This window comes from Cherax quadricarinatus, chromosome 32 (genome assembly GCF_038502225.1).
Source record: "Cherax quadricarinatus isolate ZL_2023a chromosome 32, ASM3850222v1, whole genome shotgun sequence".
Taxonomy (NCBI): domain Eukaryota; kingdom Metazoa; phylum Arthropoda; class Malacostraca; order Decapoda; family Parastacidae; genus Cherax; species Cherax quadricarinatus.
The window spans coordinates 34,675,567-34,747,655 of NC_091323.1; the positions used below are offsets into that span (position 1 = coordinate 34,675,567).

Consider the following 72,089-nt stretch of genomic DNA (forward strand, 5'->3'; position numbering starts at 1 on the left):
CTCACTGTTATGTATCTCAGCCGTGTCTAGTATGTCCAGTCCACCTCACTGTGATGTATCTCAGCCGTGTCTAGTATGTCCAGTCCACCTCACTGTGATGTATGACAACCGTGTCTAGTATGTCCAGTCCACCTCACTGTGATGTATGACAACCGTGTCTAAAGATTCATTTTCTTTACATTTGTAAACTGTTAACCCTTCAGCACAAGGACTTGTGTAAGTTCGATCTTCCGTTTAAGCGCGAGACAGACATGCAACCTAATTGTACTCACCGCCTGGGCTGCCTGTTGAGTGGTCAGGAACACTCCTCTTGGTATCATCCTTATAACGGTACTGTTGTCGTTGTTGTTGCTGATGTGCCGCTTGATTCAAAGTTTTCTAGGACATCCAACACTCGAAGCACATAATGTATTGTTTACTAAATACTGTTTACTTTATAGCTTGTCAAACAGACCAAACATGAAGCCAGGATGAAAACAGTGTTGGAAGTTATCGCAGCAGTCATCGGTGGTTGACAAACTGGTCCCAGGAGCTGGGGCTTGCTCCAGGCAAACATATAGTTGAACAGTCAGTAGCAGAGGATGTAGGGGAATGTTACAGGCAAGGATTTGAATTAAAGCATATGTTTCCCATTTGTAAATATGACCTTCGTTCAGATTCTGGTCTGGGAGCTGGAGGTTAACAACTGCAAGCACACACGCACACGCACTGACAGACTACATGCTACACAAGTTACAATGAGAGGGGCGGCGGTGGAGGGTGAGTAGGAGTAGGCGGAGTAGGAGTAGGCGGAGAAGTAGGAGGAGGAGGAGGAGGAGGAGGACGAAAAAGAGAAGGGTAAGTCGTGAGTGGTCGCCCCAACCAGTGTCCCGGACCTAGTGATAATGTGATCACATTTGACACGTGGATCCTTACTGAAACATCACCACCACCTTCACCACCACCACTACGGCAGCTACTGTGGTAGCTGCCGTAGCAGCAATAACAATAAAGAGAAGCAGTAACAGTAAGAAGGAGCAACAGCATAAGCAAAGACGACAAGAGAAGCAGTAATGATAACGGTCAACGCAAAATCTACAATAAAATGAAGCAGCAGCAACAGTAAGCGAAACATCAACGGCAAGAAAACAGAAACAGCTACGGCAAGGGAAACGTCAAAGGTAAGGAATTCAACGCAGCGTGACCAATAGCAACAGGAACATGACCAACAGCACCAGCAACAGGAACCTGACCAACAGCACCAGCAACAGGAACCTGACCAACAGCACCAGCAACAGGAACATGACCAACAGAAACGTCAAAAAAATAGCACCATCTTTTCCAGCTAGAGCGAGAGCAATGGGTGGACAGGGATCCATACCAGAGCCAAGGTGTGCCAGGGGACACACACACACACACACACACACACACACACACACACACACACACACACACACACACACACACACACACACACACAAAGGTCGTTGATAGCAGAGTGACTTAACAGGGCGGCGGCAGATGCAAACGCAATACATGGTTTCAAGAGTAGATATTATAAGGTCCACGAGTCCATAAATCAATGACGTCGATCACAATAGTCGAGGAGCCGTGGACAGGAGCTGTGTATCGACCCCCGCAAACACAAATCGGTTAGTGCAAGTCGGCGAGTGCACTTCCCGCTGTGGTAAGCGAACCTTGTCTATCACATTAAAGGAACGTAAGAACTCCCGTCTTCTAATAACATGTTTATTTTCTCCCCTATAATCTACCGTGTCCGCAATTACTTTCGCATTTGCTTTATCTGTTTCGTAAGGTGAAGTCTAGATTATTTCCTTAATTCATGGTATAACTTAACAAATCTTTGAGGACAATTGTGTTTTAGAGGTCTGAGCTGTGCTCAGACCTCTAAAACACTAAACACTAAAACACTGAAGTGAACAGTGAAGGTGAAATGAACAGTAAAGGTGGACTGAAGTGAACAGTGAATTAGTGGAAGTTGACTGCAGTGAATAATGACAGTGAAGGTGGACAAAAATGAAGTAACAGTGAAGGGTGTCAGAAGTGATGTGACACAGTAGAGATGGAGTGAGTACACGGGGCTTAATCTACTAAACAGGTACAACTATCTCATAACAGTCAAATATAAATAGGCTGGCAGAGAGAGAAAGAGAGGATTTTATATTGTTGACATCATAATGCTGTACGAATGTGTTCCATACTCGAGTCATCCTGGGGATAAATGATCTCAGATGAAGTGATGCTCTGGAGAAGGGTACAGCAAGAGTGAAGTTCTGTTTTCTGCCCGTCTTGTGGTATAGAAGCTTGCTTTTCGCTGTCCTCGAAGTGGAGTCAAGTGTGGTACTTTGACAATGTTGGCCTTGTACATAACAGTAAGGCTACCCAAATTCCTCCTGTGTTGAAAGCTCTGCTGAAATGACAAATCTATCCAGGATGTGTCCAGGCGAGAGATGAGACATCTTGCTCTGTTCTCTACTCTGTTAAGCAGTCGCAGATGAGGGAGGGGGGGGGGGAGGCAAACCAAGAAAGTGGAACATATTCAAGATGTGAGTACTTGTGCCTCATACAGAATCTTGCAACCCCTACTGTCAAGCAGATGTGAGATACGTCGAAGTGCTAGTGCTGTAAGCTTCCTGCTCCCTTGTTTGCAAGATTTACAATGTGCTGCTTCATGGTCAGTTTGGAGTCAAATTTCACCCCAAGGATACCAACTTCTTCCCCAGGTACCAACACTCTCCCATTCATACTTACTACTGCTCCAGCATTACCATCATCTAGGCACCATGATGGTAATGCCGGAGCAGTAGTATGTATGAATGGGAGGATGTTGGTACCTGGGAAAGTTGATATCCTCGGGGTGAAATTTGGCTCCAAACTGACCATAAAGAACCACGTTGTAAATCTTGTAAACAAGACAGCCAGGAAGCTTACAGCACTTCGTTCGACGTATCTCGCATCTGCTTGACAGTAGGGGGTTGCAAGATTCTGTATGAGGCACAAGTACGCTCACATCTTGAGTATGCTCCACTTTCCTGGTTTGCCTGTCCCCTCCCCCTTCATGTGCAACTGCATGACAGAGTAGAGAACAGAGCAAGACGTGTCTCATCTCTCGTCTGGACCCATCTTGGATAGATCTGTCATTTCAGCAGAGCCTTCAACACAGGAGTGATGTGGGTGGCCTTACTGTTATGTACAAGACCAACATTGTTAAAGTACCACACTTGGCTCCACTTCGAGGACAGCGAGAAGCAAGCTTCTATACCACAAGACGGGCAGAAAGCAGCAACTTCATTCTGGCTGTACCCTTCTCCAGAACATCACTTCATCCGAGATCATTTATCCCCAGGATGACTCGAGTTTGATACACATTCGTACAGCATTATGATGTCAACGAGATAAAGTCAGTTGATCAAATGAAAATGCTGGCCCACAGATGGCTCCAACTTCATCCTGTTCCCTACTTGTATGTCTCAACAATAAAAATGCTTTCAAATTGGCTGATGTAGGTAACAGCTCTTAGCTTGTCAATAAAGTTAGGAATCCTTAACTTGTAAGAGAGAGAGAGAGAGAGAGAGAGAGAGAGCGCATCCCGCATGTTGGCTCTACCTTAAGTGGAGCCAGTTTTACCCTCACCCCGCAATAGCCACACCCACACCACCACACCCAAATCACTACCATCATACCCACACCACAACACCCAAAGCACTACCACCACCACACCCACACCACAACCACGCCCACACCCAAACCGCTACCACAACATTCAGACCACAACCATCGCGCCCACACCATTACGCCTGTATCACCACGCCTGCACAACCGCCACCACGCCCACACAACAACCACCACCACGCCCACACCACGCCGTCACTAGCCTACGAGCCAACACAGTTAACCATTCTGCCACATTACAATGAAAATTGACGTCGCAATGGGCCATTATTTGCTGGTCACTGTTGCACAACTGTCACCGTTCACTGGTAACTGCACAACTCCGTCGTTTTTCACTGGTAACTAATATACAACTGTCACTGTTCACTGGTAGCTACTGCAAATGTCAGTGTCTACTACAGTACGTGTCACTGTTCACTGATTGCAAATGTCAGTGTTCAATACAGTGCAACTGTCACTGCACTCTGGACACTTATGTTTAGGTCATATCAGTGACTTTATAAAGTTCTACATAATGAAACAGACAGTCAAAGCTGGCTTTGTAGATCTTTTCTTTATTACTGTGGTCAGTAAGCTGCTGTGTCCTGGTCAGTAAGCTGCTGTGTCCTGGTCAGTAAGCTGCTGTGTCCTGGTCAGTAAGCTGCTGGGACCTGGTCAGTAAGCTGCTGTGTCCTGGTCAGTAAGCTGCTGGGACCTGGTCAGTAAGCTGCTGTGTCCTGGTCAGTAAGCTGCTGTGTCCTGGTCAGTAAGCTGCTGTGCCCTGGTCAGTAAGCTGCTGTGTCCTGGTCAGTAAGCTGCTGGGCCCTGGTCAGTAAGCTGCTGTGTCCTGGTCAGTAAGCTGCTGGGACCTGGTCAGTAAGCTGCTGTGTCCTGGTTAGTAAGCTGCTGTGTCCTGGTCAGTAAGCTGCTGTGTCCTGGTCAGTAAGCTGCTGTGTCCTGGTCAGTAAGCTGCTGTGTCCTGGTCAGTAAGCTGCTGTGTCCTGGTCAGTAAGCTGCTGTGCCCTGGTCAGTAAGCTGCTGTGTCCTGGTCAGTAAGCTGCTGGGCCCTGGTCAGTACGCTGCTGTGTCCTGGTCAGTAAGCTGCTGGGACCTGGTCAGTAAGCTGCTGGGACCTGGTCAGTAAGCTGCTGGGACCTGGTCAGTAAGCTGCTGTGTCCTGGTCAGTAAGCTGCTGTGTCCTGGTCAGTAAGCTGCTGTGTCCTGGTCAGTAAGCTGCTGGGACCTGGTCAGTACGCTGCTGTGTCCTGGTCAGTACGCTGCTGGGACCTGGTCAGTAAGCTGCTGGAACCTGGTCAGTAAGCTGCTGGGACCTGGTCAGTACGCTGATGTGTCCTGGTCAGTAAGCTGCTGTGTCCTGGTCAGTACGCTGTGTCCTGGTCAGTACGCTGCTGTGTCCTGGTCAGTACGCTGCTGTCCTGGTCAGTAAGCTGCTGTGTCCTGGTCAGTAAGCTGCTGTGTCCTGGTCAGTACGCTGCTGTGTCCTGGTCAGTACGCTGCTGTCCTGGTCAGTACGCTGCTGTGTCCTGGTCAGTAAGCTGCTGTGTCCTGGTCAGTACGCTGCTGTGTCCTGGTCAGTAAGCTGCTGGGACCTAGTCAGTACGCTGCTGTGTCCTGGTCAGTAAGCTGCTGGGACCTAGTCAGTACGCTGCTGTGTCCTGGTCAGTAAGCTGCTGGGACCTAGTCAGTACGCTGCTGTGTCCTGGTCAGTAAGCTGCTGGGACCTAGTCAGTACGCTGCTGTGTCCTGGTCAGTAAGCGGCTGGGACCTAGTCAGTACGCTGCTGTGTCCTGGTCAGTAAGCTGATGTGTCCTGGTCAGCACGCTGCTGTGTCCTGGTCAGTACGCTGCTGTGTCCTGGTCAGTACGCTGCTATGTCCTGGTCAGTACGCTGCTGTGTCCTGGTCAGTACGCTGCTGTGTCCTGGTCAGTACGCTGCTGTGTCCTGGTCAGTACGCTGCTGTGTCCTGGTCAGTACGCTGCTGTGTCCTGGTCAGTACGCTGCTGTCCTGGTCAGTACTTGTTCCTTTCTTATATACTGAAGACGGAAGTACGCGTTTCAGTACAGAAACAGCTATATGACTCATGTGCTAGTTATCAGTTCATGGGGTGATACTCGAGTGATGTGCTAGTTACATCGCAGATAAAATTCCAGGAATGGTAGGCTTACGCAACTGCCACTGCTAACTTCATGTCTTCAACATTATTTAATTATTTGCACTTGTGTTCTTTTTACCTAACATTATTTTATCCCTTAGGAAACAGGACAAGTGCCTATTGAAGCGGATCTTAATCATTTAGATAACCTTTGCACAACAGGAAATATGTTCATTCTAACATTGCTTACTGAGAATCATGTCAACAACATGCAGAGTTCCAAAAGGATATATCTTGGGTCTTGTTATGCCCATTTGTGATAAAATCTGTATATATTGACATGAGTGACTCTTAGTGTCAGGTAGGGATGCAAAGAATGAAACTTAAGAGTTAGTAGACAACTGTTTCTGTATCGGGGGGAAACAATTATTTAAATTGAAAAGACAACGAAAGAGTAAATAGTTTTAACAGATAATGCAGTGAAATTTCGGGCAATTTGTCCCTTAAAAAGTTCAGTAAATTTACAGAAGTGACAACTAATTTGTTTCTGTGAAATATAACGTAAATTTTGTTATTTATATGAATACTATAAATAACAAAAAGGCACAATACCGTGACTGGAACGATACACAAATAACCCGCACATAAAAGACAGAAGCTTACGACGACGTTTCGGTCCGACTTGGACCATTGACAAAGTCACACTTGACTGTCAATGGTCCAAGTCGGACCGAAACGTCGTCGTAAGCTTCTGTCTTTTATGTGCGGGTTATTTGTGTATGAATACTATACTTAAATTTCCACGTCGTACGTTAGGTTTTTATACAAATTCGTAGACTACGCTTGCTTACTAATATAAAACAATCATAAAATTATGTTATACAAAATAAAATGGTGAGGCTCATCCTGTACAATAAAAGTAGCCAAAACAAAAAAATATTAAACATTATATCTACAAAACTGCTAACAGCCTGTGTCCAAACTACCTTGCAACATGTTTTGGACAGGGTTAGGAATGAGATTCAAATTAATACTGTAAGTGAACACACCTTTGCAGTATGCAACAGACAAGTTATCATATAATTAAGACCCTTCTAGGAACAATATGTAGCTCTGTTATAGCTACCTAGGAGTCAATAATCTAAACATGTCCAAGTCAGTATTGGCATCGACCACTTTGCAGGTTAAGCTGCAGAGAATATGGAGAGTGACTTCCTGTGTTATTAATATAACGCTGAAACACTAACAAGTATCGTGTAATAGTGATCTTGTTCAACGGAAAAATTGTGTCCCAGACTTTGACTGTAATAAATAATTGTATAGTACATTATATTAGCTACATTTTCCTCGTACTAACTTTTCTTGTGATTTGTACGCGACCCAGGTTACTGACCACACAAGTACATTGTAAACTTGATTATATAGGTAGGCATATATCAGATAAGGAATTAGACACATGTGCAACATCTGGGTATCTTTATTTGCCTAATTCCTTATCTTGTCGGTATTGTATACCATTTATTACAACATATCAGATATTTTTGTACCGTATTTTCCGGCATATAAGACGCACGAGTGTCTGTTGCTTACTGGCACGTTTCAAAGCAGTTGTAACGTAACGTTAGTAAACAACTACTAAAGCGTAACCCAAAGCCTACCCTTGACCCTGACCTTGAGCATACAAGGCGCCTGGAGATTTTCCAAGACTTTTTTTTTTTTGGGGGGGGGGGGGAAGCGCGCTTTACATGTCATGTAAAGACCTACTGAATGTTTAAATGAGCTCACAGAAGGTTTGATCTAAGGGAAGGGTACATCCAGTTCATTGGATCAAGTACCTTTCACCAAGGTGAGAGCAGCAACTGGTACTCCCGCCTCACCGATAACAGCTACAGGTCTATCAGTTCCACCGCCGACGCCCCCCTCATAAAACCCTCATCTTCTGTTGCCCCTCCCTAGTATATGTGGCGCAGCTTCTAAGCAGGCCTATAGGCCTGTCGTCCAAGGTAGTAGGTAGGCTCCATTAAAATATTTATGCTGCTGATCTGCAACAGAAGCACTTTGCGTCAAACTTTACCCATTTTCTTTTATTACACCTTGCTGGGTTTAAATTATAATATTCTACTAAGCGAGTAGGCACTGAATATATGTACTTTGCAAAAGAAAAAAAAAAACTTGGACCCTTTCATTAAAAATGAATACTTTTTCAGCTTCAGAGAACTCGTTCCTGGGACGCTTTTGAGGATCCTGTCGAGTTTAAAAACTACGCATCGCTCTGGTTATTTGCAAAACACTATTTATCTGCCTTCCACATTTATGACAACTGATTTTGATGATGCCGAGAGCTATTACAGTTCACTACCAACACAGACGCCGACGACAAAGACAATTAGCAAGCGTTTAAGTGTATAAAGCGTGGGTAAATGATGCAGCGGACGGGGAGGAAGGGTAGGCTAGGTAAGCAGGTTTACTTCTGTGCTTGTTGCAGTTGCTCCCACCTTCGATCCACGATCACTCCCGTTTTCTTTAATTCTGCAGCCTGCATTTTCATCAGGGTAAACTAACAAAATGCGAGTATATATTGTTCAATGTACAATATCAAGATAAGACTATAGAACAAAGCTTTAGCATAATCTAATAAGAGTCAGTAGGGATAATTTCCGCTGGGGTCCTTGCTCATCTTTCCCAGGATGTGATTTACAACAGTCGGCAAACACCTAAGGACCTACTTCCTGTTAGGTGAACAGGGGCAACAGGTTTATTAAGAAAATATTCCCAACGTCTCTACCCACCCCAGGATTGATGCCAGGTCCTTCGATTAAAAGCTGAAGGTGTTTATACTAAAATACTAAGAAATCTACAAATAATAATGCAGACAGTAGTATACATTACGACAGTGGTTCTAAATGCGCAGGGATATTGCAGATATATGTAGTTTGGAAGTTAGGAGGTGCGGGATTACCAAAACTGGTGTCCAGAGGGCTGAGGAAGGGTTGTTGAGGTGGTTCGGACATGTAGAGAGAATGGAGCGAAACAGAATGACTTCAAGAGTGTATCAGTCTGTAGTGGAAGGAAGGCGGGGTAGGGGTCGGCCTAGGAAAGGTTGGAGGGAGGGGGTAAAGGACGTTTTGTGCGAGGGGCTTGGACTTCCAGCAGGCATGCTTGAGCGTGTTTGATAGGAGTGAATGGAGACGAATGGTTTTTAATACTTGATGTGCTGTTGGAGTGTGAGCAAAGTAACATTTATGAAAGGATTCAGGGAAACCGGCAGGCCGGACTTGAGTCCTGGAGATGGGAAGTACAGTGCCTGCACTCTGGAGGAGGGGTGTTAATGTTGCAGTTTAAAAACTGTAGTGTAAAGCACCCTTCTGGCAAGACAGTGATGGAGTGAATGATGGTGAAAGTTTTTCTTTTTCGGGCCACCCTGCCTTGGTGGGAATCGGCCAGTGTGTTATTAATAATAAAAAAAATTTATTTATAAATTATATAGATTTAACTTATGATAATCTTATTATGAACTTATGTATATTATAGTGGTGGTAATCAAAAGATTTCAAGATGCACACAGTGGAATTGGGGCTTCAAGTCCTGTTGGCTAAGTTACAGGGATTAAAATACAAAACTCAATGTATATATATTGAGATATACACACCTACTGGTAAAGTTATACACCGTGAGGTTTATGTCTCTGTATATATACTGAGTTTAACCTCCACTTTTGGTGTTACAGTAGTGGCCTTGACCGGTGAAGAACAGGTTACATGAAGCTTTCAATAACTCATGTAATCGACAGGCGTTGAACACAAACCAACCAACCTCTTGACCTATATACAATGCCGATACTAACACATGATGCCTCACAGACACTGACCAGATAACACTGACGACTGACTCCTACACTCAGTACTCGTATCAGCTGAAGCTTTTACAGGCAGGTGTTACCAGAGATAGAGGTATGGGTACCAATGTACAGTATTATAATCAATTCCTTCTTTTAACATTATGCTCTGTTGGCTAACTTATTAATTTCAGTGTGCATTCCAAAACCTAAGTGAGAAGGAATGCACACATATAATTATTTTTTAATACCTGTGCAGGATTTTGGACACCACATATCAGTGGTGTTTAAAGGAGTCAAGAGGACTTAGGTACGAGAGTCGCTTACAACTAAGGTGTCAGGTTAAAACGGATATACAAGCATGAATGCAAGTAGTACAGCAAACAAATCACCTTGGGGCGTGGTAGCTCAATTATTTATGGGGGGCCACACTTCCGCCTACACTGGTAGGCTAGTGGAGGGCGCCATCAATGTACATAGCTGGAGAAACAATACTTTGCAATTAGAACATGTAATGGATGTGAGGCGTCATACTCCAGCTTCAAAACGAAGGATAGTTTAGGTATAATTGAATTATCTGAGGGAAATGGAGAATGACATTTCTTTTAAACCGAAATACTCCATGATACAAGGAAAGTTGCTGTTGTCTTATAAAAAAAAAATGCGAATTGTTAATTTTGATCTCAACTGCAGAGTTAATAATTCACCAGGAAGGATGCTAACTAGTTGTGAAGTTATGTAGCATCTGTGTGCAAGTAACTGCTCGACCGAGGTCTATGATATTCCAAATCTTCAAAACATTTTTTTAATAGATTGACTTCAGAGAATGATCCGCGATTTTTCATGCCCACATTTTCATAAGCAATAAAGCAAGATCACGGTATAATAAACTAAATATCTGATGTTTACAAACCCAGTTTTTTCCTGTTGACATCTAATTCACAAATTGGGTAAAACTCGACCATACCCCTTAGAATTCTGAGAGATAAATCTAACATTTGTTTGCTAAATATGAAAAAAAATGATCCTCTTTTCCTCACGAGTTTTAGGACATGTTTACACCGGTGAAACTTTTTATCTACACAAGAACTTTATTTTGGAAATACTTTATTCAATATTTATTTACAACCTGATTTATAATTTGGTGTTAACCACGTTGAAGTGTGAGCCCAGTTAATTATGTATTAAAAAGGAAGCGCTAAATAATAAGTGCCCGGGGCCCAAGACTGTTCAACAGCCTCCTACCAGGTATAAAGGGAATTACCAATAGACCCCCCCTGGCTGCCTTCAAGAGGGAGCTGGACAGGTACCTAAAGTGAACACCCGACCAGCCGGGCGGTGGTTAGTACGTTGGACTACGTGCGGCCAGCGGTAACAGCCTGGTTGATCAGGCCCTGCTCCACAAAGAGGCCTGGTCAAGGACGGGGGCATTGACTTAGGGGTTATATATACAACGCATGGAGAATGGGAGGTAATCAGGTATGATCCGAGGGGGAAGGATAGCTCTAAGTCCTTGGATGAAGAGCCTTTACCCTCGAAACAACGTCTAGAAATAACACCAGTTTGTTTACATTAGCTTAGTGCTGTGGTGACCCGCTGCTGCAACCCTCCCTCAACCCGAGTATTATTTTCTTTTCCTCGCATTCTTTTCACATTTCAACAACCATGCAGTCATTTCACGAAAACCAACGATATTCTGTTCTCAGAATCAATATTAAATTAGTAACTATGTTATCTAGACTTAAGTGTCGGAATTATGAGCAGGATGCAGTGAAGCTAAAGTTACCAACACCTTTTGTTATCAAGTGTTTATACAGGTGTGTGGGGGGTGTATAAAGCGAGAATGGAAGTAAAGCGTAGGTAAGGCAAGAAAGGTAGAATATAGGGTGTGGGTACGACGAGAAGAATGTACAGAGTGGGTGTTGCTGAGGCAGAAGGCTGCAGTGTAGGGTGTTGGTAAGGCAGACGGATGCACAGTGTGGGGTGTTGGTAAGGCAGACGGATGCACAGTGTGGGGTGTTGGTAAGGCAGACGAATGCACAGTGTGGGGTGTTGGTAAGGCAGACGGATGCACAGTGTGGGGTGTTGGTAAGGCAGACGGATGCACAGTGTGGGGTGTTGGTAAGGCAGACGGATGCACAGTGTGGGGTGTTGGTAAGGCAGACGGATGCACAGTGTGGGGTGTTGGTAAGGCAGACGGATGCACAGTGTGGGGTGTGCACATGCTATTAAAGTGAGTACTGTATATGAGTAACCAATGTGCTGTATACGAGTAACCAATGTACTGTATATGAGTAACCAATGTATAGGAGTAACCAATATGTTGTATACGAGTTATCAATGCACTGTATAGGAGTAACCAATGTACTATATAGGAATAATCAATGTACTGTATAGGAGTAACCAATGTACTATATAGGAATAATCAATGTACTGTATAGGAGTAACCAATGTACTATATAGGAATAATCAATGTACTTATATAGGAGTAACCAATGTTGAGTGAGTGGCTGGGAGTGAGGGTGCGCCTCAAGAGGAGTATATGCAAGGGAAAAAAATGTGCTACAGTGAAGGGGTGTTGATATAATACCTTACCTGTGGGTGAGGGTGGGAAGGGTGTGGGCGGCGTCACGACACACTACATGGTTACACCTCCATGGTGTCACACCCACAACCTCACAAGTCAACACGAATACCTCCACACTAATGGTTTCTGCAACACATTAAATGACAGTTAGCATCAATTTGACTAATAATAATAATAATAATAATAATAATAATAATAATAATAATAAAAATCTCTTAACCCGAAAGTTTATCATGCAGCACACAATTATAAGGTTAGGTATATAAAGCTACATGAGTGGTCATTAAAACTGCATGTAACCTCTTGAAGTTAGTCAAGAATACCTTAATCTCTAAAATAGAGACCCCTCAATGGAGGTTCCTTGACGCTGGTGAGGGGCTCTAGATCTAGGGAATTGGATCTGTGCTCCAGTTCCCTGAATTGACCCTGAATACCTTCCATCCCCCCACGTGCGCTATATAATCCTACGATTTTAGCGCTCCCCATAATTATAATCTAAAATAGGGACTAAACTCGGTGTGTATACAATGAAGCACATTCCTCTGTGTACATATCCTCTAAATTATTACGATTCCAGCATTCAGGCCCTTTGGCAGAGCCGAACAATCCGTACTCACATTTACCTAAAGACCTATAACAAAGCGTTTGTTGTTGCTATTATGCATATATTTAAAAAATAAAAAAAAATTACCAAGTACTTAAGTACAAATTAACTAACATAACACAACCAGTCAAAAAAATTATTATAAACAAGCACACATCTTCTGCAGGTCATCATATGACTAAGACCTGCTTCAGGAAACACTTGTCCTGTTTCCTGACGAGCCTAATATTTACCAAACATATATCTACATACAATTATATATATACCCACATACACTCAATTATATATTTACATATACCCATACATGTTCATCAATACATGAATGAATTATTCATGTTACATCATGTAAGAATCTACTACCCCCTTCATTGTACATGATATAAACTAATCAGTTCTTGTATTGTTAATTCCTTTGTGTAAATTTTCCTACATACACTTGTTGATTTCCAACTTTTGCTTTACACATTTTGCCATCTAATTATGTGCTCCTCAATTATGTCATCACGAATACTCCACATCAAATATACATAATCGGTTACCAGATAAGTTAATGCCCGTTCCATGTCTTTATTGGACAAAAAGAATTCAAAATTTAATGCAGGTAATCCAGTTAAATATTTATTTATTGTAGATGTAAGGCCACTCAATACTCCAACGAGCTTAGGGTCATACTGCTCCTGAAGAATGGAAGGTAATCATGTTGTAAGGCAAGAGAAGATGGCTCCAGTTCCTTGAATCAAGAACCCCTTAATGGGATCAAGGCATCTCCCACAAAAAAAATGTAATATGACAGAGAATCAGTTTGCCCAGTACCACCACCACAGAAAACGGATATCATAACAGAGAACCCAGCATAACCTGTGTCTTACATCGTCTACCCTCACCCATAAACAAATTTTTAGGTGCTGGAGTTTATTGGGATTATTAACCCGGAGTGTTAGTAATTCGGGAAAATCGAAGGAAATCCTATATGTCTGTCTCATTTCCATTGTAGTACTGTAACTCTTCCCCAGGGTGCGACTATAAAAGTCGGCTAACACCCAGGTACACACAGCTAGGTGAACAGGCGAAGCAGGTGTAACGAGGCTAATTATAAGGTACCTACTTACTGCTAGGTGAACAAAAACAACAAATGTAAGAAAACATGACCAACACTTCTACTTGCGCTAAGATGTGAGCCGACGACACTACCACTTGAGTTTCGAGAAAAAAATATTCCGTTGTTAGTATCATCAAAACTAAGTGCTAAACCCACCAGGGTAATATAGTACTGTATTCTGATTGTAACTCCGGAGGATTAATAAACCAGGATAACCCAAGAAAGCCAAGTAGTGTGAACCAAGACTGTTCAACTGCCTCCCAGCATACACAGACCTCTGGCTGTCTTCAAGGCGCTTGACAGGCACCTAAAGTCAGTACCTGACCAGCCAGGCTGTGGTTGGTACGTCAATCTACGTGCGGCCAGCAGTAACAGCCTTGATCCACCGCGAGACCTGGTCACAGACCCCCGAAACCCTCTCCAGGTATACTAGAGTATCTAGGTCCTTCCACATGGTGTGACCATCAACGGTCAACAAATATCCAGGTGTCTACTGCTAAGTGAACAAGGGCAGCAGGTGTTCCAAGACTTGCCCTTACGTCCCGCTTCACCCAAGACTGAACTTGGATCTTTCGGTTGTGAGCCACAAGGAATAATACCGAGGACAGGTGGGGAATTATTTCGACTGGCGGACATGTTTATAAAATTGCTCAGTGTCCAGAATATCTTGCTGCCAATTTTGTCAAGGATGGGAACCAAAGGATGGGAACACAACTTTGTAGTGCCCACAGTTAGTGACCAGGCTTCAAACACCTTTTATTGTACAGCAATAAAGGAATGGAACAGACTGCCTGCTCATGTCAAAGCCAGTCATAGCATGAACCAGTTCAAGAAGACTGCCAAAAGGTGTCTGATGAATGTAGCTACAGAAAGGCAGGGGAATGATTTTTTATTTTTTTTAGCTAACACACGTGTAATTTTACCTTATTCATAGTAATGACCCTCGTGTAGTAGTCTTAATAGTATGATAATAAGCCGTTATCTCCTTTATAGAATAATAAGATATTATCACCTTTATATTATAATAATAAGGTAAAAGGACCGCAATGGAAATAAGTCACTCTGACTTTTTTGGGTTATTCTAGGTACTTTACACATATGCTGCTATGTATGATAATCTACGGGCTGTGGTTCGTACATTGGACTGTGTGCGGCCAGCAGTAACAGCCTGGCTGACCAGGCTCTGATCCACCGGGAGGCCTGGTCGTGGACCGGGCCGCGGGGGCGTTGATCCCCGGAATAACCTCCAGGTATGTAACTATTTGTGTATACCTGAATATACTTACTCCATTACCAGCTTAGCCTGGAGTTTAAGGACTCGCTTGCCCCCTCAAGAGAGGTTCCTTGACGCTGGTGAGGGGCTCTTGATCTAGGAAATTGGACCTGTGTTCCAGTTCCCTGAATTAATTAAGCCTGACTGCCTCCCCCCCCCACAGGAGCTGTATAATCCCTACGGGTTTAGCGCTCCCCATAATAATGACTCTCTTGCCATGGGTTCAATTCTTGCCCGTTCCGTGGTTTGTCCGCAGTCGTGTTATAACGATTTCGTGAGTCATGATTAGCGGGTCACAAGCTGTAAAACTGTAAATGTTTAATAGGCTTGAGCAAATTGTGATTAGAAATGAAGTAAAAAAGCACCCAGAGATTACCCAATTTGCATAACTAAATGCGCGTTATATAACGCCACATGGAAAAGGTGAAGCAAAATAATGAATCTTTATGGCCAAAGCGAAGTCAGGTGTTGGTGCACGATATGAGAAAATACTGTAAATTCATTGTTTAACAAAATAAGCTCACGCAAAACAAGGTACAGTTGCCAGGTGGGATTAATTCATGTGGGGGGGGGGGTAAATCAGGCAGTCATGTTCGAGCCAAGGAATGGGGTGGAGGTCATGTCCAATTCCATGGATCAAGAGCCACTTACCAGCGTCAACGAACCTCCCTTGCCAGGTGGGAGATGATAGGTTAAGTGACCCATATCTAGATCCTTCTGTGGGCCAAAAGTAAACAAAGATAGTAAGAGAGGAAACAAAGTCATGAGTTACCAGGCTGGGAAGTGGAAGTATGAACGCTGGAACATAGGTAGCGCTGACATGCTGCCTCAACTCGGCAGTAATGAATGGAGAACCAAAGAAATGTATATTCTGAAATCGGGTTTTGGTGTTATACTGAATCAGGCGTTATCTAGGACCCCCAGTGGAAATAAGTTACATTATTTGACTATTGGGTTATCCTAGGCTAAATACTCGTATACATAATATACATTTTGTGCCCATAATATTTGTATGCCTTGAACATTGTAAAAAAAAAAATATATATAACCGGGTGTGTACCCACAGATCATGTAAAGACTTACTGTTATGATAGCCTAACACCCGCTCCTGATTAGTACATAATCAAATCTGAATGAATTCTTCCTTGAACTGTAGACACTATAAAGTTGCTTAAATTCCTAGACACGGTGACCGGCTTGATAGAATTCCTTGGCGGCTCGGATATGGCCCAAGGGCTGGATTTCACCCGCCACCGCTCTATTACCTAGGTGATGCAAGGGACAGTGTGGGGGATCAATAGAGGCTATCACCCTGCATTCCACCGGAGGCCTCAAAATTGTGTTTTTATGCTCTAAGTTTCGTTGTTCACAATTATTTAACGTCTGAGAGTTCTAAAAAAAAAACGATCAATAAATAATATAATAAATTTTACTAGTCTAAATATATAATTTAAATATTTTTTGAGGAATTGGTTAGTTGGTTTATTAGATTTACAGCATATCTACTACACGAGGTTCACTGTATCTCCATGTAACCTGGAAACAATCAGTCAAGGATAGTTTAATACTCAATGTAAAGATTGATATAAATTCTTAAGTGTATATACGAGTATACTGATACATATACTGCTCTCCGTATACACATTGCTACCATCAACGCAATCTCTTCGAGAGATATACTCTTCAAAATTTATACACAGTGAGGCATTATTGATTTTTATTATATCCATGCGATTCACTAAACCCGTGTGGATTATTCAGTTGAAGGCATAACGGAGGATCAATCTTCCAGAACTCGTGACAAAAACGCTGTTCTCACAATCAGGTTAGGAAAGGTTTGTCAGGAAACAGGAGAGGGGTTTCCTGACGCGGGTCTTTATCATGTGATGACCCGCAGATGGAGCTTTTGGTCATCTGACCGAGGCCTTCCACTGGCTTACCCGTTCACCCCTTTAAAAATCATGGTTATGATTATAACCATTAGATTGCTCAGCTGTTTCTCACAATCACAATCTGTCACTTGAATATAAATAATGACTGCGCAATTTGTAATTCTTAAAGTCAAATATATATAACCGATTTGTACTGCCATTGCCTCTGTTTATGTCAAACTAGACTAGGTGAGATATGAACGTGCTCTAGTATCATCCACCGGCATCAAGGCACCTACCTCCTCGAAACAACATGGTGAGGTGCAAAACACGCTACGCAACAAAATGTTATTGAGACAACATTTCTATCTACATTGATCTTTATCGATCTATGACTTAATAAAGATCACCACAGATTGAAAGGTTCGAAAAAAAAATCTTGATCTGGAAAGTGTGTTTTCTCTTCATTATTTTCGACAGCACGCCATTCAGATCCAAGGAATGTATTGTAGCCAAGGTGACGAGTACTATTTATGCAACTGACGTCAATATATTATATAGTTAAGAACAACAAATGTAATAGTGGAATGAGCCCATGATTTTTTGACCGTCTATTGTACAGTTCGCTCAAGAAATTTACTTAAAATATCGTATATAAATCGATACGTGCCCACCAGACGACGGGAGAGGTAAATCGTTACACCACTGCGGCCTCGTAGCCAAGCGATATGCAAGTCACATGCGCATGTATAGTTTTTTAATCAACGTGAATTTACAGGCTAAGAGCTGTTATCCTGCCTCAGCAGATTGTAAATCCCAGCCATATCTAAAGAATAATAATTCTCCATCCTGTGTGATGGAGTATGAAAGGAAAACCATCCTGCGTGATGAAGTATGACAGGAAAATCATCCTGCGTGATGAAGTATGACAGGAAAATCATCCTGCGTGATGAAGTATGACAGGAAAATCATCCTGCGTGATGAAGTATGATAGAAAAATCATCTTATGTGATGGAGCATGACAGGAAGCCCATCCTGCATGGAGCATGACCCATCCTGCGTGATGGAATATGAGAGGAAACCCATCCTGTGTGATGAAGCATGACATGAAAAGTATTGTGCATGATGGAGAGTGACAGGAAAACCATCCTCCATGAGTGAACACCTCACCTATGTGACAAGCAGCAGTGTTGAGTGAACACCTCACCTATGTGACAAGCAGCAGTGTTGAGTGAACACCTCACCTATGTGACAAGCAGAAGTGTTGAGTGAACACCTCACCTATGTGACAAGCAGCAGTGTTGAGTGAACACCTCACCTATGTGACAAGCAGAAGTGTTGAGTGAACACCTCACCTATGTGACAAGCAGAAGTGTTGAGTGAACACCTCACCTATGTGACAAGCAGAAGTGTTGAGTGAACACCTCACCTATGTGACAAGCAGAAGTGTTGAGTGAACACCTCACCTATGTGACAAGCAGAAGTGTTGAGTGAACACCTCACCTATGTGACAAGCAGAAGTGTTGAGTGAACACCTCACCTATGTGACAAGCAGCAGTGTTCAGTGAACACCTCACCTATGTGACAAGCAGCAGTGTTGAGTGAACACCTCACCTATGTGACAAGCAGAAGTGTTGAGTGAACACCTCACCTATGTGACAAGCAGCAGTGTTCAGTGAACACCTCACCTATGTGACAAGCAGCAGTGTTGAGTGAACACCTCACCTATGTGACAAGCAGAAGTGTTGAGTGAACACCTCACCTATGTGACAAGCAGCAGTGTTGAGTGAACACCTCACCTATGTGACAAGCAGAAGTGTTGAGTGAACACCTCACCTATGTGACAAGCAGAAGTGTTGAGTGAACACCTCACCTATGTGACAAGCAGAAGTGTTGAGTGAACACCTCACCTATGTGACAAGCAGAAGTGTTGAGTGAACACCTCACCTATGTGACAAGCAGCAGTGTTCAGTGAACACCTCACCTATGTGACAAGCAGCAGTGTTGAGTGAACACCTCACCTATGTGACAAGCAGAAGTGTTGAGTGAACACCTCACCTATGTGACAAGCAGCAGTGTTCAGTGAACACCTCACCTATGTGACAAGCAGCAGTGTTGAGTGAACACCTCACCTATGTGACAAGCAGAAGTGTTGAGTGAACACCTCACCTATGTGACAAGCAGCAGTGTTCAGTGAACACCTCACCTATGTGACAAGCAGCAGTGTTGAGTGAACACCTCACCTATGTGACAAGCAGCATTGTTGAGTGAACACCTCACCTATGTGACAAGCAGCAGTGTTGAGTGAACACCTCACTTATGTGACAAGAAGCAGCGTTGAGTGAACACCTCACCTGTGTGACAAGCAGCAGTGTTGAGTGAACACCTCACTTATGTGACAAGCAGCAGTGTTGAGTGAACACCTCACCTATGTGACAAGCAGGTGTTGAGTGAACACCTCACCTATGTGACAAGCAGGTGTTGAGTGAACACCTCACCTATGTGACAAGCAGCAGTGCTGAGTGAACACCTCACCTATGTGACAAGCAGCAGTGCTGAGTGAACACCTCACCTATGTGACAAGCAGCAGTGCTGAGTGAACACCTCACCTATGTGACAAGCAGCATTGTTGAGTGAACACCTCACCTATGTGACAAGCAGCAGTGCTGAGTGAACACCTCACCTATGTGACAAGCAGCATTGTTGAGTGAACACCTCACTTATGTGACAAGAAGCAGCATTGAGTGAACATCTCACCTATGTGACAAGCAGCATTGTTGAGTGAACACCTCACTTATGTGACAAGAAGCAGCATTGAGTGAACATCTCACCTATGTGACAAGCAGGTGTTGAGTGAACACCTCACCTATGTGACAAGTAGGTGTTGAGTGAACACCTCACCTATGTGACAAGCAGCAGTGCTGAGTGAACACCTCACCTATGTGACAAGTAGCAGTGCTGAGTGAACACCTCACCTATGTGACAAGCAGCATTGAGTGAACACCTCACCTATGTGACAAGCAGGAGTGCTGAGTGAACACCTCACCTATGTGACAAGCAGCAGTGTTCAGTGAACACCTCACCTATGTGACAAGCAGCAGTGCTGAGTGAACACCTCACCTATGTGACAAGCAGCAGTGCTGAGTGAACACCTCACCTATGTGACAAGCAGCATTGTTGAGTGAACACCTCACCTATGTGGCAAGCAGCAGTGCTGAGTGAACACTTCACCTATGTGACAAGCAGCAGTGTTGAGTGAACACCTCACCTATGTGACAAGCAGCAGTGTTGAGTGAACACCTCACCTATGTGACAAGCAGCATTGTTGAGTGAACACCTCACCTATGTGACAAGCAGCAGTGCTGAGTGAACACTTCACCTATGTGACAAGCAGCAGTGTTGAGTGAACACCTCACCTATGTGACAAGCAGCAGTGTTGAGTGAACACCTCACCTATGTGACAAGCAGCAGTGTTGAGTGAACACCTCACCTATGTGACAAGCAGCAGTGCTGAGTGAACACCTCACCTATGTGACAAGCAGCAGTGCTGAGTGAGCACCTCACCTGTGACAAGCAGCAGTGCTGAGTGAGCACCTCACCTATGTGACAAGCAGCAGTGCTGAGTGAGCACCTCACCTATGTGACAAGCAGCAGTGCTGAGTGAACACCTCACCTATGTGACAAGCAGCAGTGCTGAGTGAACACCTCACCTATGTGACAAGCAGCAGTGCTGAGTGAACACCTCACCTATGTGACAAGCAGCAGTGTTGAGTGAACACTTCACCTCACTTATGAAACCAACATGTCTGCATGAGAAACAATTCTTTGCTGGTTGAGAAAACAATCTTGGGTATTAATGACTATATTTTTGAGTGAATACAGGGCGGTGTAGAACACACGCCACCCCCACCACACGCCACCCTCACCACACGCCACCCTCACCACACGCCACCCTAATCATACGCCACCCTCACTACACGCCACCCTCACCACACGCCACCCTCACCACACGCCACTCTCACTACACGCCACCCTCACCACACGCCACCCTCACCACACGCCACTCTCACTACACGCCACCCTCATCATACACCACCCTCACCACACACCACCCTCACCACATGCCATCTTCACCACACTACCAGATCTTAACACACACCACCACATCAACGTACCGCTACCACTATACCAGTACCATCACACCCACTCTGCAATTACGACTGAACAGCATGAATGGAATTTATCAGATAACAAGATAATAAGCTTTCCCCGTAGATTATTTAAGTAGCAGATTAATCTACGAAAAGTAGCGAATTGTTAAGGAGAAAACTATCATGGGTATAGCGTCAGAACATCAAGACGTCCGGAAACAGTGTACAGGCTCTAGAGACAAAGGCTGCGAACCTCCCTAAAAGAGAAGGCCCGATGGGTGAACGTAGTTCCGGTTATTTGGTTGAGGCACATCTCAACCGAATAAAACAGCTGTAGCATATGCGAGACTGGCAAACTGAAGGGTGATTATCAAATGGTATACAATACCGACAGGTTGGTAGATAAGACACATAGGCAACATTTAGGCAACTTTATTCCGAAACGTTTCGCCTACACAGTTAGTTCCAGACTTTGGAACAGAACTTCTCCAGGCTGAGGGACTGACAACCTCAAATCTACGACTTCAAGGGTGATGAACTGATTACATCGTCTTCACATCTCTACTGCTCCTGCCTACTTTCTGTACTCGACTGAAGAAGCCTATTGTATAGGCGAAACGTTTCGGAATAAAGTTGCCTAAATGTTGCCTATGTGTCTTATCTACCAAACTGAAGGGTAGCTTTCAGGAACATCAACAAAGAGGCATTCACGACCTTGTTCTCGTACACGGCATATGTCAGGCCCATCTTAGAGTATGCTGCGCCAGTAAAGCATGCGAAAAAAGTGAACATGTTAGCAACAAAATTAGTCTCTCAGCTGAGGGGTATGAACTATGAGAAGCTCAAAGAACCAACCTTAACGACACTAGAGGACAGAAGGATCAGAGATGACATGATTACGACGTATAAAATACTCAAGAAGTATTAACAGGGTGGACAGGGAAAGAGTCTAAGAGCCGGGTATCAGATACCTGAGGTTACAGCTAGACGCTAAAAGCACAGGTGACTCACAGGGATGTTAGGAAATACTTCTTTAGCCTTCCAGTGTTCCGACAATGGAACGACAATGGTAAAGGCAGAATCCATACATAGCTGTAAGAATAGGTATAATAGGGCTCACGCAACCAGGAGAGTGAAACCAGTAGCGGCCAGCACAGAGGCGAGGCCAGGATCAGAGACTCGACCCCTGCAACCACAACTAGCTAAGTACAATTAGGAACTGAGATTCAATCCATGCAACCATAATTAGGCAAGTACAATTAGGTGAGTGCCAATACTTGTTTCTTCCTATCAGTCAGGACACACGTCTCAAATAATAATAATAATAATAATAATAATAATAATAATAATAATAACTTTATTTCTACAAGTACAAGGTATACAACATAACTGAGTACTGTAGACACCACGGATGTGTACTTTCCAGGCAGTCAGGACAATGTTCTAACATAAGACTACAGAGTAGTGTAGAAGCAATGGATGTGTCATAATAAGTTGTAAAGGTACGTGAGATCCCAGGTGGAGTCAGTGCACGGAGAGAAGGAAACTTTTCGCCATGGTATGGAAGTATCGCGGAGCGGTACCCTGGGCGCATACCACCAGCAATAACACTTATTATTCTACATCAAGCCACATAACTGTCTGCTGTCTGGTGCTGCTGCTGCTGCTGCTGCTGCACCAGACACACAAGAAGCGATTTATATGTTCACACCACGGCATAGAAATAGCGTGTTTAAGTGACAGAGCAACGGCACCTGTGAATCAGGCCTGACAGTGCCCCCGTCACTCTGGTAACACACACACACATGAGCACACACACACACACACACACACACAAGAGCACTCGCACATACAACGCACGTAACACTATAGATACCCTGCTTTTATCATACATATATTAACCAAACACATCAACAACGCTGCTTATTTTAACATATTGTTACGAGTCTCATCTGTCTCAGCTGCTTTACTCTCGTTGCATTCTACCCACTGCCTCACGCACCTCCCTCATATATAGTTTCAGAGCTGGGTCTGGTATGTATAAGGACCACGGTTCGAGTCCCCGCCCAGTATTCAGTTTACACACACACACACACACACACACACATATATATATATATATATATATATATATATATATATATATATATATATATATATATATATATATATTATATATATATATATATATATATATATATATATTTATATATATATATATATATATATATATATATATATTTTATATATATATATATATATATATATATATATATATATATATATATATATATATATATATCTTTCTTTCAAAACACCGGCCGTATCCCACCGAGGCAGGGTGGCCCAAAAGGAAAAACGAAAGTTTCTCCTTTTACATTTAGTAATATATACAGGAGAAGGGGTTACTAGCCCCTTACTCCCGGCATTTTAATCGCCTCTTACAACACGGATGGCTTACGGAGGAAGAATTCTGTTCCACTTCCCCATGGATATATATATATATATATATATATATATATATATATATATATACATATATATGGAGGGAAATAGAAATCCTTAGCTAAAGATTTCCATCCCCAGTGTGTCTTGTTTTGCATTAAGATCGCCTGTTTGCGAGGGAAGGAGAGAAGAGAGAGAGAGAGAGAGAGAGAGAGAGAGAGAGAGAGAGAGAGAGAGAGAGAGAGAGAGAGAGAGAGAGAGAGATTATTATTATTATTATTATAATCAAGGGGGAAGCGCTAAACCCGGAGGATTATACAGCGCCTGGGGGGGGGGGATATGTGGAAGGCATTCAGGCTTAATTCGGGGAACTGGAGCACAGATCCAATTCCCTAAATCAAGAGCCCCTCACCAACATCAAGGAACCTTCCTTGAGGGGAGAGAGAGAGAGAGAGAGAGAGAGAGAGAGAGTATATACAGAGAAAATACTGAGCGGAGACACCATGGTTGTCACATACCGGACCCAACGCTGTAACTATTTATTTATTTATTTATTTATTTATTTATTTATTTAGTAATTTGAGCATACATACAGAGGTACAAAAAGATACAGGTAAGAGCAGCATGCCAAAGCCACTTATATGCATAGCATTACGGGCTGGCTTAAAATTAACTTAAGATTAACTAAGCAATGATGAAATCAGTGATAAGACATTATTGTAAACAGATAACTATAAAGCACAAATGAGTATTACAAAGACAGGTCATATGGTTGCATGCATTGCTGTACATTCAGTCGAATGGAGTATTCTGTTAGATTGGGTTTTAGGTTTAACATTTATGTGATATAATTGTGAGAAACATTTAAGATATACAATTTATAAGGTTCAGTTATTCAGTATTTATTTGGTTTTGGGTGAGTAAGTGATCTTTGAGAAGAGACTTGAATTTATAAACAGGTAGTGTTTCTTTTATATTTACAGGTAATGAATTCCAGATTTTAGGGCCTTTTATGTGCATTGAGTTTTTGCATAGCGTGAGATGGACACGAGGAACATCAAAGAGTGATCTGTGCCTTGTGTTATGGTCATGTGTTCTGTTGAGGTTGGCAAGGAGATGTTTGAGGGGAGGGTTAATATCAGAGTTAAGTGTTCTATGTATGTAATAGGTGCAATAATAAGTATGGATGTTTTGTATGGCGAGTAGGTTGAGTGTTTTGAATATTGGTGGATAAGATAAGATAAGATTTCGTTCGGATTTTTAACCCCGGAGGGTTAACCAAGAAAGTCAGTGCGTCATCGAGGACTAACTTATTTCCATTGGGGTCCTTAATCTTGCCCCCCAGGATGCGACCCACACCAGTCGACTAACACCCAGGTACCTATTTGCTGCTAGGTGAACAGGACAACAGGTGTAAGGAAACGTGTCGGAATGTTTCCACCCGCCGGGAATCGAACCCGGGCCCTCCGTGTGTGAAGCAGGAGCTTTAGCCACCAAACCACCGGGCTGCCTGTAGTGAGAATTTGTTATCATTCTAACTGCAGCCTTTTGTTGGGTAATTAGTGGTCTGAGATGATTAATTGTTGTTGAGCCCCATGCACAAATTCCATAGGTGAGATAGGGGTAAATAAGAGAGTGATATAGGGCCAGGAGGGCTGACTGTGGAGCATAGTACCGTATCTTCGATAGTATGCCTACAGTCTTGGAAATTTTCTTAGAAATTTGTTAGATAAGAGAGATAAGATTTCGTTCGGATTTTTAACCCCGGAGGGTTAGCCACCCAGGATAACCCAAGAAAGTCAGTGCGTCATCGAGGACTGTCTAACTTATTTCCATTGGGGTCCTTAATCTTGTCCCCCAGGATGCGACCCACACCAGTCGACTAACACCCAGGTACCTATTTGCTGCTAGGTGAACAGGACAACAGGTGTAAGGAAACGTGTCGAATGTTTCCACCCGGCGGGAATCGAACCCGGGCCCTCCGTGTGTGAAGCGGGAGCTTTAGCCACCAGGCCACCGGTGGATTCCTAAGAATTTTCCCTCTGTTAGCTTTGTGATAGGTGATCCGTTTATCATTATGTTAAGAGGGACATCTGTAGCTCTGTTACCAAACTGAATGAAGTAGGTTTCGTCAATGTTTAGTGTTAAGTTTGTTAGTCCTCATCCAGGTAGATATTTTCTGTAATTCGGTATTTACAGTATTGGCTAGCGTGACTGGGCTCGGGTGAGAGAAGACGTATGTAGAGTCATCTGCAAATAGTGTGGGTTTGAGTAATTGCGAAGCATTTGGTAGGTCATTTATGTATAGGAGAAAGAGAAGAGGGCCAAGGACACTTCCCTGTGGGACACCAACTGTAATTGGTTGTGTGGAAGAGCTTGCCCCATTTGCGTACACGTATTGGCTTCTGTTGCTGAGGTATGACTTGAGGTAGTTGAGGGAGTGCCCTCTTATACCATAGCGTGACAATTTTACGTGGAGCAAGTCATGGTCAACTGTATCAAAAGCTTTACGTAAGTCAATGAAGATCCCCAGTGGGACTTCTTTTTTCTCTATTGCAGTGTTTATATGTTCTAGCATGTGTATAATAGCATCATTAGTATTTTTATTAGGCCTGAATCCAAATTGGCAGGGGTTGAGTATGTTTTGGGAGATGAGGTAGGAGTAGATTCGTTTATGAATTAATTTTTCGAAGATTTTTGAGAGAGGGTGTAAACTGGATATTGGCCTATAGTTATTCAACTCTGTTTGGTCTCCTCCTTTATGGATCCTGGAGTTTACCTGGAGAGAGTTCCGGGGGTCAACGCCCCCGCGGCCCGGTCTGTGACCAGGCCTCCTGGTGGATCAGAGCCTGATCAACCAGGCTGTTGCTGCTGGCTGCAGGCAAACCAACGTACGAGCCACAGCCCCTTGCTATTTTGAGAACTGTAGTACAGTACTATAGTACAGTATATGAGAGTAGTGCGTGAAGAAGTTGGTATAACAGAACGAGGGTAAAGCAGCTGTGACAGATGGGACTCTTAACAAGATGTTAAAAGAAGTAACCTGGTTGATGTATTTGTTCAATATATGTATGAAAGAGAGGAGAGTATCTATGGCTTGGAAGAGAGCGTGCAAGGTTCCATTATGTAAGGGAAAACAGGACAAGACAGAGTGTAAGAATTAAAGGGGAATAATATCTGTTGAGTATACCAGGTAAAGTGTATGGTAAAGTTGTTATTGAAAAAATTAGGTGTAAAACAAACAGAAAGTGGGACTGCAGAGGAACAAGCAAGATTTAGAAAGAGTAGGGATGTGTCCACCAAGTGTTTAAACTGAACAAGTGCACTTTGACAAAAGTAAGGAACTGTTTGTTGCATTTATGCGACAAACAAGGTATATGATAAGGTGGATGGGGGAGCAATGTGGCAGATGTTGCAAATGTGTGGAATAGGTGGCGGATTACTAAAAGCATTGTTTTATGCAGAGTTACGCTCGAGATAAGGTACGTTCAAGAGAAGGGGACCATTCATCTACAATACAGAAGGGGACTATTTTTTCCAGTAAAAGAAGGCCTTAGATAGAGATATGCATTGTCACCATGGTTAACATAATCATAATTAGGTTATAAAAGAAATGAACATTAGGGTGTTAAGGAGAGGTGTGGCATTAAAAGACGATTTATCTGATATAAATTGGAAGTTATCACAGTCGCTCTCAGTCGATGACACAGTTCTTTTGGGAGATTCTGAAGAGAAGATGTAAAAGTCTGCCGATGAATTTAGGGTGTGTGAAAGAAGGAAATTAAAACTGTACGTTGAAAAAAAAAGTTATGAGAGTAACAAAAAAAAGGTCTAGGCAATGTAAAATTGGCTATAAGATCGGAGGGAGTATGAAGTGAATATATTTAGGTAGTTAAGAGTGGACATGCAGGCAGATGGGTTAATGAAAGATGAGGTGAAGTGGAAAAAAAATAAGTGGAAAAAAGGTAGGTGGTGTGGTGAGGCATTTGTGGAGGGAGAGAGGTATATGTATGAGGGCAGAAGGGAAAATGTAAACAGACAACAGTTTTATATGAGTGTTAGCCATGGGTTTTAAAACTGCAACGGGGAGAAGGGTAAAGGCAATGAGAAATAAATATTTTCAGTAATTTGCTGTTGTATTGAAAAATACCCTGTTTTCTGTACTAACATGGATATTTTTTTTATTCACATATTTTACACCAAACTAGCATAACAACTATACCGGTTCTAGTTAAATGTTTGGGCGACCCATGCGTTCAAACACATCACTTGCAATAAATATGAGAGACTGTGAAAGTAGAGCGCGTAATTCCAGAGAGTGGCATTAAGAGTTACCAGGACACCTGAGTGACAAGGCATATTACTGTAAAACATGGTGTGTGGGGCCTAGTGTGATAACCACAACTACACCTCATGTATATATTAGCGCTTTTTGAAGCAGAGCCTATGATCTTGGCTTCTAAAATAACAATTACGTTATCAGTTATTATTATAATCATGGCTCTGTATGATCCCTACGAGTTTAGCTCTTCCCCGTGAATATAAAAGGCGATAGGCTTCAAACTTAACAAAACAGCAACTAACTCAAGACAGCTGCAGGGAAAACTGAATGAAGGCTGCGTATTCATAAAACTGCAGACATAAACCTCCAAATAAAAACTTAGTAGTTCTGAGAGTACATGTAAAAGATCAGGAAGGACATAATTCCTGGAAACTGAACACTTAACATAGATTATGTCTCCGAGAATATCATGTAATGTCTGGGATAACTAGCAGAAATTTGAATAAACTCCCGGTACCACTCAGGTATAACGAAAAACTGTGAATTGCCTAACAAAAAAAATATGGAATCAGATAACTGCTAAATTAGTATTAACCTAGAGGGGTTAAGAAGATAAACTACAGTGAAGCGTTTTTAAATGAGTCGGGTATTATGTGAGTTACACATGTGTCCTGGATAACATATCAGAAATTGTGTGTGTGTGTGTAACAAGTAACATTAGTATGGAAATCTTTAGCTCTAGATCTTGCACACTCGTGCGTCGTCAGGAGCTATGCAATGTTGCAAGAACAGCAACAGATAGGAGGGGAAATTCTCTCTGAGGCAAGGCAGAAGCGTGTCAGCACAGGCTCATGTCACAGTGGAGAGGCCCGTCTGCCAACCCTCACCTGTATGTATATATGTATACATGCATGCATACATATATACATGTATCTTGTATCGCTTGTTCGCGATTACTGTATATTATATATATATATATATATATATATATATATATATATATATATATATATATATATATATATATATATATATATATATATATATATATATATATATATATATATATATATAATGCTACCTGCTTCCATGGTAAAAACATTTGACGCACTTTGTTATAATACTAATATAATAATAATAATAATAATAATAATAATAATAATAATACAATTATTATTATTATTATTATTATTATCATTATTATTATGGTGATGTTGCAAACCATCACTGCTAAAAGACATTTTACTGGAAAGAAAGACATTAGTTGCTACAAATAGCTACATGGGACACACTGGCTACATGGGTCACACTGGTTACATGGGTCACACTGGCTACATGGGTCACACTGGCTACATGGGTCACACTGGCTACATGAGTCACACCGGCTACATGAGTCACACCGGCTACATGAGTCACACCGGCTACATGGGTCACACCGGCTACATGGGTCACACTGGCTACATGGGTCACACTGGCTACATGGGTCACACTGGCTACATGGGTCACACTGGCTACATGGGTCACACTGGCTACATGAGTCACACCGGCTACATGAGTCACACCGGCTACATGAGTCACACCGGCTACATGGGTCACACTGGCTACATGGGACACACTGGCTACATGGGTCACACTGGTTACATGGGTCACACTGGCTACATGGGTCACACTGGCTACATGGGTCACACTGGCTACATGAGTCACACCGGCTACATGAGTCACACCGGCTACATGAGTCACACCGGCTACATGGGTCACACCGGCTACATGGGTCACACTGGCTACATGGGTCACACTGGCTACATGGGTCACACTGGCTACATGGGTCACACTGGCTACATGGGTCACACTGGCTACATGAGTCACACCGGCTACATGAGTCACACCGGCTACATGAGTCACACCGGCTACATGGGTCACACCGGCTACATGGGTCACACTGGCTACATGGGTCACACTGACTTCATGAGTTACAATGACTACATGGGTCATACACCAACGTGGGTCACACTGACTGGGTCATACACTACATGGGTCACACTGGCTACATGGGTCACACCGGCTACATGGGTCACACTGGCTACACTGGTCACACAAGCTACATGGGTCACACTGGCAACATGGGTCACACTGGCTACACTGGTCACACAAGATACATGGGTCACACTGGCTACATGGGTCACACCGGCTACATGGGTCACACTGGCTACACTGGTCACACAAGCTACATGGGTCACACTGACAACATGGGTCACACTGGCTACACTGGTCACACAAGATACATGGGTCACACTGGTTACATGAGTCAATCCGGTTACATGGGTCACACCGGCTACATGGGTCACACTGAATACATGGATCACACTGACTATATGGGTTACTTGTTATATGGGTCACACTGGCTATATGACTCATACTGGCCACATAGCTCACACTCGCCAACATAGGCCACAGCATAACACACTACGCATGACTAATATATGTCACATGACCCACACAGGTCACAATATGACCCACACAGGTCACAACATGACCCACACATGTCACAACATGACCCACACAGGTCACATGACCCACACAGGTCACAACATGACCCACACAGGTCACAACATGACCCACAGATCACATGACCCACACAGGTCACAACATGACCCACAGATCACATGACCCACACAGGTCACATGACCCACACAGGTCACATGACCCACAGTCACATGACCCACACAGGTCACATGACCAACAGTCACATGACCCACACAGGTCACATGACCCACATTGCTCATATGGGCCACCTGGCACTGATTCAATGGGCCACACTAGATATAACATGGCCTACACTGACCACATTGTCCATAGTAACCACGTATCCCACTGGCCACATGGTCCACACTGGTCACATGGCCCTCATAGCCCATCATTGTGACCACATATCCCACTGACCATATGATTTACAATGGCCACATGGCCTACACTGGCCACATGGCCTACACTGGCCACATGGCCACACTCGCCACATAGCCTACACTGGCCGGCATACCCTTAATACTCCACCATATCAATATATTTAGCTGTAAACTTCCAATATAATTAGTCCAGACAAAGGCATCAATATCCTCCATAACCGGTGACAAATTCGGTAAATGAAAGAAGATAAATGAGAACATAAAAAGAAAGAGATCACTATACGGCACAGAGACAGGAAAGGAACATAGCAACAATGAAGAACACATCAACAACGTAATTATCAATAACTTTAAGTTGCAAAATTAACTTTCTTTTGTAGTATTGTTCACAGCTAGTGGTTATCACATCTTTACTCACTTACTTAACTGGTGGTAATTCTGCCCTGTGATTGTACATTTTGCTCTCACAGATCCTTTCTTATACATGAGATTCATAACAGCACATTGGTAATAAGAAATCACATCAATAATGCAGACTAGGAAACCTCTTTAAGATAAAATCCCATGTTACTCACATAATAACCCATATTAACTATTCTCTCTGGCGGCCCTTACTTGGAAAACAGCTCTTGGTAGTAAATATTGAACAGAAGGGTCACAAGTTGAAGGAGAGTGAGTGTATCAACTTACCAGGCGAGACAGGAGGTATAAAAATGGACAAATTCCCGCATGCAAACCTACATTGTACACTGTGGAATGACACTAGCGCCGCCCGGCACCACACACAACTAGCACAAGATCAATGAACAGCTACTCAACTCCATTAATAATCTTCCGTTTTACACCCAGTGTATTCCTGTGCAGCACTGGGGAAAGTAAATTTACTTACCGGACGAATGAGCGTTAAATTCGACTGAGAAAGAGGGGTATTGTGTAGGTAAATCGTGAGATATGTGGTGTGGTGTGGTATATCGGTGTGGAGGGAGGCAGCGAGCCTGCGTGGATGCTGCTTCCTCGATGTAAACAAACCGTCACGCCCAGAGGTCAGTCTTCTTAGTTTTCTCACTTATTACTCTCTTTTTTGCCGGTATCTTACTCTTATTCTTCTCTGTCTTACGCTTTTCCTCTCCCTCCATCACCAGCCGGTGCCATGCATCATTGGGTAATTTAGTGGCAGGGATAGGCTGAGAGAAGCGAAGTTGCATTCTCCGTCATCATCTACTCTCCTGCATTATGACTCACTCTTTACCACTGATGCTGCAAGCAAGCAAGAGTCCACTTTCTAAATCTACTAATTATCCAACAGTAATAATGACTATAGTACTGTGTAATGTGAGATGAAGCCATGGAAAAAATATTTCATATCCATGGAAGACTGTAGCCAGAGATTATTTAGGGTATAATGGAGGAGCCTCATGAAGGCTAGTGTTGTCCTCTCATCTAATATAAATTAAAAACTGATTTAATATAATAGTCGACTTTATGCAAGAATGATATTATATTCAACTATTAGGATGTGTTCACTTGATGATTCTCCATTATTACATTAAGTCACTCTTCCCATATTGCTAAAATTTATTAACTGTTTGGCTATGGAGCAGAGATTAATACGTAAATATTATTATAGAATAATGAAGCTATTAATAATAATACGGAAATAATAATAATAATAGTTATAATATGTTTTACAGTGATACATGTGGTTAACATATACAGATTGGAGGAACCATAACGGTGGGATACATGGAATATATAACCTCATGTAAATTTACCAATAAAGGAAGTAAGGGTGGTTGAGTGAGGGGAAGCTGTGGGTGGTGAGTGAGGGGAAGCTGTGAGTGGTGACCCCTCAAGGAAGGTTCCTTGATGTTGGTGAGGGGCTCTTGATTTAGGGAATTGGATCTGTGCTCCAGTTCCCCAAATTAAGCCTGAATGCCTTCCACATCCCCCCCCCCCAGGCGCTGTATAATCCTCCGGGTTTAGCGCTTCCCCCTTGATTGTAATAATAATAATGTGAGTGGTGAGTGAGGGGAAGCTGTGAGTGGTGAGAGGAGGTTGAAGGTGGTGAGTGAGGGGAGGCTGAGGGTGGTGAGTGGAAGCTGTGGGTGGTGAGTGAGGGGAAGCTGTGGGTGGTGAGTGAGGGGAAGCTGTGAGTCGTGAGGGGAGGTTGAAGGTGGTGAGTGATGGGAGGCTGAGGGTAGTGAGTGAGGGGAGATTGAGGGTGGTGAGTGAGGGGAAGTTGTGAGTGGTGAGTGAGGGGAAGCTGTGCGTGGTGAGGGGAGGTTGAAGGTGGTGAGTGAGGGGAAATTGAGAGTGGCGAGTGATATTTCCCAAGAGGTTCAAAATAACGAAAAAAATGAAAAAGAGGTGTGACTTTACTGACAAGAAACCTCTCGAATCTGTACTGGGATACCTGGTAATTGAACTGATACCTAGTAACTGAGCTGGAGTACCTGGTAATTGAACTGGAATACCTGGTAACTGAGCTGTGATACCTAGTAACTTAGTTGGGATACCTGGTAACTGAACTGTGGTAACTAGTAACTGAACTGGGATACTTGATATGGGAGACCTGGTAACTGATTTGGGATACCTGGTAATTGAATTGTAATACCAGGTAACCGAACTGTGACACCTGGTAACTGAACTGTGATACCTGGTAACTGAAGTGATACCTGTTAACTGAACTGGGATACATAGTAATTGAACTGGAATACCTGGCAACTGAACTGGGATACCTGCTAACTGAACTGGGTTACCTGTTAACTGAACTGGGTTACCTGCTAACTGAACTGGGATACCTGCTAACTGAACTGGAATACCTGGTAACTGAACTGGAATACCTGATGACAACCGGGATACCTGGTAACTGAACTGGGATACCTTGTAATCGAACTGTAATACCAGGTAATCGAACTGATACCTGGTAACTAAACTCTAGTACCTGATAACTGAACTGGGATATCTGGTAATCGAATTACAACACCAGGTAACAACTTTAATACCTGGTAATTGAACTGGGATACCTGGTAGTTGAACTGAGATACCTAGTAATTGAACTAGAATACCTGGTAACTGAGGTGAATACCCGGAATACCGGGTAACTGAACTGGGAGACCTGGTAACAACTGGAATACCCGGTAATCGAACTATAATACCAGATAACAACGTAATACCTGATAACTGAACTCGGATACCTGGTAACTGAATTGAGATACCTGGTAACTAAATTGAAATACCTGGAAACAAATGGAATACTTGGTAATTGAATTGGGATACCTGGTACTGAATTAGGATACCTGGTAATTGATCAGGGATACCTAGTAACTAAAGTGGTATACATGGTGACAAGTAGAATATATAGTAACTGAAGTGGAGTACCTGGCAACCGAAGTAGATTACCTGGTAACTGATGTGGGATACCTGGTAACAAGTGGGATACCTAGTAAGTGGATGGTTCAAAGATAACAGTTGGCCAAAGGGCCGAAATATACAGTGGTAGAGGTACAATATATAACCCCAAGCAAACAATAGAAAGCCTAGGGTGGAGCACAATGAAAACAAAAGGGAAACAATAGACATATTGAAAAACAACATGGAGAGTGCAGGGTCAAATAAATCTAAATTATTGATTCTAGCGGAGAAAAAAGAACTCTGAAAGATGGTGCCCACACCGTGGACTGGAAATATGGAGAACGAAACTAATGGATGCAGTAATGAAGTGTTGAGGCGAGCAAGTAAAAGAAATGAGAGGGAGACAAGCCAGCAAAACATGGCCTGGTTTACACCTTAAAGAAATCTCATAGAGCGAGTTCTTTTATAAAGCTCCTCTATATCTTTTTTTTTCTTGTTAGGTAAATGGACACAGATGGAATTAATATGACATTATATTGTGGCAACGTTTCGCTCTCCAGGATTTTTTGCCAAGCCTTGGCCAGCGAAACGTTGCCACAATAAAATGTCACATTAATTGCATCTGTGTCCATTTATCTAACATTCTAATATATATATATATATATATATATATATATATATATATATATATATATATATATATATATATATATATATATATATATATATATATATTATTAATGGTAGAATTACCGACAGAATGTTAGATAAATGGACACAGATGCAATTATGTGACATTTTATTGTGGCAACGTTTCGCTGTCCAGGGCTTGGCAAAAAATACTGGAGAGCGAAACGTTGCCACAATATAATGTCATATTAATTCCATCTGTGTCCATTTATATATATATATATATATATATATATATATATATATATATATATATATATATATATATATATATATATATATATATATTTGTAAATGGGTCAAAAAAAAAGGGCATCCACAGTTGAACTGTGCGTACTACTGTAATGGCGTTTTCACGCACTTCAATTTTGGAAATACTTTTTCAGCCGCATTTACAGGAAATTGCACAATATAGAGGAGCTTTATAAGAGATCCGTCTGGAAATCAACTATGGAGAGTAATTATACATGTCGGCAAACATACAGCACTAAGTTTTTAATATCCGGAGGCGAGTCTGCAGAGAGAACTAGGGATGAACAGGAAATCAGACTACGAAAGAAGAACCGGATGCTGAGGCAACAAAAGATAATGGAGATTCACATATAACCCATACTGAGATCGGAAACTTTAGACGATGTTTCGGTCTATCCTGGATTATTATCAGGTCACATCTTGCTCAGTTGGGACTTGATAAATTGTCCAGAATAGACTAAAACGATGTCTAAAAATTTGTCTTCAGAGTGTGTTATTTGTAAAGCATCATATTAATGGTTTGCAGTACCAGTAAGTTGATGAATAAGACATATGCAACACTTACTTATCAGATAAACTTAAAAAATTCACCTACACAGCAGGCGTCTTCAGTCGAAAACAAGCAGATATAAAACCAAAGAGAAGTGATAGTGAGGCGATCAGTCTTCAACCTCTGTAGGAGGTGGTATTGTGATTTCTTCACTATTAATAATGGAAATAATATACAGAGTGCCAAGAAATGACAGATGTTAATTCTGAGCACGATAAAAAAAAATGAAGAGGCCCTGGTTGAAGGAGAAATGCAAAGGCGCCGAGGGAAGATGCAAGAGGCTAGGGAAGGAATACTGACCAAGAAAAACGACAGTACTCAGGAAAGCAAGTAGGTGACCCATGAACGACTGTGAGGGTCCTCCCCCTCCTCGTGAAGGGAGGTTCCTTGATAACATTCAGCTCTTGATTCAAAAAATTGGACCTGTCTCTTCCTTGGATCGAACCCGAACATGTGCACATTATGACCCCCTACGGCTTTAGCGTTTCCCCATAAAAATAATAATAATGCTGACTGTAAAGGACCATGTGGCTGCTGAATAAAGGAGGAACATTCACAGAGCATATGAGGTAAATTATGCAGAAGATAGGAGGTAATGTAAATTATGCAGAAGATAGAAGGTGATGTAAATTATGCAGAAGATAGGTGATCACAGAAGACTGCACTGACACTAACTATATCATAGCTATAACTATATCATAGCTACACTATGAAGACTTAGTGATTTTCAGTCATTTCTTCGAGAGGCGGCAACTGCCATACAGCTGGGAAGAGGCCATTAGTGCAACGATGTATACCATCAGAGGGAAGGGGAGCATGAGAGGCACTGACCCTCAGATTATTCAAAATTCAGGGGTAGGTCATAAAAAGGAGTGTCGCAATACATTTACAGTTAGTGACTTGCCGGAAACCCATTAATAACTATGAGACATCAAGCCCACAAAGTCACGTGAGCCAGAGCAATACTAGACGACGTTTTGCCCAGAATTGGGTTTTGTTAATGTGTTTCCCCTCAAGGAAGGTTCCTTGATGTTGGTGAGGGGCTCTTGATTTAGGAAATTGGATCTGTGCTCCAGTTCCCCGAATTAAGCCTGAATGCCTTCCACATCCCCCCCCAGGCGCTGTATAATCCTCCGGGTTTAGCGCTTCCCCTTGATTATAATAATAATAATGTTAATGTGTTTAACTTACAACTGTGCCCATATGTACCTGTTTCCCGCCTCTCGAACAAGCCGTTCCTGTCCACCTTGTTACAGATAAACCCAAAGCTTTTGTTTGTTTGTTTGGAAAGGATGTGAAAATACAAAGAAAATTTAAAATACACCACACTACGATAATATAGTGCGCTAATCTGACAATATTAAATTTCTACAACATCGCTGGGCCTCCAGCCTGGAGGAACACTGCAGAGGACCTACTGACTCAAGCTAGCCAGACCCTACTTGTTTTATATCTAACGTCCTGTCTCTACCTCACCTATTCAGTACTCACCCTGCCTCTCCAGGTTTATCTGTGACTTGATGCGGCCCACTGGGCGAAACATCGTCAATAAAGGGTTACATTAGACAATTTTGCTTGCGTGCGTGTATGGGAAGGTTACGTAAGGTAGCAGGTAACAGGACTCTAACACCATTCCTTCATGCGTAAGGGGGATTAACAACAGGCCCCTAGCTGTCATCTAGAGGGAACTCAATATATATATGAAAACCGTTCATGATTAGCCAGGTTGTAGTGCATACGTTGGATTGTGAGCGGCGGGCACTAACAAATAGATCGATCAGACCAGGAACCAGGAGGCCTGGTCTGGGACCGGGCCCCGGAGGCGGTGACCTCCGGACTCGAAGTAAACTCTGGGTCAACAGGTGTGCAGGAGGTTCCTGCTGAATAGTATATTATGTACCCTGATGCTAGCCGCCTCCACAAACGTCCTTGTAACAGTCAGAAAGTGGGCATGATAGGAGTGGCAAGATGGGCGCTCACGCCCACAAGCAACGCCCACACAGCTTGGTGGCGGAAGTGTCAACTGAGATCAATGTGGTGACCTTGACACTACCTGAAGCACACGCATGCATACACGCAAACACACACACACACACACACACACACACACACACACACACACACACACACACACACACACACACACACACAGGCAGGAACCATACATAGTTTTTAAGAAGAAGTATGACAAAGCTCAGGAAGCAGAGAGAGAGAGGACCTAGTAGCGATCAGTAAAGAGGCGGGGCCAGGAGCTGAGTTTCGACCCCTGCAACCACAATTAGGTGAGGTGAGTACACACACACACACACACACACACACGCACACACATTTATGTAACCTCATAAATATATTTATGAAGGCAAAATGAATGGTTCAGGTGCCTATGTATGCCTTTACAAATGGGTATGTGCATATATGCTTGTGCAAGACAAGTATACTTTCGCATATATGCTTGTATATGTGTATGCTTATGCATATGTGCGTAAGTATACATATGTATATGTGAATGTATTCTTGTGCATTATGTTACGTGTGTGGCACTCGATGATACTTGGCGGATGATTCCCGTAGAGTTGCCCTGGTTAACACTACACTTGTGATGAGTGCTGATGATGGTCGGGGCTTAGTAAGAGTGCTGAGGGCAAGAGTTCCTAGTTTTCTGCTATCACCTCTGGAGTGACTGGTGTGATATACGCTAATCTTTCTCCTTGAGATTGTGGGAATATGAGACATGCACAGTCAAGATATTTATTGACTGTTCTTTTGTGTTTTAGTCCTGCACTTCTTTGTTTTCTCTTCGAGAGTTCGAGCTTGGTCCAGAAAAATACTTGTGCATTTAACAGAGGGTTTCAGGGATGTTTTCTGTTAAAGTGCTATCTCTCTTAATAGCTATAATTGTTTTCATTGCCCTTGTTGAGCCGCTACTATTTTCCAACCTATTAGAAATTTGCCAACTGCTCTGTATCCTCTGGCCGGGAAGTTGGCAAAATATACAGCAATCATTCACATGTTACACTAAACAACCCTCACGATAATATAATTGCAGGTAAATTATCTTGGTTTACAACTAATCTGTTTTATTCTCTTGATGCTCATCTGGTTCATAAACTCAATATATAATGACGTCTTGTTCTGATTTTCTGCAATACATCCAATGCAGTTTATGTGTACCAAACTGTTCGTTGCAAGGTATATTTGTACATACACTTTTAAGTACAACTGAGTTAACTTTCAGAGGAGTGGAGGATGGAGCCCCTGGAGCTGGTGCCAGGTCGCTATATTGGGGAGGGTCAACCCTGCTTTGTCATTGCTGAAATTGGCCAGAATCACCAGGGTGATATTGAGCTAGCCAAGACACTCATCCGCAAAGCCAAGGTAAGAATGTGCTCTCAGATTTCCTGATCAAAGTCGTCAATGCAGCTTCTAAGCAAACTTGTTTTGCTTCATGAAGCAGATGAAGCTTTGAATCCTTTTCATGTTTTTACAAGACAGGATTTTCTTGAACTGCGGCATAACTGTAGATTGATGGAATAATTACATCAACTCCATGCCGAGGGACTGATAACCTCTAACTTCTTCTGAGGTTCACCATTCTTATTTATATAGGACTGATGAAGCCACTGTGTGCTGAAACACTGCTTCAGTAAAGATACCCAAGTGTTGTGCATGTGTCTAATTTATCAAGGTGTTGGCTCTCTGAACAATTTATCTACATACAAATCTGTAAACTATACATATAAATGGTCCTGGGTATCACTGCTCACTCATGTGATCCACTTGGGTATTGAGGCAGCCAGGCAGATGTGAAGGAGAGGATAGATGGACTCCTGCTTACAGAAGGAGATCTTCAGTATGATGAAATAGAAAGACAGAAGACACTTGCAAGCTGGGGCAGTGAAGCCAGGCCAGGACAGTGCTTGTGTCAGTAAAGACAACCAGAGTTGAATTTTGCAGGTATTCCTGGTACACAGCTACCATGTGCATGATCTTACCTTCTGTTCAGCTCACCAACAACTGAATTCAGTGAGAGTGCCAAAGCCTCATGAACTTTGAGGGCACATCAGGGCAACTTCCCAATCAGTAGTGTAGGCATTGGTTATGAGGAAGTGCATAGGAAAAGAAAATATCATGGGCACTAAACCTCTAAAGTTGATTGTTACTATTCACCACAACAGAACTACCCTGGGTACCTCTGAGAGGAAAAGACATGTGTCCCTGTGAAGAACTGAGAGAGAGTCACAAAACATAAACTTCCTATAATAAACTCTTATGTCCCTTGTGGAGGCTGCTGGCTGAGACAATAGGTAACAGATCCTTGAAGGAGGAGCAACTACAGTGGACCCCCGCATAACGATTACCTCCGAATGTGACCAATTATGTAAGTGTATTTATGTAAGTGCGTTTGTACGTGTATGTTTGGGGGTCTGAAATGGACTAATCTACTTCACAATATTTCTTATGGGAACAAATTCGGTCAGTATGGCACCTGAACATACTTCTGGAGTGAAAAAATATCGTTAACCGGGGGTCCACTGTACTTGTCTAAAAACAGCATGCTTAACAAAGGCAGTAAGCACCAGGATAGAGGTGATAATGGGGATATAGAGATATTGTAGCACTGTACTTGCATATATTTATCAGTGACCTTGTAAGACTATTTTTTCTACAGTATATCCACCACTAAGTGCTTAAACTTTAAAGAGTGAGAATCCATATAACTTTTAATATTATTTTGTTAACATATTAATCATAATGTGAACATGATCTCTCCTTTTTCAAATTTATGAACAATGTGCATATGAAGATATAAAATTGAGTCACCTGTAAATTATTTGTAAAGTATCATCAAATTTAATTTTATTACAGTAGAACCATATTTTAATAATGATCTTTTTCCTTAAGGAATGTGGAGCAGATTGTGTTAAACTTCAGATGTCGTCACTGCCGGACAAATTCAACAAGCAAGCCCTCAATCGCCCCTACATATCAGAACATGCATGGGGAGAAACTTACGGCGAACACAAGAAGCACCTCGGGTTTACTCGTGACCATTTAGAAGAGCTACAAGAATATGCCAAGCAGCTGGACATCCCACTAACAGCCTCTGCTATGGATATAGTGAGTTTCCTGTAATCCTCATTAAAATATTTGGGATAACAATAACTAAATGCACATATGATATACATACGTACAGTATTCAGATACATGTAATCACTTAAGAGCACTATGGCTCTGAAATAGGCCATTTCCAAGCTGGTTGATATGTATAAAAAATTCTCCATACATCTTCTGCCTCCATTAACTTAGCAGGAAATACATTACAGTATACCGTATGTTCCTGACTTGTGATGTTTCACACTTATGATATTGGGACTTTGGAGCCAATTAATTACTTGGGAATGTTGATATGCAGTTACAGTTATTGTGTGTGTTTGTGTGTGTATGCACATGCATGTTTATGAGTGTGAGCATGCATGCATGCTTGTGTGTGTGCATGCATGCATGCTTGTGTGTGTGTATACTCATAAATTATTTATACTCGCCTATTTGTTGCAGGGGTTGATTCTCAGATCCTGGCTCTTCTCTGAACTTGACACTTCAGATTCACTCCCTCATTGCCTCATGTTCCTTATCTTACCTGCTCATAAAACTATGTATGGGGCCTGCCTCTACCACCTCTTCATCAAGATCATTCCATTTCTCGATCACTCTTATACAGAAGAAGTACTTCCTTGTGACTCTTCTGTGACTTATTTCTAGCAGTACCCTTGAGTTCCTGTTTCTCGCCTCTTAAACAGCCTATCCCTGTCAGTCTTATAATTTTTCCTGAGTATTTTGCATTTTATCATGTCCTCCCCCCAGTTCATCTGTCTTCCAATATCATTACATCCAGTTCCATTAGCTTCTACTCATAGCTCCTGACCCTTAGCTCAGGAGCAAACCTTGTTGCATACTTCTGCACTTTCTCTAATTTCTTAACATGCCTTATTGGTTGCAAGTTCTGTACTGGTCCTGCATACCCCAAGATGTTCCTGGACCACTGGGCCTGGCATCACTCTTTGTTGAGATTCTTGAAGACTACTCTTAGATTTCCAGATGAGCATTGGCTGCAGAGGTTGTTTGGCTCATGTAAGCCTCTGACTATGCTGGGCACTATGTTCACCCCTCGGTGAAGTGAAGCGAAGTCTTCAACCTCTGTGTCCCTAGTCTATATTCCATTTCTGGCCTTCTTGGTGCTTTCTCAGTCTCCATGACCTTGCATTTACTGTAGTTGAATTCAAGCAACCACTGATCTGACCACTCTTGAAATTTATACAGATACCTTTGGAAGAAGTGAATGTTTTCAGATACTTGGGAGTTAACATGTCAGCAAATGGATTTATGAAGGATGAGGTTAATCATAGAATTGATGAGGGAAAAAGGGTGAGTGGTGCATTGAGGTATATGTGGAGACAAAAAAGTTATCTTTGGAGGCAAAGAAGGGAATGTATGAAAGTATAGTAGTACCAACACTCTTATATGGGTGTGAAGCTTGAGTTGTGAATGCAGCAGCGAGGAGGCGGTTGGAGGCAGTGGAGATGTCCTGTCTAAGGGCAATGTGTGGTGTAAATATTATGCAGAAAATTCGGAGTGTGGAAATTAGGAGAAGGTGTGGAGTTAATAAAAGTATTAGTCAGAGGGCTGAAAAGGGGTTGTTGAGGTGATTTGGTCATTTAGAGAGAATGGATCAAAGTACAATGACATGGAGAGCATATAAATCTGTAGGGGAAGGAAGGTGGGGGAGGGGTCGTCCTCGAAAAGGTTGGAAGGAAGGGGTAAGGGAGGTTTTATGGGCGAGGGGCTTGGACTTCCAGCAGGCGTGCATGAGCGTGTTCGATAGTGAACGGAGACGAATGGTATTTGGGACCTGACGATCTGTTGGAGTGTGAGCAGGGTAATATTTAGTGAAGGGATTCAGGGAAACCGGTTATTTTTATATAGCCGGACTTGAGTCCTGGAAATGAGAAGTACAATGCCTGCACTCTAAAGGAGGGGTTTGAGTTATTAACAGTTTGGAGGGATATGTTGTGTATCCTTATACGTATATGCTTCTAAAGTGTTTTGTTCTGAGCACCTCTGCAAAAACAGTGATTATGTGTGAGTGAGGTGAAAGTGTTGAATGATGATGAAAGTATTTTCTTTTTGGGGATTTTCTTTCTTTTTGGGTCACCGTGCCTCGGTGGGAGACGGCCGACTTGCTAAAAAAAAAAAAAAAAAAAAAAAACTTTGGAGCCTTTTCTTGTTCTTATCTGCTTTTATTCTCCTCATTACTTTTACATCATCAGCAAACTGGGATATGTCTAAATCATTTCCATCTGAAATGTCATTCACATAAACCAGAATCAGTACTGAACTAGCAGAACCCTGCTAGTTCCTACTTGAAAGAAAAAAGAATATGATTTGACTTGTTTTTCCGCAAGCCTTGCATGTCGTAAGAGGCGGCTAAAATGCCAGGAGCAAGGGGCTAGTAGCCCCTTCTCCTGTATGTATTACTAAATTTAAAAGGAGAAACTATCGTTTTTCCTTTTGGGCCACCCCACCTCAGTGGGATATGGTTTGTACGTTGAAAAAAAAAAAAGTACGTAGTATTTTACCTAAAAAATGAGGTATGTCAGAAAATGCTTTAAAGTGCTCTCGATCACTCTTCGCTTCCTTCCCCTAAGATACTCTGATCCACCAAAGTATGTTCTTTCTTATTCCTGCCTGAATCTCAAGTTTTTGGCCTAATTTCTTGTGGGGTACAGTCTCAAAGGCCTTTTTGCAGTCTAAAACAATGCAGTCTGCCCAATCCTCTCTCTCTTGTTGCACACCTGTTACTGTTGTCATAGAACTCCAACAAAATTTGCCATCCATAAATCCATGCTGGTTATTCTTTATAAAACGATTTGTCTCCATGTGTTCTACCAGTCTTTCCCGACAAGTTTTTCTATTACTTTGAAAAGTATGTGTTGAAAAAACCAGTGTCTAGTTTAATGCCTCCCATCTGTCTCTTTTCTTAAATACAGGGGCTACATTTGGTGTCTTCCAGATCTCTGGTAACTGTTCTGTATCCATTCACTTAGTGTGGACCAAAACTAGTGGTTTAGACAATGCTTCTGCACCCTCTCGCAGAATCATTGGTGAAACGTTGTCAGGTCCTGTTGCCCTTATGTACAAGCGCATCAGTTACTTTACCTCTTCCTCTGTTGTGTGGATGTTGTCCATTACTTGTCAGTGTTCCCTGTTCCTTAGCCTTTCTGGTATTGTGAATATATTAATGCTATATGATATTAACAAGCAGATCAGGAAGACATGTGCAGCAGTTAAGCATCTTTATTCAGAAATGTTTCGCCTACACAGTAGGCTTCATCAGTCATATACAGAAGTGGCAAATATGGAGACAGCAGAAGCAGTGGAGCAGTAAAGATGGTGTGGTGATCAGTCCATCAACCTTGAAGAAGTAGTTTCCAGTGGTCAGTCCCCTCAACCGGGAGATGAATGTGTGTGTGTACCCGTGCATGCATGAGTGAGCGTGTGCGTGAGTGCATGTGTGTGCATACATGTGCACATTAATGTAAAGCACTTATAATAATTTTCCCACAGCCAACATTGTATGTGTTACATGAGCTGCAAGTTCCTTTTATAAAGGTGGGCTCAGGAGACGTACACAACCTGCCTTTACTTCGTACAGCTGCAGCTTGCAGTAAGCCTCTAGTTATTTCAACAGGTCAGTGCCACATTCAATACTCACAGTAATAAATATGCAGTACTTATATTTTTGAGCCATCAACTGCTTAATATTTGAAGATAGAACTTGCCTGCAAATATGAGAAAAAGACAAACCTGTTTACTCACTATATTTTATTAAGGAGATCCTGAAGTTGGTATCAATGTACCAGCATCAATGCACTCCCCATCAAGGGGGTGTATTCATAAAGAAGGGCTCTTGTTCCAAAGAACTGGAGTTACCCTTTCTATCCTCAGATCAAACTTTTATGTACAGGCACTTTATGAGCCTTACAGGTTTAGTGCTTCCCATGAATATAATAATAAATTAATAAATTGCTATACTGAAGATGAATTCTTAGGTAAATTCTCCTTTAGTTCATTTAGAAAATTTTTGTCTTATTTTCTAAACCATTATACATTGCCTTGTGACAGGAATGTCAGACATAGCCTGGGTATCTCAAGTCTACGAGGAGCTCACTATACTGAACGACCCACCAACACCCCTCGTCTTCCTGCAGTGCACATCTGCCTATCCTACACCCCCAGAACAAACCCACCTCAGAGTGTTAGATACATATGCTCAGATGTTTCCCCATGCCCACATTGGCTATTCTGGACATGAGTTAGGAATCCATGTTACTATTGCAGCTGTGGCTCGTGGGGCCAGGGTAAGTGACTATTAAAGAAGGGTAATTTGTTATTTAAAATTCAAAGTTTATTCTCTATAAGGATTACAATGCTGAGTTTACAGAATTTGGTTATTGTGTGGTTTACATGTAGTAAAATAATAATTACAGAGGGTACCACTAGAACACCTAGCATGGCTAGGCATTTCGGGCAGACTTAGATTAATTCTTAAATTTAAAATATTACAAATTATGAGGTGAGTTGGTATTATGGCTAAGTGACTAAATACTAGTTTGTGAGTTTAGCAATATGAATGTTTTTGTTTTGGCACAATACATAGTTTCAGTATTGGAGTATCACAGGCCAACTTATGACTAGTTAGGATTCATTATTTTAAGATTGAGATTGATATTTCTGTTTATGGTCAAATGGGTGAGTGAGTGTAAGTGTGAACCACCAGGTGGTATTCGTGTAATTAGTTGACGGGGTGTATCAGGTAGATAAGATGTTTTCTAATGGTAGTTTTGAAGGTGATGAATGTGTCTGCAGTTTTGGAATTTTCAGGTAGGGTGTTCCAGATTTTAGGGCCTTTGACATACATTGAATTTTTGTAAAGGTTTAGTCGGACACGGGGAATGTCATAGAGATGTTTGTGTCTGGTGTTATGCCTGTGGGTTCTATCACAACTATCAAGAAAGCGTTTTAGGTCAAGGTTAATATTGGAATTTAAGGTCCTGTAGATGTAGACTGCACAGTAGTAAGTGTGGATGTACTGAACAGGGAGTAAGTTTAGATCTATGAAGAGTGGGGGGGTGTGTTGCCAGGGATGGGATTTAGTGATTATTCTTATTGCAGCTTTTTGTTGGGTTATTATTGGCTTTAGGTGTGTTGCTGCAGTTGATCCCCAAGCACAAATAGCATAGGTGAGGTATGGATAAATAAGTGAGTGGTATAGTGTGAGAAGGACATTTTGTGGCACGTAGTATCGTATCTTGGAGAGGATCCCAACCGTTTTGGATACTTTTTTGGTTATATGTTGGATATGGGTGCTGAAATTCAGGTTGTTGTCGAGGTATAGGCCTAGGAATTTGCCCTCATTATGTCTGGCAATTAGAGAGTTGTCGATCTTAATGTTAATTTGCGCAACTCCTGCTCTGCTACCAAACATAATATAGTAGGTTTTGTCAGTGTTAAGCATAAGTTTATTGGCTGTCATCCAAGTCGATATTTTGATCAGCTCCTCGTTAACAATGGTGTTGAGGGTGGCAAGATTAGGGTGAGAGATGACATAAGTCGTGATTGATTAGAAGTGGAATGAATTACTATATGATATAGCTGTAGCACAATTAGCCATGAAGGGTATATGAATGATTCCTATTTGTTAGTAATAAAAATGATGTTAAATACTGATTTTATGTACAATTAGTTTAATTTGAGAGGATTGGTATGACCATTTTTCAAAAACTTCTGAAAGTAGAAATTAGAAGATTTTGTGGGCTTAGAAAAGATATAATTCTGAGGACAGAGGTGGTTCTTGAAGTGGTTTGAGCATTTAGAGAGGATAGAGAGAAACAGAATGACCAAGGTGTATAAATCTGGGAGAGAGGGAAGGACTAGGGGGCTTGTCCCAGGTAGGGTTTTGAGCATCTAGCAAACATGCATGAGAATGTTAGATTAAACTGAATGGAGACAATTAGATTTTAGGGTTTGATATTCTGTTTGAGTGTGTGCAAAGTAACATTTATGAAGGGATCCAGGATCGCTGGAGTTGAGTCGTGGAAGTGGGTGGTGCCTTCTCTGTGTAGGAGAGGTGGAAATGTTACAGTTCAGAAGGTCATTTCATTTTTGACATCTGTTCACTTTTGGTAAGAAGTCATTAAGCCTTAAACTGTCCAAGCAGATCTACGTTCACATGCGTAGTGCTCCAAAAGTAGATCTACATTTCTTTTACATATTTTCAAATATAACAAAAAAAAAAAATATCAAAGTTTTTTTACACATTTTCAAATGTAAAAAAAAAAAAAAAATCTACTTTTTTTACATACTTTCAAATGTTGAAAAATCATAGATCTACATTTGGACAGTTTAATGAATGTTTCCTTTTTTTTTTAGGGTCACTTTACCATGGTGAGAGACAGCTGATGTGGTAAAAAAAAAAAAGTAATTAAATAAATGTCACTCACTTTATAGCTACAGTATTTAATTACGACTCGTATTATCTCAAAGTAGGAAAGCTAGTTATGAGATAATGTTCAAGGATAATATTAATAGATATTTTTATTACATTATCATCATGAAAAGTTGTAAACCCTTGGAGGAGTCATTCATCCATGCTGCTCAGTACAGAGGGGCTTACATGATGAGTAAGACATGTGCTACACTTGTATATCTTTATTGTCAAAATGTTCTCCCAGCACAGCAGGCTTCTTCAGTCAAATACAGGCATTATAAGTGAGGTAATTTTGAGGTGATCAGTCAGTCAGCTATTTATTAACATCTTTCAGTTATTCCATGCCCTGGCATTAGAAACTAGCTAATGTAGCCTATGTAATCATTACTGGATCTCTCAGTCTCCATACCATAAAATGTGGTTGCCCATAATAGGGATTTCTTTTTATAATCCAAAAAAATTTCTTACACATGAACAGTACCCACTCCAGTTATTCATTTCTGCACTACCAACACTTTTTGTTTTACTGTTGTACAATTTTGCAGGTGGTGGAGCGCCACATGACTCTTAACCGGAATTGGAAGGGGAGTGATCATTCGTGCTCGCTGGAACCACATGATTTAAGAGAATTAATTAGGGCAATCAGAAGTGTGGAAGCTGCTCTTGGCAGTCCACTTAAAGCTTTTCAGCCATGCGAGGAAGCTTGTTTTGCAAAAGTTAGTGATGCTTTGTCTTTGATATTTTTTATGTTCAATGTGTATATCTAGATTTGCATACATTTTTGGTGCTTAATAGTCATATATGCATTGTACTTTTTTGTTTTTATGTTTTTAAAATGTGTGAAAAGTAGAAGCTATATGGCTACTTCATCAAGTTCTTCATCATATAACATTATCTTGGCATGCATCACCTATATTGGTACTGTAGCATCACCTATATTGGTACTGTAACATCACCTATAATGGTACTATAACATCACCTATAATGGTACTATAACATCACCTATAATGGTACTATAACATCACCTATATTGGTACTGTAACATCACCTGTAATAGTACTATAACATAACCCATAATGGTACTATAACATTAACAATAATGGTACTATAACATCACCTATAATGGCTCTATAACATCACCTATAATGGTACTATAACATCACCTATAATGGCACTATAACATCACCCGTAATGGTACTATAAATTCATTATACAAATACACGGGCAGAGAAAGAAAACAACCTTTTTTGGGCACACTTCAGCAATAATGGGCCCCAGATTTGCCAGTCATCAGGTAAAAACAGTGTGCATTAATTACCTGTAGTTATGTGAAATGCTTATACTCGCAGATTTTTTCATGTTTAAAATTGTTGAAGATCAGTTGCACATTCCTTTTTATCACATTGGTTATATTCAATAAGTGTCAGGGGCCCGAGACTGTTCAACTGCCTCCCAGCATACATAAGGGGGATTACCAACAGACCCCTGGCAGTCTTCAAGCTGGCACTGGACAAGCACCTAAAGTCGGTTCCTGACCAGCCGGACTGTGGCTCGTACGTTGGTTTGCGTGCAGCCAGCAGTAACAGCCTGGTTGATCAGGCTCTGATCCACCAGGAGGCCTGGTCACAGACCGGGCCGCGGGGGCGTTGACCCCCGGAACTCTCTCCAGGTAAACTCCAGGTATTCATTTCCCTTGTGTTCTGTATTCGCTAAATTGTTTGCAGGAAATGAACTCCTGAGACCACCTCTTGCCAATTAATCAGCCAGTGTGATGCTTCATTAAAACAATGATTTTTGTGGTATAGTATTTGCATCTCGGTATAATGTGTACATGTATGGAGTTTGCTTTCTCCTCTCCAGATGTTTTGCTCACTCACTGTTGACTGATTCTTGTACAGTACAGTTCCTATCTTCTTGGTTTTTTAGTATGATAACCCTTTCCACCTGCTTTCATCTTTACCTTGCTTTTTCAGGGTTGAATTCAAGTAGCCACTTGTCAGATCTTTAATTCTGCTTGTTCATATTGTGCAGTTTTTGCAATTCTCTTCTATTTCTTTTATTTTCATTAGTTCCACATAATCTGCAAATAGCAGCATTCATATATATCAGTAACAGAATGGGTCCAACATGGATATAAATGGTAAGTAAGGGGGATTACCAATAGACCCCTGGCTGTCTTCAAGAAGGCACTGGACAGGCACCTAAAGTCAGTACCCGACCAACCGGGCTGTGATTTGTACGTCAGCTTGCATGCGGCCAGCAGTAACAGCCTGGTTGATCAGACCCTGATCCACCATGAGGCCTGGTCTCAGACCGGGCCGGGGGGGCATTGACCCCCGAAACCCTCTCCAGGTAAACTCCAGGTAAGACACATAGGCAACAGTTAGGCATCTTTATTCCAAAATGTTTCGCCTACACAGTAGGCTTCTTCAGTCAAGTACAGAAAGTAGGCAGGAGCAATAGAGATGTGAAGATGTAATCAGCTCATCACCCTTGAAGACATAGATTTGAGGTTATCAGTCCCTCAGCTTGGAGAAGAGTTCTGTTCCATAGAACTCTTCACATTGTTTCAGACTATGGAACAGAACTCTTTTCCAGGCTGAGGGACTGACAACCTCAGATCTACATCTTCAAGGGTGATGAACTGATTACATTGTCTTCACATGTCTACTGCTCCTGCCTACTTTCTGTACTCATATGAAGAAGCCTACTGCACAGGCGAAATGTTTCAGAATAAAGATGCCTAACTGTTACCTGTGTCTTACTTACCAACCTGTCAGTATTGTATACCATTTTGATATTTGTGATATTTTTGGCAAGAGGCGTGGAGTTAAAAGATAAAGAATCACACATAAAGTGGGAGTTGTCACAGTTGCTCTTTGCTGATGACACTGTGCTCTTGGGAGATTCTGAAGAGAAGTTGCAGAGATTGGTGGATGAATTTGGTAGGGTATACAAAAGAAGAAAATTCGAAGTGAATACAGGAAAGAGTAAGGTTATGAGGATAACAAAAAGATTAGGTGATGAAAGATTGGATATCAGATTGGAGGGAGAGAATATGGAGGAGGTGAATGTATTCAGATATTTGGGAGTGGACATGTCAGCAGATGGGTCTATGAAAGATGAGGTGAATCATAGAATTGATGAGGGGAAAAGGGTGAGCGGTGTACTTAGGAGCCTGTGGAGACAAAGAACTTTGTCCTTGGAGGCAAAGAGGGGAATGTATGAGAGTATAGTTTTACCAATGCTCTTATATGGGTGTGAAGCATGGGTGATGAATGTTGCAGCGAAGAGAAGGCTGGAGGCAGTGGAGATGTCATGTCTGAGGGCAATGTGTGGTGTGAATATAATGCAGAGAATTCGTAGTTTGGAAGTTAGGAGGAGGTGCAGGATTACCAAAACTGTTGTCCAGAGGGCTGAGGAAGGGTTGTTGAGGTGGTTCAGACATGTAGAGAGAATGGAGCGAAACAGAATGACTTCAAGAGTGTATCAGTCTGTAGTGAAAGGAAGGTGGGGTAGGGGTCGGCCTAGGAAAGGTTGGAGGGAGGGGGTAAAGGAGGTTTTGTGTGCGAGGGGCTTGGACTTCCAGCAGGCATGCGTGAGCGTGTTTGATAGGAGTGAATGGAGACAAATGGTTTTTAATACTTGACGTGCTGTTGGAGTGTGAGCAAAGTAACATTTATGAAGGGGTTCAGGGAAACCGGCAGGCCGGACTTGAGTCCTGGAGATGGGAAGTACAGTGCCTGCACTCTGAAGGAGGGGTGTTAATGTTGCAGTTTAAAAGCTGTAGTGTAAAGCACCCTTCTGGCAAGACAGTGATGGAGTGAATGATGGTGAAAGTTTTTCTTTTTCAGGCCACCCTGCCTTGGTGGGAATCGGCCAGTGTGTTAATAATAAAAAAAAAATATTGACTCTTGGAGTTTCACCTGTTACTTTTCTCTTCATCCTGATATTTCTCTATGATTTTTCACTGTCAATTTATTAAATAAGGTATGTATATTTTTAGCCAATCAAGTACATATACCCCAGTTTTTCTAATCTGTATACAGTATTGGCTACCAGGAGTATACTGTAGGAATGTGCATTTCACTTACCTATACTTTTCATGCCATATTTATTGAATCTTATTGTAAAGTACTATTGAGTGAGGCAGGACTTTTTTCTTAACTGAACTTGTGATCTTAAGCCATAATGAAATTCATTCTTTCCTAGTGGGATGTTATTCTTTTTCATATCTTTTCTGATGCAGAGCAGGATATGCAAGTAAGGGATACAAGTTTGTAGATTTATTCTTCTTATCTGGACCTTTTATTTTAAATATTGGCAGTTCATTTGTATTTTCCATCCATTTAGTGTCTTGTCTGTCTTTAGTAATTTTTTAAGATGTTCGATATTAGTTTACTCAAGACATGAACTCTTTCAGGATATATAGCAGTGAATCCTAAAACACCAGGCCAGTGCATAAGCCACTCAGCCAGTTAGGTCTCTAAGAGTCATCCAGCTAGGTATATTTCTATACATGACAGGGAAGTTAGCATGGGCTCTACTGTGACCACAAATTCAAGTTTTTACAGATAAATCTCCTTTGTCTTTAGCATATCCAGCTCATTTACTTGCTTCTTCACTTTATCTTTTATTGTGTACTCCAGCATTGCTTGGTGGGGTTACCCTTCTCCCAGTTCCAGCAGTTACCTTTACTCAGGTATGAGTACCTCCAGGAATCTTTTACAGTGTTCAGTTCATCAGCATCTTCCTTGTCATTAACAGCTCCCATACTTTTTACTTTAGACCAATCCATTGATCTGTTACTCACATTTTTCTTCTGATGTGGCTGTAAACCTTGTCCAGTTTCCCAGTAAATTCACTCCTGCTCTACATTGTTTGTGATTTGTCCCCAGCTTGGTAAGACGCTCGTAGCTGCACGTAAAATTCAAGCAGGACAGATGCTGGAGGAAGGAGACTTAGTGGCAAAAGTAGCAGAACCGCGGGGCATTCCAGCTCAACGGCTAGATTCTCTGATTGGGGGATATCTCAATAGAGATGTGGAAGAAGATGAAAGCATTATGGAAGCAGATGTCTTGTGAAAATTTTTTACGTAAGCCATAATGATGTTTTTGTTATGAATGGCTGGAACGGATTTAGCATTAAATGTGTTTTAAGAGCCTACAGGTATGGAATGATTAATGATGTGTTAAGGCTATAAATCATGATATGACATAGTATGTACTGTGAGCGTATCATTGATTAAGGATGTATGCAAACCATTAATCATGCTGTAACTTAGGATGTGATGTGCTGTGAGTGGATCAGTGATTGAATTACCCAAGGACAGTGTGCAAGCTCTTTGTGTGTCCTAAATAAAGTGTGTCATTTCACCTTTTAATGCTGCTATGAATGTGTGTTCTGAATGTCTGGCACAAGTTTGAAGACATAGTGCAGTATACAAATGATATGTTAGTATGAATGTGGTATAAATGTTATGAAACCTTGACAGATAAAACACGTGAGAGTAGTGGCAACACACTGCTGTGAAAGTCTCCAAGAATGAAGAGGACAAGACAAATTAGCACAATAATATTTGATGTGATTAATTATGCATTGTAAGAGGCAGTGACGGAGACTAACATGTTATTTTTTTACCCCTGCTCCATGTTGCATGTCAGAATATTTGTTACCTTTGTTTTCATTGCTGTAATTGCACATTAGTATTTAGATTTGTATGTACACCATATTGGAATGTCATTTAGGATATCTTGTGATGATAATTTCAGTTTCACAGTTTCACGTACTGTATGTTATTACTGTATACCTTGAAGCTGTCTCTGAAGAATGTTATATATTTTAGAATTGATAATTGTTAGCATGCATCTTTGTTAATAAGTAATCTGCAACAGCTGCATTTCAGAAAGTAAATATCAGATTACATTTCAGATATGTAATTTCAGCATTTAAGAAATAAGTGTACCAAGTGATTCCTGGTGTAATTTCATGTTGCTCATTATCTCATATATTGTTTCCTCTTGTGTAGCAGGTTAGCTCATCCTCGGTCTGGAATTTCCACAGTCAATGGCACAACTCAATTTTTCAATTAAAATTATATAAAAAGGCCTGAGGAGACTTATCAGTGGCCTTAAAAAGGCAGCTTTTATTAGCATGCATAAGCAGTAATAGTGGTCCTCTGTGATGTAAGTTTCCTCTCAATTTAATTCATGAAGTATATCTTGGTCCTTAAGTTTCAAATAAGTATTTAAAATATCCTTAGAGGGTCTTTTGAGTGTTATCCCAATGGTTATCATGCACACACATATACACAGAGGCAAAGTTTAGAACTGGATCTTATTGTGTCAGTCTCAGACTTCAGTTTGTCTGAAGGATAGTTAAACTTCAGTACAGTAATTTGAGATGATGTTTTTAAAAGAAATGTTTTTATATTTTCATTAACCCAAAACATCAGGACTGGCACTTTTTTAAATTTCTTGGGTTTTTGAAGATGGCTACATTTTTACCATTTTTTTTTTTCTATGTTAAATAATTTTTAACATTTCTCCCATTGAGACTTTTTAATCATTATAATACGCAGTGTAAATCTTATTTGCAGAAACTAAAAAAATTGATAAACTAATCTTAAAAAGTATATCCCCTCCCAAGTTTGATTACATTCCTAAAAGTCTCAGGGATTGAGAATCTGAATTTTTTTTTAAAAAATTGCTTTCTTTTTTATTCGGGCTCTTTCCCAAAATTATTGAATTTTTTTTTGAAAAAAAAAAAAAGAATGAAAAGAAAAAAAGGGTTTAGTTGGGAAAATTTTTTTTAATTAAAACCCCAAAGGAAATTTGTTTAAACCTTTAAAATAATGATAGAACCCCCAAAAAAATTTGGGAAAAATGAGAGAACCAATTTTTTATGGGTTGCCCATCAGTATTTGTATATTCCAATTTTTGAAAGCCCCTCATTAATTGAATGGCGGGTGATTACGATTGCAAAAAATACCCTTTGGCATGATCATGAGAAATAAATAAATGGAGTATCATAAACCTTTTTAAATTCAAACTTGAATTCGAACGGGAATTTTTTAATTTTACCCAGTGATTTTTGGTTATTTTAAATTTTTAAAGTTCCCAATGTGGAATTGGGGTTCTGTTGTTTTAAAGTTTGTTTTAATTGGGGGAGTTCCAGATTTTTAATTAAAATTTCCCAGTGACTATTTATGGAATTTTTTTTAAAATTTCCCAGACTTTTGTTATGGAATTTCCCAAGACTGATAATTAAGGGGCCCAATGACTGAAAATTTGACTTTTTAAGTTCCAATGACTGTTTTGGAACAATGACTGTTAATTGGTTAGTGACTTAGGGTTCCAATGACTGATTAAAATTTCAGTGACTGTATTAATTAACCCAATGTTTAATTGGAAGTTCCATGACTTTTAAATTTGGGAAATTTCCCAGGACTGTTTGTTGGGGTCCGATGGAAATGGAATTCCCAGTATGTTAATTAAAGTTCCAGTGACTGTTTTGGAATTTCCCAGTCTTTAATTGGATTTCAAATACTGTTTTAAATTAAGTTCAAAGACTTTAGGGAAATTTCCCAGTAAAGGGAAAATTCCGGGATGTGAATTTGAAGTTCCAGTGACTGGGGGTGTTTTTTTTATTCTGGTTTTTTTAAATTTTTTTTTAAAGATGAAAAAACCCATCCCCTACAGTTATTTTGATTCTTTTCATTGACACTGTATTCATAGTAATTATATGTGTTTTCAAAATATCATTTTACATTTTGTTTGGGAGCAGGGGGAAAACCTGTAACCTTTTTAATTTCATTTTTTTCCCATAGGGGTATTTTTTTTATTTAAAGAAAAACCTAAAGGGGGGGGTTTTTGGACATACAAGGCCCCTTTTTTAAATGACCCAAATGAAAGGGAATGCAATGTCATTTTAAAAAATATTATTAGAAACATTAAAAAAAAGTCAAGGATGTCAAAAATAAGGGGAAAAGAAAGAACCCTTTTTAAATAAAGGATAAAAAATTAAAGTTTTGTGTTTTTTTGAAGATTTTCTTTGGAAGACTCAGAAACAGACGTCATATCATGATAGTTACTTATATAATGGTAGTCAATAAAACGTGGTAAGCATCATGCATCATAACAGAAATAAAACCAAAATATTTTAATTTTAATTTTTGGTTTATTTCTAGTTTAAAATATATTTTCAAATTTGAAAATTACATAAATATATAATGTTGTATTTTAGTGAGGACTGATCCTAAATACAGTACTTTTTTTTTATAACATATAAAAGGGCCAAACTTTACAAGGTTGGTTCGGGTACCCAAAAGTGAATCATAGTTTTTTTCCCTTTCAAATCATTGAAACCTGATAGCATTTACACTTATTTTAAGTGAGCAAAGAGCGGGCCAAAAGATCGTTAGGGCCCCCGCCAGCTTTTCAGTCAACGGTTTTAGTTATAATTATTCTTCTTTTTATTCAGACTTCCAAATAAATATACCCTACTCACTATAACTAAATTAAAATTTTTAGTAAGTAAGATGTATTTTAATATTTTTAGGCTAATTTTGTATTAAAAATGAATTTAAACATGTTATAAAGCTTTTTTTTAATGGACCCCGGTTTCATATTATTTATTCCGCTATGTTAAAAAGTTGATACGGGCAATTTTTTCCCCCAAAAGAATAGGAATTAATTAGCCCATTTCAGCCCCACGACACAAAAAAAGCCTAAAAAAATACACTTACTTTGGTTTTGGGGGCTGATCATGGGGCCCATTATTTAATTAAAAAAGCTGTTTTTCAGTGAATTTTTTTTTTAAACATGGAAAACCCACATTTAAAAAAGGGTCCTCCTGTATATTAAATTCAGATTTATATTAAATTTAAATTTTTTTCTAAAAAGATGTAGTGTAAATTTTTAAAAAATATTTAAATTTTTTTAAATTTGAACAAAGTTACAAATTAATATATCAAAATATGGCTTAATTTTGACCCGACCCCTTCTGCTGTTATAAAGAATTTATTTATCTGTTCATTAATATTCACAAAGAAAATTCCCTAAATCTTTGCAAGATCAGCATTTTCAAAATTTCAGACCCTTTAAAAATAATAAATTTTTTTTTTTTTTTTAAAAAGTAATAAAAAATACATTTGTCACTGTTTTAAATTTGGGGTAGTTAAATTTTAAGGATCAAAATAAAAATTAAATAGTCATCCCCCCCCTAAATTTTAATTGATTCCCAAAGGGAATAACCCTTTTTTACGGAAAACTAGACATAACCCCAAAAAAGTTTAAAATGACAACAAACACTGTAAAACTATAACTTTTTTAAAACCTTTAAAGAACACTAAAAGAAATTTTAGTCATTTTTTTAAAGAATAATGAACACAGTTAAAAAATTAGCATAGTGCGTTGGAGTATGTAAATCGGATGTAAAATGTTCACTGAACTAAAATTTACAAAAAGTGGTGTCGGGAAATTTGGTGATAAAAATAAAAGGGGATGATTGACAGTAGCTGATTTTTTTTTTGTTTTTAAATTTTTAAACATCTCTACATTTAAAATTTATAAAACTCTTTTCCCTCAAAAATTTTCCGCAGATGGGGCCAAAAACAAAACTTCCCAGTTTATAATTATCTTACTATCTTCACCCCTTTTTTGGATAGACTGCAAAACACATTTATTTGTTAAAAAAAATTATATACAGTACAGTATGCCCCTGTTAATGATGTTTGACACTCAACATTGTTTTTTGGAACTAATAGTTTTTCGGAAAAAGTGTTTGATTTTCATTGGGGGTTTTTCTGTTTAATAAAGAAACAGCCCTTCAATGAGAAAGACAGGATAAAAATTCAGGTAAATGTTATAAATTTGTTAAAAATTTAGTTATATATTATTTTATTTTTTTTAATGTAAACAATTGTGAAAATTCTTTGTTCCCAATATTAAAAGGAAAAAGACCGGGGTAAAAAAATTAATGTGGGAAAACACTAAAAAAATTAAATTGGAAAATTTGGGCTGGGAATGCATTAATCCTTTTGACATTTTTTTTATGACCTGAATAGTTTGGGAAATTGATATCCTTGTATATGACCATCATCATGTAGTAACCATCAGAGATGATCATTTTTTATTATACTTTTCCCCTTCAAGAAAACGTTCCTAAATAATTTATCCTTGGTTTTTTGCTTAAATATTAAAATATTTTCTGGGGCATAATCAGTAAAGGGGTTCTTTAAAATTGCTTCCCCTGGGAAAACATTGTTAAAACATCTAAAAATATTTAACATGCTGTGCATAAATACTACAATACTGAAATTTTAATGTTTGAAGTTTTTTTAAAAAAAAGGGTTTTAAATTTTGCAATTATTCAAGAACATAAATTTTTTTCAAGCAACCCCCTGTGTTTTTATGAATACTCTGGATGTGTGCGGGGCCATCTGAAGTGATTTTGGGGTTTGCTTTTTAAAGGGTTTTTTGGAATGTTTTTAAAGGAATGTTTTTTTCATATCTTACCTCAGTGGACAAAATGTATTAAAATAAAATACATACACACATACATATGTGTATAAATGTATCAGCAAATTTTTGAAAATAACATTTTTGGAAAAATAAGTTGAAAAAGTGTAAAAAATGTTTTTGGGAGTAAATGGGGTTGGATTTTTGGCACAGGGGAAAGAATTTTTTGGGTTTTTTAAATGTTGAAAAAAGGAAGATGATGTTATACCCCCTTTACCAAATATAACTTTTTTTAGGAGTAAGGAAGAGCCAGGGCGGAGGGAAAAGGGGAAGCAAATCAAGAGTTGCAGTTTTAAATTTAAAACTGATATTCACCAAGATTTTTAACAAGGGAGGGCAAAAATTAGTTTCAGGAAAAAAGAAAATTTTATTTTAAGGGATGAGGATAAAATTTCATTTAAAAAATTAATAATTAAAAAAATTTTATTCCCATTTAAGAAGTTTGGTAATATATAAATAGATCAATTAAATTTTAGGGTTTTAAATGTAAACACTAATGGGATATGCTTTCTGATATTGTTGAAATATGAAAAAAATATTTAACACAATGAAAATTTAGTGTAGAAATAGAACATTGTTTTTTCATTATTTGTAAACTATAACCCTGTTTTTATCCGTTTAAAATATTCATGTGCTGTGAGTTCAAGTGTTTAATATTTTTATCCGTCAGAATTATCCCCCTTTAAGTATGCATATCTGCCCCCTTTATCACCAGTGTCAATTTTAGCCCCCTTTTTCCAAAATGGTGCTCTACTTTTAATTCTTTAAAACCAGTTGTGTTTCAGAATTTGGGGTCATAACCAAGTTCCATGAGATTCAATTTCTAAGATCATCACCTTTTTCATTATCTTTTTACTAAGATTTTTAAAATAAGCATCACTTGTTGAGTAATCATATACCAGACAATAAATACAATTAACCCGCATTCAAAAGGGGTTTTTTTTAAAATTTTGGGATCATAGAAACTTTTAAAAAAAAACTGTAGTAGGTCTTATTTGTACCCCCCCGGGTTTTTGGGTATCAGTAATCCTACCAAATTAATCCCAAAAATTTATGACCCCCTTTTTTTTTTGAAGTCAAAACTTTGATGGATCCCCTTTTCTATATTGTCCAAAATATGAAGCAAAAAACACATGCATCACCAAACTATAAAGATATAAACAATATTTCTTGTCAGTTTGGGATACTGCTATTCCCCAAACCTCGCAAACATACAAACAAACCACTGATCACTAAACTACAAACATTTTCATCCATGTTTTTGTCACTTTTTGTTCACCCACGGCAAACACAAATCCCCTCCATCACCCTCATGTAACCCAAAACTAAAATATTGCAGCCATTTTTTCCCTTCTAAACAAACAATTTCTGATACTGTATAAATTGGATGATGAATGACCAAAATTCCTCTCCCCCAAAATAATGCTCAGATTATCAAACTTAAAAGCTTCCTGCAAACATTTTTAATTTATAGACTATATGCATTTTTTAATTTTTCCCAATCTTTTGTTCAAATTATTCATTAATGTAATATATACCTTTTTTACTATAAGGGTTTTAACCGATGTTTTCAGAATTAAAAAATTATCTAAAATTTGACAATTTTTTTTTACTAAAACTTTAAACCAGGGGTCTTTGGGGTTTTTATTAAGAAACTACAGTGGGCTCATCCAAGGATGGGTGGATTTGAAAGGTTATTCACAGGGGAAATCTTTTTAAAAAAGGTACCAACAGTATATAAAAAAAAAAAAATTTATTTATAATTAAAAAACATTTTTAGGCTTTTTTTCCCGTCTCGGGTTGGGAAAATTTTGTTAATTTTCAAAATGTCAATTAAGAGCTGTTTTTAAAAATTTTTTGATGTAAAAAGGACAGAAGAACTTGGATGCAGTTTGTCACACACTTTTGAGAAGAGGTTAATTAAGGGTTTTTTAAAAGGAAGTTTTTTTTAAAAGTTTAAATATAGATTAATCAATTTTATTGATCTATTTTGAATTCAAAACAAAAAAAAAAAAAATTTGGAGGTTTCAGATCCCCGATTTTGCACATCAGTCTTGAAGATTTCTCGGGGTTTTTTTTTTGTATTGTTTTTTAAAAATTGATGTTTTTTTTTAGGTGACTTTATGATTGAAATAAAACTACCACATCTCCCGAGTTTCTTATTTACCCCTCTGATGACAAAAAAAAAATAAATCTATGTCCAAATATAAACTTTATAATTAATTAGATTATGGTATGTTGTAATAAATTTCTTTTAATTTTTTTTCACTATCATTTGGGACAGTTTTTTAGTGAAGAGTGAGCAAAATTTTTGAAATTCCGATCTAAAGGGTTCAGGGGCCCCCGGAACCGATCTGGGAAAATTCAATTTTAGTTTTTAGATAAAATATTGATATTGAAAGGTGGAATTAGTTGGGGTGAAAAAATTGATTTTTGGGTTTCAAAATGGGAAACTGTGCATCAATTAAATGTACTGATGAAAAAATAACAGCAACTAAATAGAACTTAAGTCACCATTTACATAGCATCATTGAATACCAGGACAAAAGGGAAATTTATATACATAGGTATTTACAGTGAGGGTTTCCATTTTTTAAAAGGGGGCACTTTCCCATTACAGGCATCTAAACTTAACAAATGATTATTAACCGACAACAAAAAAAAGTTTAATAGGGATAATTTACCAAAAGGGTTATGTTTTTCAAAAATTTTGTTTTTTTTGCTTTGCATTTTAAAATTTACATTAAAATATGAAATTTATTATACTCTGAGCATTTATTTTTGGGTTTGGGCGAGGGTAAAACCCCTGACAATTATAACGAGGCAGTGGTGAGTGATTTGGTATTTTTTTGCAAAGGGTTTAAATATGATTTAGCTTTTGGGTTAGTTTTGGGTAGAGGGGTTTTTGAAGTCTAACGTGTACATCAAGGATTTGGGGTTAATCCAAATTTTTTGGGGCCTTTTTTTCATAGTTTTTTATATGTGGATGGACACACATCAAGGGGTGATCTGTGCCTTGTATTTTGGTCTTGTGTCCTGTTAAGGGTTTATAAAAATTTGAGTGGAGGGTTTTTTTTTTGGGCCCCGAGTGTAGGTCAAAAAGGTAGGTGCCAGGTGAGAAGTTTTAACTTTTTTAATGTTGGTGGGTATTTTCTGAAGTGGGAATTTTTTTATCATTCGACTGCAGCCTTTTTCTGTTATTAGTGGTCTGGTGGTTTTTTGTTGAATCCATGCACAAATTTATAGGTGAATAGGGTAAAAGGTGGTAAAGGAGGAGGTTGTGGGGATAGTACTGTATCTTGATACTGTGCCTGCATCTTGGGTTTTCTTGGGGGTTTGTTGTTGTGTTTTTTTGAGGTTTCTTTTTCATAATGGGCGGTATGTTTAAAATTAATGAAAGTATTCTGCATATTCTTATTAGAATGATCATGGATGGCGTTTTACTTGAATTGTTTAAACTTTGGGGGTGTTGGCTGGGCCTTTGGGCCTCTTGGGGAAATTTTTTACAGCTCCGGTCCCGAGCCGGGTACTGGGCTTTCAATGGATTGAACTAAACGAGGGGCTGCATTCCGCAGCTCCGGTCCTTTGGAAAAAAGAAATGCAATATAAAAATGTGATCCTTATTGAATGTTTTGTTTATAGGCTGATAATTTGGTTTTAATACCCCTTTATTATAATAACAATAATTTGCTACAGTTCAATTCAATTAATTCAAACTTTATTCTCTTAATATTAAAAGCTGGTTACAGAATTTGGTTATTTGTTTTACTGTAGTAAAATAATAATTCAAGGGACCATAGAGCGGGAGGGTAGGCATTTGGGCAACTTATATTAAATCTTTGGTTTAAAAAGTTAAAAATTTTGAGATAAGTTGGTTTTATGGTAATGACTAAATACTAGTTTTTTGGTTTACAATGTAATCTTTTTTTTTTGCACATAATTATTTCATATTGGGGTATCACAGGCCAACATGACTAGTTAAAATTCATTATTTTGGGAAATTAGTTATATTTTTGTTTTTGGTCAAATGGGGGTGAGTGTAAAAGTTCCCCCAGGGGGTATTTAATTTTTAGTTGACAGGGTTTTATCAGGAGATAAGAGTTTTTTGATGGTAGTTTTAAAATGATGAATGTTTAGTTTAATTTTAGGGAGGGGGTTAGATTTACCTGAATACATTTAATTTTTTTTAAAATTTAGTCGGACCGGGGAAAAAGTCAAGAGATGTTTGTTCGGGGTTGTGCCGGGGTTCTGTCCATCAAGGGGTTTTAGGTCAAGGTTAATTTGAATTTGGTCCTGTAGTGTGTTTCACTAGTAAGTGTGGATGTATGAACAGGGGGTAAATTTAGTTTTTATGAAAAAGTGGGGTGTGTTGCCAGGGATGGGATTTGGGGATTATTCTTATTTTTTGTTGGTTATTATTTTTGGTGTGTTGGGTTGAACCCCAAGCCAATGCAAAGGGGAGGTATGGATATAAAGTGAATGGATGTTGAAGGGGAGTTTTTGGGGCCGGGGTATTTTCTTGGGAGGATCCCAACGTTTTGGATACTTTTTTTGGGTTATGTGTTTATATGGGGCAAGTTCTGGGTTTTTGTCAAGGGGTGGCTAGGGAAATTTTCCCTCATTATGCCTGGGAATTAAGTGTTGTCGATCTTAATGTTAATTTAGCATCTCTGCTTCTACCAAACATAATATAGTGGTTTTGTCAACGTTAACGTAGTTTATTTGTCATCAAATCGATATTTTTATGTCCTCTTAACAATGGGGGGGGTTGCAGTAGGTGAAATGACATAATGGGGAATACGAAAGAGAATGGGGGGGGGTTTTGGAATTTTGGGAAAATCTTTATGGAAAACGGGGACCGGACACTTCCCCCGGAACCCGTATCAAGTGGTGGGTTGATGTGTGTCTTTAAGGGGGGGCATACTGATCCTTTAAATAAGGGAAAATTTGAAATATCGCCTGGTTTTTTAACCCATAATGGTCGTTTTGGGGTGGATGCCCTGGTCATTGTGCTTTTTAGGTCAATAAAATTCTAGTGGATATTCCCTTTTTTTCCAATGCTGTGTAAGCAGATCAGATTTTTATATAAACGTTAGTGCTTTTTTTTCCTGAATCCCAAAATTTGGAAGGATATGTTTTGTGACGTTATAAATGAATTGTCTCCGTCCAGTTTTCTAAAATTTTGGATACAATGGTAAATTTTATATTGGGCCCATAGTTGTTTAAATCTGTGGGGGCACCACCTTTATGTTTGGTGTAACCCTTTCGCTTGAGTAGTTTGGGGAAAGGGGTTTGCTTCAGTGACTTTTAAAAAAACAATGAGATAGTTTCAAGAGGACATCCCACTTCTTGTACATTGGTGGGACATGAGACAGATTCCCCGAGTTATTTTTAAATGACATAATCTTGACTTCCTCTCTTGGGGAAGATAGAAGGAAATTCCCCCTCAGGAGTCCCCGGCATGGGCATTGAGTGGGATTTTATTGGGGGAAATTAGAAAACCATGGTTGAGAAAAATCGTTTTTCTTGTTAGCTGTGTTGGGGGGTTTCAGTGGTGTTTCATTAGGTTTATGGGGCAATATTCTTGTTTTTTTTTTGTTTGGGGGCCAGAATCTGAGACTGTGTTTTCCCGGGCTTTTTTTTCTCCCTTGTGTCAGTGAATCTCTTTAGTATATTGTTTGGTTTTTATTACTTTGAGGACGATGAATATGTTTAAAAACTTTTTTATTGCCCCTCTATATTGCTTTTTATATTTTTTCTTATAATATTTCAGAATGGGGCTCCCCCCAGGAAGGTTCTTTTATGTTGGTGAGGGGTCTTGATTTGGGGTGGGTCTGTGCTGTTCCCCAAAACCGAACCTTCCATCCCCCCCGGGGGTGATAATCCTCGGGTTTAGTTTCCCCCGATTTAATAATAACAAATGGTGCTGGTTACCATTTGGGACCAACCCTTTTTTTTGATCTGTTTGTTTTTTGGGGCAATGTTTGTTGTATAGTCAAGTGTTTGTTAAAAAAAATGTCTGTCCATATTAATACCATTGGCCTTGGAGAATTCCTTAGGGCCCGTCAACAGTCTCTAGGTTAGCGGGAATTTTTTTGAGGGCCCCATCTAGTCAAATGGACTTTTATTAAATTTGGGGTTTTCTAATGTTTGTCAAGGAAGGTGGGTGTGGTCTGTAGGGTATCTGTGATTATCCCGATTTAAAGGGGGGCTTTTAAAATTGGTCCATATTGGTCATTATTTCACTTGCAGTACCCCTTTGTTTAGTTTTGTTGGTATGAGAAGTGTTTTTATATTGTTGATGAAATCAGTTACAGGCTGATCATCTAGAGGCCAAAGGGTTTAGTTTAAGTCTCCCCAAAGAAAGGGGGTGCTTATTTTTTCTGTTTGATTGGTCCTTTTAAATTTTTCCTGAAGTTTGGGAGTTTGGGGGGTATCGGTAAATGGCACCGGTTTTTATAGGCGTCTTTAAAGGTTTTTTAATAAAATTAGCAAAAATGTATTTCCATATTCATCACTAAACAAATTTGGGGATACAAGATATTTTAGTAATAGTGAATCCACCCCAACTTGGTATGGTCTTAGTTGTGGTTTCTTTTTTCCTGGGGGTAGATATCTATTGTGTCCTGTTTTGTAGGGGCTCGGGAAGAATAATTGAGGAGAAGGGTGTCTTTAGTGATTAGGGTAAAATCATCATAGTGTTTTAAAGGGGCCATGTTTGGGCTTTAAATCCAAACACATCTACCGGGCAAAGAAATTAAGCACATAGAAGAGGGGGTTTGACACGTTTCTCCGACTTTGGGCCATTTACAAAATCACACTGGAAGTAGAGCAAAAAGGGGGTATATAAAAAGGAAGTGTAGTGGTAGAAGGGAGTGGAAGTAAGAAGGGGGAGCCAGTGAAATCATACGAAAAAGGAGCACTGCGGAAAAAGGGGCCACAGAGGGGGAGCAAGAACACAGAGGGTAAATAAAAAAAAAATGAAAGGAAAAAAAAACGGCAGGAGAAAAGGAAGAGGAAAAGAGGGAGAAGAAAAAGAAACCTCCCTTGGGTCGTCTTGATCCCAACCCCCCAGTGTTTTCTCCACCCTGATATAATGTACCCTTTTCCCAGGTAATCTGTTTGTGACTTGAAAAACCCATCTGTAGGCAAAAAAAAGGGATCGTATTATCTAAAAATTTGTATTTTCCCCGTGTCATATTTTTGCATTTATCTCCCTCCATTAAGGTTTGAATTAACTTCTGGGACTTAAGGATGTTTAAACTCAGCTTTTGGGGCTCTTGAGGGGAAGATCTCACCTGGGTCCTTAATTTTGTTAATTAAACTTCTGAACCATTGGGCCAATTTATTGAAAAATGTTTACAATCTTTTTCTAACCTTTTCAGATGTAATTAGGCAATCATCTTTTATGTTTTTGGGGAACCAAGTGAAAAAAAAAAAATAGATCATTTCTAATCCAGAAATGCATGTACTGAAGACAAGTCTGGTTGTTAAAAAATTAAAATAGCCTTCCGACCCTTAATCTGAATGTGTTAATGAAGAAGCACCATGTGGCATTCCTGATAGAAAAGACAGCAGTCTCTTTGTTAGCAGTGAGAGCCTAGATGACCAGGTGTTGAACAGGGTGATGTGATCTCAGGTCAGGCTGCCCCAATGAGAGCCTAGATGACCAGGTGTTGAACAGGGTGATGTGATCTCAGGTCGGGCTGCCCCAATGAGAGCCTAGATGACCAGGTGTTGAACAGGGCGATGTGATCTCAGGTCGGCTGCCCCAATGAGAGCCTGATGACCAGGTGTTGAACAGGGTGATGTGATCTCAGGTCGGGCTGCCCCAATGAGAGCCTGATGACCAGGTGTTGAACAGGGTGATGTGATCTCAGGTCGGGCTGCGGAGTGAGAGCCTGATGACCAGGTGTTGAACAGGGCGATGTGATCTCAGGGTCGAGGCTGCTACCCTCATAGCCTGGATGACCAGGTGTTGAACAGGGCGATGTGATCTCAGGTCGGGCTGTGGGGGTAGGAGAGCCTTGAAACTACAGGTAAAGCCCACTTTACCCTTCAAGGGGATACCTATTCATGCTGAAGAGGTCTTGATTCGAGGAACTGGAGCTACCCTCCCCATCCTTGGATAAATCCTACTGCTGTCTGTTCACCAGGTGCTTAATGACCCAGACACAACATATGGCAATATTGAGGAACCATTTCCTCAATAAAGATTCCCATATGTTGCACAAGTGTCTCATTCTTTAACTTGTGGGATTTGAAAACTCTTTTCATCACGCTTTATGACCCCTACAGGTTTAATATTTACTTGTAAATATACAGCATAATAATAATATATCCAAAAGCACAAATTTTTCTTAAGTGTGGGATGCTGTCCCAACCAACATTACTTTCTGTATATAAAGTGAGTTTAACATTGTAATAATAATAATAATAATAATAATAATAATGATAATACAAATAATAACACATAATACCAATAATAATAATAACAGTGATTCACAGACTTCAAATCCTTAACAAGATATAATATCCTTCAAGCATAATCTACAGTAAGAACTTTAATAACATATACAGCACTGAATGAACCATACAGGCTGTGTTTTTTCTTTACAATTACAATTATCTAACACATTTGTTGTTTAGTCCAGACCATTGTGGAAACAGATAAAACAATTAGTTCACAATAAAGTGTCATGCTTTACAATGTCACAAACTTTTTAATATATACACAACAGCATGAGAGAAACATTAGTTGAAATATTCAAAACAACACAGGTTAGAGATGATGACATTAATATGAAGAATTATGTTATACAGTTCTTTACAAATATATTTAAATTGCATACCTATCACTCCATCAAACAAGAGTTTTGATACAATGTAAAAGCTTAGCCTTGTTGACTCAATAAAAGCCTAGGGTTTTAAAATATAAATTTACTAATATTAAAGTTTCTAAAAAAAGCCTATCTTGCCTTTTCTCAAAGCTTTATTTTTACCATGATATGCAAGATACGTATCAGAAATATACGATTACATTATTAGCTTAAGTAAAATTCTATTCACTAGCAGTAAAAATCTTTGTATAGGTTGTATGATGCTATCTTAAAATAAATGAGCGTTGATACAATACTCTTCTTGACTAACCATAAATTTACTCTACAAAAAAAAAAAAAACAAGTTAAATTCTCTGGGCAATTATGGATGTTATACCCTTAATGCCTCAGTGGTCAACAGCCTAAACTACAGCTGAAACTAAAGAAATAGTATTTAGTCTTCAGTTGCACTAATTGACTGGAAAAAACTATTACCTATTCCTATTAGACTATTAATAAGTTTCGGCTTGCAACTGAAAGAACCAAGTTCAATTCCTGGATGATGTGAGATGTATGGAATTACCTTATTTTGCTGTCTTTGTTTGTTTAAATACTTAGGTAAGATATTAGTCATTAGTTTCCCAGGAAGACCTAAATATCCAGCAGAATTAAGTCACACTCTTGACTTTCTTGGGTTATTCTGGATTATTAGTCACGTTGGTTAATGACCCTCAGGGGTTAAAATACTTTAAGGTTACTGTAAAAATCTGAAGAAATTCGTCTTCAACATGAAACATTGCTTATGACATATAGTTGAAAAAATTATGTGAATTAATGATGACAAGAAATATCGTAGTTTTCTGTAGTTGGTCTGTCACTATAGTAATTACCTGGGTTTACCTGGAGAGTTCCGGGGTCAACGCCCCGTGGCCCGGTCTGTGGCCAGGCCTCCTGGTGGATCAGAGCCTGATCAACCAGGCTGTTGCTGCTGGCTGCACGCAAACCAACGTACGAGCCACAGCCCGGCTGGTCAGGAACCGACTTTAGGTGCTTGTCCAGTGCCAGCTTGAAGACTGCCAGGGGTCTGTTGGTAATCCCCCTTATGTATGCTGGGAGGCAGTTGAACAGTCTCAGGCCCTGACACTTATGTATGGTCTCTTAACGTGCTAGTGACACCCTGCTTTTCATTGGGGATGTTGCATCGTCTGCCAAGTCTTTTGCTTTCGTAGTGAGTGATTTTCGTGTGCAAGTTCGGTACTAGTCCCTCTAGGATTTTCCAGGGGTATATAATCATGTATCTCTCCGCCTGCGTTCCAGGAAGTACAGGTTCAGGAACCTCAAGCGCTCCCAGTAATTGAGGTGTTTATCTCGTTATGCGCGCCGTGAAGGTTCTCTGTACATTTTCTAGGTCAGCAATTTCACCTGCCTTGAAAGGTGCTGTTAGTGTGCAGCAATATTCCAGCCTAGATAGAACAAGTGACCTGAAGAGTGTCATCATGGGCTTGGCATCCTAGTTTTAAAGGTTCTCATTATCCATCCTAATCCAGCCTAATACTTTATTTATTTCATAATTTTCCTAAGTCAACCCTGTTAGTGTCAAGTTACAGTGATATGCACACACTAATCTAATTAATTTAAAATCAATTTGAGATCACTCAAAAGAATGTAATTAAAGTCTAATAAGGACACTTCATACATTTCTGCTTGATATTACTAGTTAAATGTTCAATGGTCATAATCCTGCATACATTTATAAGATATAAATAATATTCAAAATATAATTGGAATATTTTACAATTATATCAGAGGTCATTTAGAATATGGTGGGTAACTTAGGTCACTCACAGCATCGTCACTGTTCATGGTTATTACTGAGCTAAGTTACAATGTACTTTCTACAGCCTAAGCTTAGCTTAGTTCGATGTCTTTCTTATCGTTAATGGCTGCAGGTGTACTCTCCCTCCTTTCCTCATGCCATCCCCGGCAGCTGTGGTGGCGGCGTGGGCGTATGGCCATCACCGGAGTCTCGGTGGCATTCGTCCAGGACGGAATGGCAGTTTCGTGGGTGGCGAAATTGCGTGATGTTTCTGAAAGTTGTCTGAGACGACCATTTGGCTGCCACTTCGTTGTTACGGCTGTGTGAATTATTGACAGTTCTGGCGGTGTCGACGGCGGAATAAGTAGCCAGGAGCCGCCCACTATCTGAGGGCGGGCGAGGGCGGCTGACTGCTTGGCCTCAGTGGGTGTATTAGCTCTGAGGCGTGACAGCGGTGGAAATGCTCTCCAGTGACGACATTCGTGATATATGCTGCAGAAATTACTTTCAATTAGACTCACATTATACTTACAAAACTGTTACTAGCTCTGTACTTAAAACTGTTACTAGCTCTGTACTTACAAACTGTTACTAGCTCTATACTCACAAAACTGTTACTAGCTCTATACTTACAAAACTGTTACTAGCTCTATACTTACAAAACTGTTACTAGCTCTATACTCACAAAACTGTTACTAGCTCTATACTCACAAAACTGTTACTAGCTCTATATTTACAAAACTGTTACTAGCTCTGTACTTACAAAGCTGTTGCTAGCTCTATCTTACAAACTGTTACTAGCTCTATCTTACAAAGCTGTTACTGCTCTATGCTTACAAAACTGTTACTAGCTCTATACTTACAAGAACTGTTACTAGCTCTATACTTACAAAGCTGTTACTAGCTCTATACTACAAAACTGTTACTGGCTCTGTCTTACAAGCTGTTACTAGCTCTATACTTACAAAACTGTTACTGGCTCTGTGCTTACAAGGCTGTTACTAGCTCTATACTACAAACTGTTCTGCTCTATACTCACAAAACTGTTACTGGCTCTATACTTACAAAGCTGTTACTGCTCTATCTTACAAACTGTTACTAGCTCTATAGCTTACAAACTGTTACTAGCTCTATACTCACAAAACTGTTACTAGCTCTATCTCACAAAACTGTTCTATGGCTCTATACTTTACAAAAGCTGTTACTAGCTCTTACTTACAAAACTGTTACTAGCTCTATACTTACAAAACTGTTACTGGCTCTATACTTACAAACTGTTCTAGCTCTAAACTTACAAACTGTTACTAGCTCTGTACTTACAAGCTGTTGCTAGCTCTATACTCACAAAGCTGTTACTGGCTCTATACTTACAAAACTGTTACTGCTCTATACTTACAAAACTGTTACTACTCTATACTTACAAAACTGTTACTAGCTCTATACTTACAAAACTGTTACTAGCTCTATACTTACAAACTGTTACTAGCTCTATGCTTACAAAACTGTTACTAGCTCTATACTTACAAAACTGTTACTAGCTCATACTTACAAAACTGTTACTAGCTCTATACTTACAAAACTGTTACTAGCTCTATACTTACAAAACTGTTACTAGCTCCATACTTACAAGACTGTTACTAGCTCTATACTTACAAAACTGTTACTAGCTCTATACTTACAAAACTGTTACTAGCTCTATACTTACAAAACTGTTACTAGCTCTATACTTACAAAACTGTTACTAGCTTGTTACTTTAAAACCAATAATAAAAATAAGAGCACTACAATGGTAACTGATACTAAATAATTAATCCATACTCACACCTAGGTTGTATCTTATGACTCACATGAGTTTAGCGCTTCACATGAATATAATATAATAATAATAATAATAATAATAATAATAATAATAATAATAATAATAATAATAATAATAATAATAATAATAATAATAATAATAATAATTTCATATATATGAGGTTCCTTGCAAGGGTTACATCTGGCATCGAACCAATGTGTAGAAATTTAATCACTAACCTCTGACCAAAAGAGATCTATTTGACATTCGTCAGCTACTTCATCAGTTTTCCAACATGTTAAGAATCATAACCACAATATCAACTAGAAAGCTGCTCCTGTTATATATATCTAAACCCATGGACCCTCTATTACAGTGGCTCTCCCTTACTGCTACTATTCACTTTGAATGCCAGTGTATTTGCAGCATTTTTGAACATGACTAATATGGTCTGCATGGTCTAAATTGTGCAGGTGCCAAGGGCTGGCATGCATGACACAATGAAGTCATCATTATCATGAATAGGAGCCTCTTTATGGTTGGGAGAATCCTGATTCCTAGCATCCTTCAATCCTGGTAAACCTACTGACCACATTGATGGGAATCACAATCTATCCCTAGAAGAGTAGTAGACAACTGGTGTGGCACTATGCCTGTGTATCCAATCGGCTGATGTCAATATCCATTTTAGTGTTGGGCAACAGGGCGGTGCTGCTGATCACACAAAAGAATCTAAATGTAATAACTATGAGGACTAGGGAAATCACTACCACTTTGTCAAAGGAGGATCATAAACTTCGACCCTGGGGCAAATGTGCAACAGGTGTCCTCAGTGAATTGGGTTCCATTTTCATCGACACTGCTAGAGGCCCAAGAACTGCCTGTTCCAGCATCTTATTGTGCCTATCCAGAGAGGGAACTGCCTGTTGAAATGCCTTTGCATTCTTTGTTCCTGTTCGCCCACATGCATCCACCACTATACACTCACAACTACAACCACTGCACTACATTCACACAAACTTATCCACCACCACCACAACTGTACCCACACAACATCCACCACATACCCACAGAATCCTCACCATCACTGCACCTCCCCCACACAAACACAAAGTTATCCACCACCACCATCACACATCCACTACTTTACACCCACACAACCACCACTGCACTACACACTAACTTATCCACCACAATTACACCCACACACTAAACAATTTCCGTGATGGCGTGTGCCTAAGTAACCAATATTTTACAAATTAGTGATTGTCTATAATTAAGGTAAGAGGTGCAAGGCAGGCGAGGGTCGAGCCGGTCAGAGGAAGATTAAGTCTCACTAACTTACCTTAATCCTCCAACACACAGGGAAAGTAGGTAATCTTTATTCGATTACCTAATTATATATATATAACTCATCGTTCAGGAAAGGTTCCTTGATGCCGGTGAGGGCTCTTGTCCTATGATTTTGAAGGGCAATTAATTCCTTTACCTGGATCAGAAATTTTTGCCTCTCATTCCCAGAGTGATTTATGACTCCATGAAAGTATTAATGTGTAACGTAATGTACAGTGTCATTGCATGGCATGTAATCACTCTGACCAACCTTCACAGAAGGGTCTTGAAAAGAGGGATCTAGCCACGAGGTATATAAATGGAAGTTAAAGATTCACATGTGCCACAAGTCCTTGTGGCACACAGTACGGTCCAACTCTACATTTAATTTCTTGGTGTTAGATTTATTTTCATTCCCAAGGAGCAGTAGGACTTTGCACTTGTCAAAGTTAAGCTGTATTTGTCACTTGGACCACAACATTAACTTCCCCATGTTATTCTGTAGCTCTGTGTTTCCTCTTGAGTTTATTAGTTTTTTTTTTATTTCCTCGTCAAGGTCAATAATATACATTACATCGAGTCCGTAACTGACCTCCTT

The 72,089-nt window shown here is 40.0% G+C and overlaps 2 protein-coding genes and 1 pseudogene across 5 annotated transcripts in view; 1 reads left to right on the plus strand and 2 right to left on the minus strand.

The window, feature by feature from the left end:
- Positions 1 to 335, minus strand: part of tacc (transforming acidic coiled-coil protein) — a 295,278-nt gene extending 294,943 nt beyond the window's left edge. For both annotated transcript variants that reach the window (XM_070090664.1, XM_070090657.1), the window contains exon 1: positions 273 to 335. In XM_070090664.1, the coding sequence (XP_069946765.1) occupies positions 273 to 320 (48 nt within the window). In that variant the 5' untranslated portion in view covers positions 321 to 335. The remainder of the gene's footprint in view (positions 1 to 272) is intronic.
- Positions 336 to 31,578: 31,243 nt separating this feature from the next.
- On the plus strand, positions 31,579 to 53,598 carry NANS (N-acetylneuraminic acid synthase). Of its 3 annotated transcripts, XM_053778801.2 has the most exons (7): positions 31,579 to 31,858; positions 38,897 to 39,036; positions 40,564 to 40,779; positions 44,284 to 44,407; positions 44,842 to 45,077; positions 47,752 to 47,922; positions 52,105 to 53,598. In XM_053778801.2, exons 1-7 carry the CDS (start codon positions 31,819 to 31,821, stop codon positions 52,288 to 52,290), a joined length of 1,113 nt encoding a protein of 370 aa, XP_053634776.1. In that variant the 5' UTR covers positions 31,579 to 31,818; the 3' UTR covers positions 52,291 to 53,598. The 3 variants fall into 3 exon arrangements, with proteins under 3 accessions (XP_053634776.1, XP_069946775.1, XP_053634778.1); XM_070090674.1 differs by lacking the exons at positions 31,579 to 31,858; positions 38,897 to 39,036 and adding an exon at positions 39,390 to 39,615; XM_053778803.2 differs by lacking the exons at positions 31,579 to 31,858; positions 38,897 to 39,036 and adding an exon at positions 39,647 to 40,039.
- Positions 53,599 to 68,291: 14,693 nt separating this feature from the next.
- The window catches only part of LOC128690113 (uncharacterized), a 23,174-nt pseudogene continuing 19,376 nt past the window's right edge, over positions 68,292 to 72,089 (minus strand).

Bases quoted from the DNA above. Each gene is read 5' to 3' on its own strand.
- NANS (XM_053778801.2), top strand. From the start codon at position 31,819: ATGCTGCTTCCTCGATGTAAACAAACCGTCACGCCCAGAG. The intron at 31,859-38,896 runs GTCAGTCTTCTT...GTTAACTTTCAG, and splicing joins ACAAACCGTCACGCCCAGAG to AGGAGTGGAGGATGGAGCCC. The intron at 44,408-44,841 runs GTCAGTGCCACA...GCCTTGTGACAG, and splicing joins GCCTCTAGTTATTTCAACAG to GAATGTCAGACATAGCCTGG.